This window comes from Procambarus clarkii, chromosome 24 (genome assembly GCF_040958095.1).
Source record: "Procambarus clarkii isolate CNS0578487 chromosome 24, FALCON_Pclarkii_2.0, whole genome shotgun sequence".
Taxonomy (NCBI): Eukaryota; Metazoa; Arthropoda; class Malacostraca; order Decapoda; family Cambaridae; genus Procambarus; species Procambarus clarkii.
The window spans coordinates 11,596,259-11,660,111 of NC_091173.1; the positions used below are offsets into that span (position 1 = coordinate 11,596,259).

Genomic DNA, 63,853 nt, shown 5'->3' on the forward strand with positions numbered 1-63,853 from the left:
TGAACTTGTGAGGAGGGGGGGTGACGTCGCCATAGGCGTTGCCATGTCACCTACCTGTTTGAAGCCCTCCATATCCAGCCTGCCGTCCCTGACAAGCTCGGCGATGATGATGGCCACCTTCCTCACGCCCTCCTCTGCAATCCTCACATCTTTTGATCTGGAGGAGATGAATTTGGCAGCTTCTCTGGGCCACAACATGTCTTCTCGTGTGCATGCGTCTTGGCGTTTGTTATTCGTGGCCACAAACCACGTTGATCCTCAGTCACAAGATTGACGCTCCGTTGAATCCCGACCACGACGGTTTACTGGCCCGTTTTCCCTTCACTCACTCAGAGACGGCCTTGGTGGTTGGACTTGGCCAAAACAATGGAAACTTTTGGGCTGCCAAAGCAGGAAATGTCCTAAACAGACTACATTTAAAAAGCATGATTCTTGATAGAGAGAGTGATCAGCCACACTCAAACTACACTTCTTCCCCACCGGGGGAGGAGCCTACCTTCAAAATAGTAATAGAAAGTCTCCCAATGAAAAAGCCTGCCATAATCCCATAATCCAACAATCCTAAGGCGCATAATAGAAAAGCAAATGTATAGTACTGCAGTAGCAGGAGCCACCCACATCTTCACAGACACAGAAGAAGGAAGGAAGCACAGAAGAATAGGAAGCAGAGAATTGCGGTGAGGGGTGAGACCTCCGATTGGCGTGAAGTTACCAGTGGAGTCCCACAGGGCTCTGTACTCGGTCCTATCTTATTTCTGATATATGTAAATGATCTCCCGGAGGGTATAGATTCATTTCTCTTAATGTTTGCAGACGATGCCAAAATTATGAGGATTAAGACAGAAGGACTGTTTTGAAGTTTGTTTTGAATGTATAAGTTTGAGGCTTTCTTTCAAGAAGACCTAGACAAGCTGAAGGAATGGTCGAACAAATGGTTGTTAGAGTTTAACTCAACCAAATGATAGGTGTAGGGAGCAGGAGGCCAGATACAAGGTATCATCTGGGAGAGGAAATTCTTCAGGAGTCAGAGAAAGAAAAAGACTTGGGGGTTGATATCACGCCAGACCTGTCTCCTGCAGCCCATATCAAGAGGATAACATCAGCGGCATATGCCAGGCTGGCCAACATACCAATGGCATTCAGAAACTTGTGTAAAGAATCATTCAGAACTTTGTATACCACATATGTCAGGCCAATCCTGGAGTATGCAGCCCCAGCATGGAGTCATATCTAGTCAAGGATAAGACTAAGCTGGAAAAGGTTCAAAGGTTTGCCACCAGACTAGTACCTGAGCTGAGAGGTATGAGCTATGAGGAAAGACTACGGGAATTAAACCTCACTTCGCTGGAAGACAGAAGTTAGGGGGGACATGATCACCACATTCAAGATTCTGAAGAGAATTGATAGGGTAGATAAAGACAGGCTATTTAACACAAGGGGCACACACACAAGGGGACACAGGTGGAAACTGAGTGCCCAAATGAGCCACAGAGATATTAGAAAGAACTTTTTTAGTGTCAGAGTGGTTGACAAATGGAATGCATTAGGAAGTGATGTGGTGGAGGCTGACTCCATACACAGTTTCAAGTGTAGATATGATAGAGCCCAATAGGCTCAGGAATCTGTACACCTGTTGATTGACGGTTGAGAGGCGGGACCAAAGAGCCAGAGCTCAACCCCCGCAAACACAACTAGGTGAATACAACTAGGTGAGTACAGAATATGATAGTATTGGCGCTGGCACGGCCAGCGAACAGGCATATTAAAGACTAGGAGGATCAGTATCATCAACCCAAACTGAGCTGTTTGCCATACAACAGGCATTCGCATATGTGATTACACTAAACACTTAAAATGCAATCATACACAGACTCAAAAGCTCCACTTCAAATATTAGGACAAAAACTATGGAAAGACAAAGTGGAAATAATTACCACCATTTTGTATCTTGGAGCAGTCGCTAAAGGCAAAGGACTCAACATAACCTTAAATTGGATCCCATCCCATGTTGGAATCCCATTAAATGAAAAAGTCGATGAAATTGCTAAATTGGCAACTCGTCATCCAGTGATACATAAAACAATTCAACCCAGCCTCGAGAACATAAAAAATATCACCAAAAATCTCTCACACCTCAACAAAGCCTATCTACACCAGAGAGTAGCAGAAGGTTCGCCCTCTGCAATATGGTATCTTCAGGCAACTAAATTAGATAGGTTAAATATCCCCAAAAGAATCCACAGGGAAATAGCAGTTCGGTTATATAGACTACGTCTAGGTTACAGATGCAACTGGGAGATTGGTGAACCCCGACAGAAAGAAGGCATCTTCTGCCAGACTCACAGAAAAGCCACTCCACTTATCTCCTGGAATGTGAAGCAACCAACGACCTTAGAAGAGCTGCGACCAGTTGTGTAACCGGAGCCTGACCAGTTGTGTAACCGGAGCCCGACCAGTTGTGCAACCGAAGCCCAACCAGTTGTGCAACCGAAGCCTGGCCAGTTGTGCAACCAAAGCCCGACCAGTTGTGCAACCAAAGCCCGACCAGTTGTGTAACCGAAGCCCAACCAGTTGTGTAGCCGAAGCCCAACCAGTTTGTTACGACCCTGGGTTCCTCAGTGGAAACCAGAGGTCAAAATTGAGCTATTAAACTTTCCTATAGTATAGTTGGACGCATCACGAGCTGAAACTGTATCTTCCCTGCCAGACGTAAGACTATTCTTGTTTCTCAAAGAGCATTTAAAGACTGAGCTTGGGATTGATTATTAAATAATAACATAGGCACCAACTATGTTTACTAATACTTTCTAATCATTTGTAAAGTAACAATATGTTGCATAGGGGAAGATTTTTAATGTGCTTAGCTGCACGATCAATTAGGCTCCTCCCGGCACCACCACATGCGGGAGGCCTAAGCTGGTCGCTGGGAGCGTTCTTCTTCTGGCTGGCGTTCGTGGGGATGAGACCTACTCTGTGGCTGCACCCCTACTCTCCTCCCTTCTCCTCTTACTTATTTCCCTTACCTTAAGTTCCTGTGCCATTAAGTTAAGTACGGTGTTTTAAGTGTGCCTACTCTGGTAGTAACGATTGGTGAGACCTGGGGGTAGTATTTGCCAGTGTTTTGGGTACCCCTAAGTGTTGTGTTTTGGTATTAGGGTACCACGTGGTCTCACTACCCTAAGCTGCATCCAGCTTCAGTGCTTATCCAGTAGAACTTTACCCTAGCTTGTGTTCAGTGTAAAACCTTGCATCCTGTCTATGTGGACCAAGGCTTTTAACGTAAGATAGTGTGGTAAAGTAATTATTATTATTGTTATTGGTGTGAGTGTATATGGGGGTTGTTAAGGGGTTAATAAATAAGTAAATTAGAACAGAGTATCCCTTCTTCCTGTGTGGGAGTGCATTGATCAACCCTTAGTCTGACATGGTCTAGTAGCAAGTTGTTATTACTGTGGATAGTTTATTTGGGGGCCGGGCCTTTTAGCTCTCCCATATTTGATTGACTGTCTTTGATAATATTTGAAAATATTTGATAACTCTGTTTTCTAACTACCCTTACCCCTTAATAGTACCAGTTCCCCCATAGCAAGCCCACCATTTACTTAACACAGTTGTGTAACCGAAGCCCAACCAGTTGTGTAACCACAAGCCTAGCAAGAACCAAAAAACCTCTGGATCACAACCTTGTACAAACCGAAGCCCGACCATGCACAACCCAAAGCCCAAGTGACACCCCAGAGCCCGACCAGTTATGTAACCGGAGCCCGACCAGTTGTGTAACTGAAGCCCCACTAGTTGTGTTACCGAAGCCCCACCAGTTGTATAACCGGAGCCCCACCAGTTGTATAACTGCAAGCCGAGCAAGCAAACAACTCCCCCAACCCTCACCAAGCCAAACAAACAGCTCCAGAGCCCAACCAAACTCCCTCCCTTGCTCTACCAAACAAACCCTTCCTTAGCCCTACCTAACAACTGCCTCCCCCCCTTTGCCTTAACAACTAACTTTGGAACCAAAGCAAACAAACAATTGAGCCCTATACAAAAAAAGAAACCTGGAACTCTTGCAAAAATACAACAATGAAGCCCTAGAAAATAAACATGCACTTAGTCATAGTAAAGAAACAATCATGATGATCTAGCAAAGAAACATGAGGCACTAGCACACAACCCCTGGAGCACAACCATGCACGAACTGAAGCCCGACCATGCACAACCCGAAGCCCAGGTGATACCCCCGGAACCCGACCAGTTATTTAACTGGAGCCCAACCAGTTATTTAACCAGAACCCCACCAGTTGTGTAACTGGAATCCTAGCAAGTATACATCTCATCCAACCCCCCACCAAGCTAAACAGCCCCAGAGCCCAACCAAACTCCATTCCTAGCTCTACCAAACAAAAGTCTCCTTAGCCCTACCTGAAACCCTCCACTTGCCCTAGAACCCAACTATAGAGCCATAGCAAACAAAAAAAATTGAGCTGTGTATGAAAACAGAAACCCGGATTTCTAGCAAACATATAAACATGGAGCCCTAGCAAACAAACCTGGAGCACGAGTACACACAAAAACCCTGAAGCACAACTATGCACGAACCGGAGCCCGACCGTGAACAAACTAGAAGCCCAACAAGTCACACCCCCGGAGCCCGACCAGTTGTGTTATCTCAATCCTAGCAAGTAAATATCTCATCCAACCCCCACCAATGTGCTAAGTGGGGTGCCAAAGGGTCCATTTTAGATCAACCATTTTTATCATATATAATGACATACATAAGAATATTACAAACCACATCACCAAATTTGCAGATGACATTAAAATCTATGGTAAAGTGGGAAGTGAAAGTCATATTGAAACCTTATAAAGAGATCTACACGAGCTCCACAAATGGTCAGATGACTTTTGAATGTCGATAACTGCAAGACCTTGTATGTGGGGCATAACAATCCTCGTCACAACTACCAAATTGACAGCACTACCTTTCAACAGATAGGTGAAGAAAAGTACCTTGGAATCATAATCCATCACATGAAGCATAACAATGCACAACACAACTACCAGATCATCAACATTATCTTGGAGTCAGAGTCCACCAATCACTGATAGTTGTACAAGTGGGTTCGGCAGTAAAACAGCAAACCAAACCCTGGGAATAATCATGCGTACCTTTACCTTCAAGGAAAAGAAAGAAGACCTTCAATTGTACAAGTTTCTGGTGTGCCCCCACATGAATTATTGCATCTAGGCGTGGAGACCTCATCTTCAGAAAGACATAACTGCTCTGGAGCCATGTCGTACCAGAGCTATGGAGTTATATCTTACGACAAAAATCATACCAGAGCTTAGTCATCTCTGGTATCAGGAACGGTTGAGGGCCACAGGGCTAACACCACTGCAAACCAGGCATGACAGGGCGGACTTCATAGAAACCTTTAAAATACTAAACAATTTTGAGGATATCGATCAGGGCAATGTCTTCAAAATGTTAGATGTTACACGAACAAGGAGCAACAGGTTCAACCTCAACAAGCCAGAATGTTGGACAGGAAACAGATGCTTTTTCACCCATAGGGTTGTATACCCGTGGAACCGCCTACCCGCCGAAGCCGTAAACGCCAGAACTCTGCTGGGCTTTAAAATACAGCTGGAAAAGATCATCAGGGCAAATGGGGGGACCTTTGACAAGCCGCCGGCTTACTTACAAACATTTGAATAATACAGAACCCGGATGAAAAAAACAATAACCCTCGGAGACATTACAAGAACTGAGACAGAGTTCATTACTTTTCATAAAGTGGCTACTGGATGGTGCTCAGGGCCGACCTAAAGGGTCGGTGAACATTTTAATGTTATGTACTTGATCGTTGTTAAATGTGTGGACTATGGAAGCCGGAGTGATCATAAGTGCTGTACCACTATGACACATAAGCAATTTAGTCTTCACGTGGAGGAACACTTGAGCCGTTTGCGTTTAAAAGTCCCACTGGGCAGGATGGTATTTCCGATACATACAGTAGTCAATCTGTATTTCTCGATACATACAGATCTGATAACAAATCTGTTACAATAGATGATGCGCACCAGACGTGAGAGACGTTGAAAACAACACAGAGGTATTGAATGGCTCTAAAAATGTGTGTTGTTAATACCCACGGATTTAGTAACCGAGTACCAAAATGAGTCAGAGACTTTAGAAAGAATTTTTTCAGCGTGCAACACGTGCTGCCCACCAGCACGTGCTGTCCATCAGAATTTACTGCCCACCGACACGTGCTGCACACCAGCAGCACGTGGTGGTGCTGCTGGTGTGCAGCTCGTGATGTGGACATCAGCATATGATGTCCACATCACGAGCTGCCCAGCACCAGAACATGCTGCCCACCCAATATTTGAATAAATATTGTACTGTATTGTGTCATTCGGAACACGAGGAGGCTGGAGAAAATGAAGGTTGTGTCAACACCAAATAGAATTGGCTTGAGGTGTTGAGAGGCATTTGGAAGGTCATTGATGTAAATGAGAAAGGGAAGAGGACCAACTATACTGCCTTGTGGAACACCAATGTTAACTGGGAGAAGTTTTAAGTTTTAGTCTAAAGTGTTTTTCCCATATCTTGCCCAAAATGCTGTGCATATTAGTGGCTTTATGCATAATATGTACTAGCTCTATCTAGAAATTCAGCATTCTGTTTGTAACTCATTTTGAATATATGTGTACTTTTACCTGAATAAACATTATTATTATTATAAGTAGCATCATTCGCATCGACATACTGGAGCCTGTCACTGAGGTCAGATTGCAGAGACAGTATTGGAGGGAGTGACCTCTGATTCCACAGCATTGCAATTTAGGAAGATTATTGGGGTTAACAATGTCCAAAACCTTGCAAAGGTCAAGAAATAATCCTACAGGGCACTAATTTTTGTCAAAAGCTGCATGAATCAAATTAATCATATAATTAGTGCATCATTGGTGCTTTTGTGGGGTCAGAAGCCATATTGGCAAGAGACAAGAATATTATGTATTGCTAGATAGGAGTAGAGCTGCTTGTAGATTAACTTTTCAAATATTTTAGACCAGTAGGGGGGTGGGGCAGGGTTGATATTGGTCAGATAAATTCAGGTAAAATACTGCACTCAAATACTGTACATACTGCACATGGTACAAGAGACTTACCCCTTACTGCCACAAGTGCATTGTTCCCATCTCTCATCTCATTGATTATTCTGATTTTCAAAATTAATATAGATTTCACTTTCCTGTTATCATTGTTTGTCCCTTGTTAAAATCCTCGGTTGATCAGCATCTTTTGTGATCACTTATCTTGCTATTTCAGCCCTTATATTTGCATGCTTTATGATATATAAGAGGTTTAGATTTTTGTTGCTTTTTGCACTACGAAATCTTGAAAATTCTATAATATTTCTAGCCATCTTGGCTTGGCTCTTTTTGACGACAGCAATGATAAACATAAATTAATGTGTCATCGTCATCAACTGTAGAACATTTTGTGGATCAAAAGAAAATAATGTTGGAATCACACTTTTATTGTCATAAAATGAGAACAAAAACACATCTAACAACATTAAGGAACATGCTGAGTACTACTGATGAAAAGTACTTAACAAAAGATTAAGAAAGTTTAAGAGTACTTGGATGCATTGTATTTTAATTCACTTAAACAAAGCCGATATTTTTTAATTAAAATAATTTATTTTAAGGTACTGTAGCTTCGTGTTGTCATATTGAAGAATAGGAACTAGCTATTTTGCATTTCAGTTATACAGTGTAATAAAGTACATTACGCAATGATCTTATTACACTGCATATTTAATGGAAAATATGAATTAGAAGGTATTAGTTAAAAAATTTAAAATGTTATAGATACTAAGTAATACATTCAGGACATGTGATGGTCTGTTATGAGCTGCCTATATGTATACAGTATATATATGTTGTACCTAATGGTCAGAACTGCACTACTTGGCCTAATATGCAATGCCCAATTTGCCTAACAAGCAAAGTGATTTTTTATATTTTCAAATATTTCTTTCCATTAGTTTATTCTATTTAATATCATTTCATTATATTAAGAACATGAATTACTGACTTATGTTGGTTATGTTAGGTTAGCACAATGGGTTTGATAAAATTTTTATTTTTTTTTACTCAAAAAAATCAAATCATGTATAATGTTTAGCATTCCATAACAAAACTCTCAAAAATATAATATTTCATGAAAATTTGGTTTCTTAGGCAACTTGGCCTATATTAGGTACATTCATTTATATAGTATATATATATATATATATATATATATATATATATATATATATATATATATATATATATATATATATATATATATATATATATATATATATATACATATATATATATATAATTTTTACCGTTGGGCCTGGCTGCAAAGAATTATAGCTAGAACTTTGTAAACATTGGAAAACACTGCATACAAGTCTGAATTATTGGGGTTACTTTTGTGAATTTATTTTACTGATATTGATCCTATGACAAGAGGGGGACATCAGACAGTTTTCTGAAATTAATGAATGCAGATGTATTGTAGATATTTTTTTTGGGGGGGATGGGGAGGGGCAACTGGTCAGCATATTTCAAAATTTCTATGACATGTATATATATTTTAAATTAAAATATATTTTAATTATTGGTTTATATGTGTACAATACTGTAATCTACAATGGCAACAAAACTAATGACTACAGCATTACTACAGTACAATAGTTGGTAGACAACGTGAAAAGAAAACCAACATTGTGCCAAAAACTGGTTGTACTGAATAAAAATAACCTTCTATAAGTATACAGTCCAGTATTTATTAATAAAGATCAAAGCACATCCTGAAAGGTTTACTTGAATATGTTACTGATGCAACTTATTCTTCAACAAATATATACAGTAAACAACCTGTTATATGATCTCCAAATACCCTACTTATCAGACATTGAGACAGACCAACAAAGAAATAAGCTGTCATGTCCACAAGCCAATCATCCATCCCAAAATATGGCACACCTTCCAGGTGGAATTTACAAGAGTCTATCATTGTACCAGATATCCTGACAAGATCAGCTCATATTTGTAACAGAAGAATCCATTGAAACACAGCTCAACTGCATACATCTGGTAAAGCCATGTTCATGGATAAATTTGTGTTCGTCATAATATAAATTGTAATAAACATTTAACATAGACGAACAATAAGACAGTAGTAAAAGGGATTTTGCTGTTGTCTTGTAGTTCATCTCACCTTAAACTTAACATTTTAGAAAGTGTCTGTTTTTAAAATGAAGCCCGAGTTGAACAGCTTAAGAGTCATCGACTCAGGTGTTCATACACTAATTGCCATCTCTCAAGCATGTTATCTTATTCTTATTTTGTGTACATATATAGGCTAACAAGCCGCTGGCTTCCTATCCTCATTGAGGCCACTAGGGTTAGTGGCTCTCAGATAAATCAGGTATATCTTTGTCTTTTATTTGTATATACTAGTTTTCTTTTAACTTTATAATTTATAACATTAATATTGAATAATATATATTAATTTTATTTAATACTGGTATATATAATTGATATACCAGTATATCAAAACTGTACTGTATATTTAATTGCTTTTAGCTAAATTTGCTATGTAAATAGTCTCTTGTTAGCACTGATGATGGAGTTTGGTACTCAGAAATGTCTTGAATTTAAAATAAATTGAAAATACTGTATATATACAGTATATCTTTTCTCTTATTATACTATTTATAATAGGATTAAAATTACCAAGAGGAAAACCCACACAGTATCTGAAATACTGTAACAAGTGATATATAATTACGCTAAAACAGGGGAAAAAGGCATGATGCAGTATATGTACTTTGTGTTGGCCTGATAAGTGTGTGCTATCAAATGACATTCTTCCTAGGATGAAACTTTACCCGAGTTTACCTGCGGATAAACTGCAACTTGACCCACTTGCACCAATCGGTATTTGAACACCGGAAGAAAAATTATTCTATTGTGTGAGCATCACAGCCTTGGGGAATTACATGGCCCAAGCCAACATTTAAGGGTTAAAAAGACTATTCCTCGATATGCATCTTTTTAAAGAAGGGGTTTCTCTTTTTCCCAAGTTCAAGTCTAATACAAATTTGTCATCAATGATAATGCTGTTAAAAAAAAAATTCCTATAAAAGTTGGAAAAAATATTCCCATCCACATTAACACAAATGGTATTTACAACTTGTTCTCCAAGTAATGCTCTACTCTAATAAGTCCTAATATATTAGCCTCACTTCCCTCTCCCCTGGACTAATCTGAAAAATTGACATTGATTTAACATTGAATCAAAGTTGATAACATTGATCCTACAATACTTGAGCATATTTTGCTTGCTTGGCAAGTTACCAATAGGACCAATTCTATAGTATTTTGCTTCAATGTAGCAATAAAGGTAAAGTAATGATGTAGGTACTTTACTAAAACACTGTAATATACAGTACTGTATATTAAAAAATACAATAATAGTCCATCTGGATTTTTTGAAAGGTTCTGTCCGGGTTGGATAACAGGTTGTCTAGTGCATGCTAAAAATGCATTACTGCAATACTTCATTTATAGTTTGTACAGAAATATATATATGGCCATAAGTATTATTAACTAGCTGAATTATAGTTACACTAAACAAATTTAACTAGAAGTTCCAATACCTCTAATAACCAAACTAACTCATCAAAAGGTGGGACATAGCCAGTTTTGTTTGTACATGATATTAAAACAAAAACAAAAATCATTAACATACTGCACAGCCCCCATACAGTACTTAAATAATTAACATGGTAGCAATTCATTTTATTATATGGTATTATGGAAAATAATGTTAAAATATAAAATGTAGGTTTCTGATATAACAAAAAAAATTCTCATAAAATTAATAATTATGTGCAGGCTTGTGAACATGGCCCAGTACTGTACAATACTTTATCTACTATCATAAAACTTTACTTCATTTTATTATATTTTTTTAAGTATAAAAAAGTATATTTGCCACCGCTAATGGTTTTCAATAGTCGGGGACAGGAAGCCTGTCGGGCTGATCGAGGACCCCTAGATCAACTACTGAACTTGCCCAATATCACTGGCATGAGGTCCTGTGCGCGCACACACCTGTCCACAGGACCACTGGTGACAATTAAGTCACTTGTGCTAGGCTTAAAGCATTCATTTTATCCAGAGAAAATTCTTCACTATTTGCTCTTCATAAATTAATCAATACCACACTAGAGAAAAAGTTTTAAGACAATTCTGACAAAAAATTTTACTAGTTAACAATACTTAAGACATTTCATGACATGACAATAATTTCACCTTGTGGGCGATGTACATAACATGTCAGAAGTTCTGAATGCAAGTTGCATAAATTATCATAATTATTAAATTACCATATCTAAAATCAACTAAAGCCCATATGAAACCCCCTTAAGAAAGAAGACTTGATGCAGTCATTAAAAAAGTTAATGCTAAAACTTTATATTAATATTTCAAAAATGTTAAAAATCCTTATTCCTGTTTAGTCAACATGGATAAGAGAGATAAACTAGCAATAATATTTACGTAATACTGTTAATAAAGTTGCACTTGCAAAAATTGTGAACAAGAGGATGAAAGTGAAGTTAAAAATTGTGCGATCACATTCATCTACGGGCTGACATCGCACGGCCTTCGTAGCATAATCAAAAACCATCAAATACAATCCATACCGCTAATAATGTAGCATTCATAATCTTTGTCTTGCACTAACTATTAAGAATGTATATCTTTTTTATAAAAAATTTTTTTGATTTGCCCATGACTAGTTTTGAAGGTTCTTCTCCCACAGCCAAACCAAAGACTAGATTAGCCTGGTGCTGTTCAGAAATCACAATGTCATCACAACCCATAATCTCTTCAGCAGTTGCAGTGATAAAAATGTATATATTTCATATTGCTGAATTGTTATACTGTATTAAGTAATTGTAGCTAATATACACTATTCTATGATATACTGTATTTAATTAAAGTGCAATAAATTGTTGCTGGCACTTAGTCAAATTATGTCAAATAATGACCAAAGATTTTATGCTTTGGAATCAATACAAATTATTATACAGTTGTACATATTTGAAAATACAATATGGAACTGGTACATTATATCCTATTACAATAAAATTTCCTTAATAAAACAATAAATCCAAATATCAATACAAATAATTTGTGTGTTTATTCAGCAATATAATGGGCTATACTGTATGGTGTTGAAATATAATTCTGAATATGAATGATGATAAAATTTGCAAAGAACATAATCCCAGGCATAAAGGGGGATATCCACAATTCTGATGAAGAGGGTTCAGTGATCAATTACTGGCACTCCTGCAAAAGAAATTTGCCCTTCCCCCCCACCTCCCTAAAAAAGTGAACCAATCTGATGGAAGTTGGAATGTTGTTTAAGCTACAGAGCATATCAAATTCAATAATGAAACTTTTCTTAATATAAATTGAATATGATTTGAAGGAATTCAAAGCTTAATTACATATACTACTGAAGTAATTCAATAGCATAAACTGTATATAGCGATGCAACATTGTCCGTCTTCTCTGGCACAGAACTTTTGGGTGTGTTCATGACAAACACTGATGTTGCTAATGAAACACCTTACAAGTGTATTCATTACTATAAATGTTTTCCTTAAAAATGGTTAATTATCTCTTATCATTACACACTTGTTCAACAAGCAGCTTAGTTCAGCTGGAGTGGTATAAGTATATAGCAAAAGATTAAAATTGGAGTGCTAAGATGATTTATAATAAAATATATCCTATCTTCTATAACATCCAATTAAAAAAAAAACTGTCATGTCTCGCTTTAAATAGGAAGCCATTTTTCTGTAAACGTGACAAAAGTCTCTTGAGAACAATTGTTGTGATATGTCTTCCTTTATTTATTTTATTAAGTACCGGTAATAATTTATATAACCATAACACATAATCAGTGGCTTGAATCATAGCTAAAAAGTAGGAGCTTCATTATTACTCACTTTTAGTTTCAGATTACCATCACTACCTCATACTTTTGCCCTCACAATAATTAAAACCAAATAGTATAATATACAAAAAAGATTTAAATGAATGTAGACAATTAAAATGCAGTCTTCAGTCATGATATTATCTAAATGATAAATTATATAAAATATAATATAAATATAATTAATGATAAAATCTAAAAATGTCTCAACTGATGATAAAACCCATTACAAAGAAATTAAAAGTGTAGCACATGCACTAAAAAATCACTCACACTTAAGATGCCTGGCACACTTTGCACACACCACCACCTTGCTCAATTCAATGATGACCAGAATCATCATTAATTAATGTAGTCACAACGAGTATCGACCTTCATCTGGGTCATTTATAAATCTTGACTCCATAATACTACTACACCTTATTTCATCACTTATTTTGATCACGTTCTACAATATCTTATCTCGCATCATTGTTCATCATCAGTGTTTGAACTTGTATTGCAAATGTCTAAGATGTAAATGCAATGAAATTCATTGCCTTTAAATGCACTTGTGAATTATTTTACATTATTTTAAAACTCATTTGCTGAATTCATCACATCACATCACTGTTCATGTTGGGCAACAAAAAATAGACACCGCTTCTCAAAGCGGTGAAGTTTCTGTGGGAAGAAAACGTACTGCTACGCGTCGAGTCTAACCGCCTGAGTTGCGCACGCACCGAGCGGGGTACTTAAAAGCACGCCCGCGGACTCTGCGACCTCTTGTTCGCCTCCTCCTCGGCCGATACACTACAAAACCGGGGTTCCGCACCGCTGGCCCTCACGGGATTGGGGGTGCTCCGACGGAACCCCCAAAGTGATAAGCCAAGAATAACAAGAATTGTAATTAGTGTAAATTCAAATAATGCAACTTTCAATTACTAATAAGAGATGTAACTTAACTGTAATTGATTTAATACATTATCATTATAACGGCAATCCATTAATATTATTTCTGTATAATAATTTATAGTTATTCACTAATCATTATTAGTCACCATAATTATCCACTTTAATTATCTATTTTATTCATTATAATTAGCTATTATGCTTCTTCATTTAAAGATTATCATTATAATTAATCATTTATTAGTATTATTATTAATTAATTATTTGTATTTAATAATTAATTATTATTATAAAAATAAAATAAGTCCCCCACTCTGTGCACGTTTTCTTCCAACTGCAGAAATACGATGAAATGAACGTGGCCTATAACAGGGTACAGTATAACTCTTCACACTTAATAAATCAGTCCTTCCCACCACTTCCTCCCAGTTGACAAATTTACTGCATACAAAATGGAAGAGAAGACATGTAACATTAATCAACACATATGACACAATGGGTCCAAATTTTTAAAGCACCATTGCTGCCTCATTTTTTTATTTGTAAATGAGCATCTAATAACGAATTACCATCAATGATAGGCAATGAGCATTACTTAAGAGTTTGGACCTGTATTGTAATAATGAAGTTAATGTTCTTACATGCTACTAAGCAACTATCTTTGGGGTGGACTGGAAATTGCTGGAACTACATTAAGCAAATGATGGGAGTTGAAATGAGCAGCACCCAAAAGGAAATGGTAATTCTGTCAACTGTTTGCTCTTGCAAAGAAAACAGATCAAATTATTTAGGCCTATATAATTGGATTATAATACCTGGAAGATACAATCAAGCACAATTGGACATCTATTTTTTTTTTTTAGGTGGCTTTGCTGGTCTCCAAACTAAAAGGAAAATAAACACCACCCAAACCTTGGCTGATAAAGCTATATACTGCAATATTCAGGCTGGTCTGGTTGCTCAACAAATTACTCATCACATTCAATCTAAAATATGTACTGAGTTTTTGGGGAACAATGCATGCACAATATATCATATCACTCATTATGTCAGAATTAAGTGCCTCAAAGCTATTAGTTTCTGAAATTGAAAGGTTATCTCAGTTCATTCACATATATACTGTATATGTATTATATATGTATTTATATATATATATATATATATATATATATATATATATATATATATATATATATATATATATTATATATATATATATTATATATATATATATATATATATATATATATATATATATATATATATATATATTACATTTTTTTATACATGTTTCATAATTAATGTCTGGGAAAGGTTAGTATAAGCTATGTCCAATGTGTGCAAAATGTCATTAAAACAAATAGGGCAGACAAAAGGAAAAATTTAAATGCTTAAAAAAGAGGAAAGGTTCCATAAATGATCTGTACCATCAAGCCAGTTCTTCATGTTAATTTAATGGGGACATTGACCGAGCCCAATAGTTTTATATTGATGTATACTCAAGTGGTAAGGGAACTTGGGAAAACCTTTGACCTGGCTCCCAACACACTTCCAACTGTATCTGGGAATGTAGGGCAGTCAGGGCGTGGCGTCACTGTCCCATCTGGATTTATCTGAAGGGGATATAGTAGCATATTTCGTGGTGTAGGGGCATCACCAGGCTCAATATAGGCACGGAGGGAGTCTTCAGCCAGCATACGTACAGTTCGCACACATTCAATAGAGCCAGGATCTGAATTTACTGGTGCGGCTTCACCCATGTGCTCAGCCCATAGAGCACGTCGGAACATCCCTACATCTCCCTGTGCAAGGTTGCTACCCGATTCAACATGCATGGGTTGAAAAGATCCAGCTGCAATTTCAGTATCACGGTTACCACTCAGTGAACGATCATTGATGTTGGCTGAACCAATGATGATATACTCATCATCAAATATGGCCATTTTTGAATGTACATAAATCATAAGGCGGCGATTGGCAAAAGCTAAAGTTGTTGAGGGGTCCTCTGGAGATACAAGCTCTGGGGGAACTGCTTCAGGAGGTTCCTTTTTCCCTAGACACAGGAAGAGAATATAATCCTGAGGGTGGGCATCTATCCCGGCCTGCTTGATGGCTGCTGCTACACGGCTGTACATCATCTGCATGGTACGCAGCTGCCAGTGCAGCATCTCTTGTGTTACCTGAAAAATGCAACATTGCACAATATTTTTAATTCGTTTCAATGCAGTTAACTTAGGTGTTCCGAGCTGTTAAGTGTAACTTAACAAAACGTATCAGATTCACTGACAATAACACAGTACTGATGATTGATTCTGTAAAATGCTTACGAGAAAAATGTTAATGGGAGAAAAAGAAATTGCTGCCAAATTACATAAAGTACTTCACTAACATTTTAATCATAATTAAACAAAAGTAAGTAAAAGATGACTTACTGTGTTTGATATAGAATAGTAGAACAGTGAAAGTTTTTGGAGTTCTGTACGAGAGGGTGAAGGCTGGTTGGGATCAAATTAAACTCTTAACAAGGCTTTAATATTATGTAACAATTCCCCAAAAAAGCCTTTGGTAATAAAACTAATACTTATTACCATGGTATGCAACCATAGAGTAAATGTATAATTTTTAGAGCTGTACTATTCAGTTATGTTTTTAATGATAGGTCCTACTGTTCCTATGAGAAGGACTTTGCAGTCCCAACAGAACAAAATTTCAATTGCCGCAGCTAGGATACTTGTTAACGTAACCTCTAATTCACGTTGTATAATTCTTGACCCTGCATGTAACTATTTACTAATCATTAGTTATCCTGTCAGATGGCTACCCCCCCCCCCCCATTGTCCCAAGGAGTAGGTATGTACATGTCAGCCGAGCACTTGTGTTCTGTCTACCTCAAAATTAAGTTGGAGATGAGCCTTATTCAGTAGGAATGTGGCAGCATCACCACCGACCACTGTGTGTTGATTTCCCATTGTCTGGGGCAGGAAGCTCATTGAGGTCCCCATCATCTTCCCAAGAATGTATTCCTCAGAATGCAAAACAAACTGTACTAAGGATAATCTCGAAAAGCCAAAAGCGAGGCCTCTACTCTTCACTGCTCTATTCTGCACTTTCTTTTATTCTTTCACTCCAGTAAAACTACTAAATAAAACACGAAGCAAATTACATTAAAATTCATCTACCTTAGTTTTGAATATTTAGTTTGGTCATACACAGGAACACCAGTAAAATTTCAAGAGAAATACCTACAACATAAATACATTTTACATACATACATAAATACATACATTAAACTTGGTATACATGAGATGAACAGCTCTCTCACCTTGTCTGCAGGTTTGCCTTCGGGGAACATTGGGATACAAATGTATGCGACAAAGCGTTCTCCGTTCTTGATCTTCTCCTCAATCTTCGTAGCAATCTCCAGAGGAACAAGGTTGCCAGACTTGGCGTCACGGCACTCCGGCCACATGTGACTGCTGCCTATGAAGTACTGGTTCTCAATGTAGATGCAGCGTCGAGCCCGTCGGATATGGTGGATGTATGCACGGTGAAGGCTGTTGTCGAACGCACGGCCTTTCTTCTTGGTTAGTCCCGCAGCAACTGACCAATCAAACTGAGCCGAGTCAGAGTTGATGGATCGGAATATTTGCACGCTCCAACGGTCAGGAGCAGTTGAATAGTAGTCCATGGCGATGCCATCCATTTGATTCAAAGGAACAATGGCATCCATGTGGTCTGCTGCTTGTTTTCGCCAACGCTGCAAGAAATTCATCAAGACATCATGAGCAGCTGGGCCTTCTATGCGACAGTGGATATCATGCCAGGGCTCCCGTGGTCCATTAGCGCTGGTTAGGGTCGGAAATACGCGATTACGGAAGTCATTTTTGTGTTCTTTTACTAATGTGCTGAACAACGGGTGGCCAGGAGAGTCGTACCGGCCACCCGTTAGGTCCAGGCCCCCTACAAAGGCTACCACCTTCCTCTGACTTGGCATTTCTTGTATGGGTGCATCTGCAATGACACATTTCTGGTGGTGTGTGTAGCAAAGTGAAGTGAAGTGCGTCTTCGTAGAGAACATGTCCTTTGTGTAGCGGTCTCGAGGAGCCAACACAACTACAACAGGAGTGCCCTTGAAGAAATTGCAGGTTTCTTCGTCTTCAGTACTCATTGCACCAGTCTTACGTAAATCATTTGAAGTAAGCTCGTCCCATAAGAGTAGACGAACTCTTACACCTTCGTAGGCTTTTTGCTTGAGCATCTCGCCAAGAGAGCGGTTGTCGTCACCCTCATTCCTCAGCAGAGCAATCTTAGCACTCACGCTCCACCCAACAATGTAGATAAATTGAGTAGCTTCCATGATGGTATGGTAAATATCCCTCCATGTACTGCGCGGCAGATAAGGGTTACCATAGTAGTCTGCAAGAGGTAGTGGAAGGTAAGGGCAGTGTGTATCCTGATACAGCCTCACCTCGTTGTTGTGGCGGAGGGGAAAGAGACACACGGGGACTTCAAACGAGTGCTGTACAGCCTGTTTAGGGTAGTAAAGCATAGATAGGGTGAGAGTACCAGCTCGTTTGTTCTTGTTTTCCCGTAACAAGTCAAAGGTTCCGCTTACTCCATTCTCCGTAACCAAGGTACTTACTGGAAATGAAACAGAGCCTATCTGCTCTGAAGAGATAAAATCCTTGTCTCGAACAGTGAAGGTGATGGAGGAGACATCATGGCAAATGTCGACTCTGAAAGTCTCGTCCCAAATTGGGCTGAGATCATTGTCGATGACTTGGGTGGTAGCAACCTTCCAAGGTTCTCCATCGACATCCTCCAGACTCACTACAACGAATGGATCCGACACATCCTTCTTGCTAATACTAAGGATTGAACTGTCCAGGTTGGGCAAGTTGTTGGCCCGCACCAGTGTGAGGTCCAGCACACCATGTAGGAATGCCATGTCGCTAAACGAGTTAACTAAGTCACTTGTATCGCCGTACTTGGAAATTTTTCTCGACACACGTTCTTTGAGCTCGGTGGCCTTGGTCCACGCACGGTCCCCAAACGTCGGGTCTGGCTGGTCTCCTGCGGTTGTGAAGGACGCGGTTACTTTGAGGGTTCCAGCTTGAAAGCCTTTATGATTCACTAGAGGAAGCTCCGCTTTGTGAGACGTTATACTGCCTACAAAAGTATGCACTGGAAGAAAACAGCTACCAATTGTATCTGACGACAACAAGTCCCTGTCTTTCACTGTAAACCTCAGGCCGGCTACGTCCTGACTAACATCGGCGGCTATTTTAAAATACCACTTGGGATTGAGACAATCGTCTATAGTGAATGTTTTGCCAATTTTAAAGAGGCTACCACTGCCCGTCTGCACTTCGACCAGACAGTAGGGGTCACTCTTGTCGTCTGGGCGGAGGAGGCTCTGGTCGAGGTTCGGGAGGTTGCAGGCCTCCACTACCACCACCTCGAGGCGACCACACAGCACCACCATGATGCCGGGGCTACGTGCAGGCCGACACAACACATGATGACCGCTCTCCTGCCTCACACACACACACCGCTAACTCCACCCACCTGAAACATGCCACTAAGCGTTACACTTGTGTATGCGTGCACTTGTACCCCCACCAACGATTTCTAAGCTATACAAAGAGCATAATACAAAATACTATTCAAATGTACACAAATATACAGCACAGCCAAAAATACTATTTAATGCTACTCATATTGCCAAATCTCTGTAAACAAAGCTACCTATTTACACATCTACATATACAGATCTAATGATGCATGTCACACTAATAATATGTAAAGCCATGACCACTACCATTACAAGGAAGGTTAAATAAAGTGACGGGGGGGGAAGGAACAATAAGGTGATGCCACATACATCGGGCCCCTCAGCTCCAGTGCAGCTCCAGGTCTTACTTCATCAACCTCTGCTGCAGGTTAATGCAACTCGGACTTTTCACTATGAAGACTACAACGTCAAAATTCTGGTGATTTAGTGAAATTAATACCGCCACAGTACTGACCCCTCCCCCCAGTCACTACTGAGCACCGCGCTCACCACTAGTTCGATGTTCCAAGTTCGATGCGCCAAGATTCCAACGCCTCTGGATTTGCCAAACAGTTTCGAATGTTACGTTTGTCATCTCGTGAGAACAGGTAGTTAGAGGTGGGGGAAGGAGGAAAACGGGGGGGGGGGGGGGGAGTCAAAAGTGTATTATACACCGGCACTAAAACTACACTATTCTTGTATTAGACGGGTGTGTATGTGTATATTATATATATATATATATATATATATATATATATATATATTATATATATATATATATATATATATATATATATATATATATATATATATATATATATATATATATATAATTTCTTTAGAGTCTTTCCTGACTCTAAACTTCTCCCATGGCTTCGAATTTTATTTTGTGTTTATATATTTAAAACATTGTTTACATTCCCTTTGTTATACCTTTATTACATTTGTATTCATCAATCGAGTCACTATAACTCTTCATCTTTCTAGATATTGTAAATTAGGCTTTTGAAATGTGTCTTCATCAACGGGGTCTCTTCTTCCAGGGATCACGTTCTCATCCTTCTCTTTATCAGTTTAAATGAATGCACGTTCCAAGGTAGGGAGGGAGGGAAGGAGGAAGCAAGGAAGGAGCCAGGGTAGGGAGGGAGGAAGCAAGGCAGGAGCCAGGGTAGGGAGGGAGGGAGGGAGGCAGGAGCCAGGGTAGGGAGGGAGGGAGGCAGGAGCCAGGGTAGGGAGGGAGGGAGGCAGGAGCCAGGGTAGGGAGGGAGGCAGGCAGGAGCCAGGGTAGGGAGGGAGGCAGGCAGGAGCCAGGGTAGGGAGGCAGGTCAATAAGTCACCAATATTGGCACAGACTGTCACCTGGGGCTCGGCCACCACCATCTTCTCTTTTCTTAAACAATTCGTGAATCTGACAAATGTTAAAGATTTTCACTTTAGTATTTATTTTCTGTAGTATTGACTGTTCCTCACGTTTCGCTCCAGGACGGAACGAAACGTGGTCCTGTCGTCACTTTCTTGACGTGTGGTTTGGTCGTCCTAAAGTTATCTCTTCTCAGAGTAAACGAGTTACCTCGAGGGTAATAATCTTGAAGCTCCAAAGGTCTTCCTTCCTCCTCAGCTCATTACTTAGGGGCCAGGGATCATCCACTTGCGAAACCTGTACATCTTTCCTCGAACATCGCGATTTAATATATATCTATTAAGATTTTTGAAACTTTCGGGTCCGGAAGTTGACACGTCAATTTCCGACAATTTTGTTTTTTCACCAGCGGCTGTTGCAGTCTCGTAACATATAGCTGCCATTCTGATACCAATTACATATAATGAGAAAGTAATTTGAGGCAACGAGGGGGGTCTCGAACCTGCGTTTTTTTTGTGATTCCCAGACGCAACTGGGACCTCCAGACCTCCCCAGAGAACTCAGTGGAGTTCCGGGTTGGTTGGTTATTGTCCTATCGTGCCCGGGAGAGTCTGGGAATAACCAGGACGCTGGTTCAAGTCATCTCGTTTACCCAAATACCACAATTGTTTACCCAATTGTACTTTGCCAACCCATATGAGGGTGAGACAAGACAAGAGGTCAAGCTCCAAGTGTTCCATCATCTCCCTTTTTTGGATAATTATTTACTCCTAAACTTTTTCATGCTTGCTACACGCACCAGTCCGTCCTGCAGGACCTCTCAGCCTTCCACAGCGAGAGGAAGAAATACTTCCTCACTTCTCTCCTCTACATTCTGTTGCTAGTTGATATACGAGGCAGCAGATGCCTCTTGCAGGAGGAGGAGGAAGAACTGAACAACGAAGGGAGATGACACACACAAAAACACCCGCCAAGTTGGGAGATAAAGACTTGGCGTAACTGGCTTTACTTTTCTTTCTTAGCGGGACTGCCAGGAGTCCCCGGGAGAGATGAGGGAAGGGACATGAATGGAAAGGGAGATGATGATAGGGACATGATTGATGGGAGAGATGAGGGAACAAGGGGGAGAGAGGAGGGTAGTGCAGTGTCACTCACGGTGTTCCCACCCTGACCACGGCGTCACTCACGCCGTGAGTGACGCCGTGATCAGATGGAATGCATTAAGAAGTGACGTGGTGGAGGCTGACTCCATACACAGTTTCAAATGTAGATACGACAGAGCCCAGTAGGCTCAGGAATCTGTACACCTGTTGATTGACAGTTGAGAGGCGGAACCAAAGAGCCAGAGCTCAACCCCCGCAAGCACAACTAGGCGAGTACACACCCACCTGCCTTCCAGGACCACTGGAACCACTAGGCTGAACAAATGTGTATTAATGGAACACGCTTTCCAGCAAGATGGGAGCCCACGAGACCCGACGCAGCCAGGGCCCGTGGGCCCAGGTCCCCACACACCACTGACAGTCCCTCGGGGGGTCAATACTCCAGGGTGGTGAATAATGATCCCGTAGGTGATCATTATACACACTCCACCTCATGATAAGGCGACTCCCAGAGCACCCAATTGGAATATCTTCTGCCAGCACCTAAGGCGGGCACCCCACTTGACCACGTCACTACTGAGAAGCCTACAGGAGGGGGGGAGGGGGGTGTCCCCACTACTGAGAAGCCTACAGGAGGGGGGAGGGGTGTCCCCACTACTGAGAAGCCTACAGGAGGGGGGTGTCCCCACTACTGAGAAGCCTACAGGAGGGAGGGGGGGTGTCCCCACTACTGAGAAGCCTACAGGAGGGAGGGGGGGTGTCCCCACTACTGAGAAGCCTACAGGAGGGAGGGGGGGTGTCCCCACTACTGAGAAGCCTACAGGAGGGAGGGGGGGTGTCCCCACTACTGAGAAGCCTACAGGAGGGAGGGGGGGTGTCCCCACTACTGAGAAGCCTACAGGAGGGGGGGGGGGGTGTCCCCACTACTGAGAAGCCTACAGGAGGGGGGGGGGGGTGTCCCCACTACTGAGAAGCCTACAGGAGGGGTGTCCCCACTACTGAGAAGCCTACAGGAGGGGGGGAGGGGTGTCCCCACTACTGAGAAGCCTACAGGAGGGAGGGGGGGTGTCCCCACTACTGAGAAGCCTACAGGAGGGGGGGGGGTGTCCCCACTACTGAGAAGCCTACAGAAGGGGGGGGGGGTGTGTCCCCACTACTGAGAAGCCTACAGGAGGGGGGGGTGTGTCCCCACTACTGAGAAGCCTACAGGAGGGGGGGGGGGTGTCCCCACTACTGAGAAGCCTACAGGAGGGGGGGGTGTCCCCACTACTGAGAAGCCTACAGAAGGGGGGGGGGTGTCCCCACTACTGAGAAGCCTACAGGAGGGGGGGGGTGTCCCCACTACTGAGAAGCCTACAGGAGGGGGGGGTGTCCCCACTACTGAGAAGCCTACAGGAGGGGGGGGGGTGTCCCCACCACTTGCCCCACGAATACAAACCACAATTACATGTTAACAAGTGGCGTGCTTGACGTACTTCCCAACAGGAACAATCGCCATGTGTAAATACCAGTTTGTGTTGTAATTTCGTGCAGAGTCCTCCCCTCCCCTCCCCTCCCCCAACCTTACCTATTCTCCCGTGTGTACGCTGGAAGCCCCTCCCCACCAGTACAACACCACCCCCCCTGTTACGTACTCGTAGCAGAATACGTATATAAATTTATAATAACTTGTTTTGTTCCATTATATCATTGCCTGTATATGTACACACATTGTGTTTTTGGTAAATTATCGTGTGGTGTGGCAGCGTCTGTGGAGACAGGAGCGCGGTTGCTTTGCACACGTCTAATACCTGTTAAATTCGGGAAGCTGGACCTGTTCAGTTGGGAGTTCCAGATGTCACTTTTATTTAGTTTAGGTAATTGTTTATTTTCTGCAATTAAGCCGGTGGCATTGTACTTATATATTTTGTAAGTAACTATTATCTGTAATTTGCATTCTTGTGTGTTTTGAGAACAAGTGGTTGTTCAATTAGTTTTAAATATTAAAAAGTCCTTAGTTTCCATCCCTCATCCTGGATGAGGCAGACGGGAGAGAATTATGGGTAAGCGACAGAGCGAGAGTCAGTAGCTGAACGGGACTCGAAGGAATAACATGTGGGAGATAAGTCTGTTTACTTCTTGTTGTGCCATATTTTATTATATTATATTAAGTGAGGTGACAATACTTTTGGTTTGTTGTATAAGTTAACTTTACCATCTGTGTTTTTATATTATACTGTCTTGAATATATATCTATATAATATTTTGTATCTATTCTTCAGTCCTAAAGGAAGATTTTTATTTATGTGCTCATTACTTATCAAGGGGTTATACTGGTGACCCGCTCTTGAGAACAGCAGTTTTCTCGTATCCCTAGACGTAATTAAAGCTTGGCTGCTGTAGGGTCACGAGCCGTAACGAACGATAGGTAACACCCCCCCCCCTCCCCTCACAGTGTCGGAAACTCTTTGTTCGTGGCACAGAAACTTGCACAGAAGACCTCTCCCAGTCACCTCTGGAAACAGCTGATAAGGACTCGACGTGCTGCTGCGGCGCGAATAAAGTTCACTATGGGCTCACCATAGCCTGTGCTACTTGGAACTTATTGTTCCAGGTAGCGAATCTTAAACAACAACAACATGCTGCGGCGTCGACTCCCCCCCTTAACCCCCCCCCCCCAAGAGTCGATACAAATGTCAACTACTCTCTACTTTGGCCCTCGGTACTATGTACTATCTGCCTATCATGACAATGAAGCCATAGGCTCCACAGGTGCCGGGTACTTCATAGACAAGATGGCCTCCCCCTAAAGGGATGCCCTTGAGAATGCCACCTCCATTTACCCCCTAATACCAATTACCTGTAGCCACCACTGTCTATACAAGTATCGAACCATGATGATAATTTTCTCAATCAACATTTAATAAGTATATAATCAGCTGGAGTAATTAGATCTAGTTATGGCGGTGCTGTGGCAAAACATGGGAAATTGAAGATAGTTTTAAGAAAACACATTTAGAGAGGCTCCGCTGTATTAACATGATATGAAGCTGGTGAGGTGGTGTTGGTACACCTGCATGGTGACGCTGCTCCTCCACACAAACCACAATTTTTTTTTTAACAACTCTTTTGGTCAAAAAAGGTGTCCAGCAGCTGGAGACCCTCATAAATACTGTCCAGCAGCTGGAGACCCTCATAAATACTGTCCAGCAGTACCCTCCCCCGCGATAGCAGCCACGTAGTAAGGACTAACGATATAAATGCGAGCACAGCACACAGTATATCCTCTCACGACCAAAGATCACATTCACTCCAAAAAAAATCTACCACTTACGGGCTATTAATGCCCGTGCCACCTCTTGGGTGTCTTAATCTTCATCAATCAGATCAATCCTCCTCACAAGAGGAGGATTACATGCTCGCCTCCAGCACACGAGTGCTTACAAAGGTACCAGTACCCTACAAGTCTCATCACTGGTGCGGACAACTGGAAACTAACCAACTACTCCTCAGAAGCAAGTGCTCCAGTGCTCCTTATACAACCTGTCTTCTTACAAAGAACGTCGTTTTTTTCGCTCGCATGCGTCACATAAGGCCAGAAAATGGTCGTACTAGAAAATGGAAGCGGCTGGCAAAAGTGTCGTACTGTCCCGTTTTCTGTTTTGCTCTCTGGTATGTTAGGAGAGGACACTTTAAATTGACCGTTTTCTTGACGTTGGGGCACACAGCACCGCTCTTGTGCCAGGTAAGTCCACTACGGGCTCACCATAGTCCGTGCTACTTGCCCCACTCCTGTGCCAGGTAAGTTACGGGTTCACCATAGCCCGTGCTACTTGGAACTTGTTCCGAGTAGCTGAATCTATAACAACAACAATTGACCGTGGGGAACCTTAGGAGGACGAGCTGCACCATAACCCAACACTCCCCATAAGCATCTTCAACCATCACCTCAATGCTGCAAATTAAACTAATAACAGGTGATTATCACTCATTGCAAATATTAAGATCAAGCTGGATTGCAAGTGTGCCAAGACACCTCACATTGTGGATCAGCCTTCCTACGTCTTTCAAATAACACAGATTCCTATCAACCTATTCTCACAACAGTCATCTTGAACTGCCCACCACAGTCAGTGGATTGACTGGTTGATGAAGATTTTAAGCCACCCAAGAGGTGGCACGGGCATGAATAGCCCGTAAGTGAATGAAGTATAATCTGTCCAATGGCAGCCACAAGTTCCTTATGTTTCACTGTACTGAAAGTTCATTCACTCGCCAATAGTTCGGACGTATCTTTCTAGCAAGAAACACGTATTACCAGACAATCACTTCAGGCTCTAGCGAACAATAACCCACAACTCATGGTTCCTGAAATCTAAATGTCAGATATTGAAAAGTGGCGCCTGACGTCCTTAGAGTTTATAAATTTCCTCGTGACCGCCCAACCAGTTGAGCTGGATCAGTCTACCGTCTAGGTAACTGTATAAACGACCAGGAACCTATGTTAGGTAGCTGTATAAACGATCAGGTACCTATGTTAGGTAGCTGTATAAACAACCAGGAACCTATGTTAGGTAGCTGTATAAACGATCAGGTACCTATGTTAGGCAGCTGTATAAACAACCAGGAACCTATGTTAGGCAGCTGTATAAACAACCAGGAACCTATGTTAGGCATCTGTATAAACAACCAGGAACCTATGTTAGGTAGCTGTATAAACAACCAGGAACCTATGTTAGGTAGCTGTATAAACAACCAGGAACCTATGTTAGGTAGCTGTATAAACAACCAGGAACCTATGTTAGGCATCTGTATAAACAACCAGGAACCTATGTTAGGTAGCTGTATAAACAACCAGGTACCTATGTTAGGTAGCTGTATAAACAACCAGGAACCTATGTTAGGCAGCTGTATAAACAACCAGGAACCTATGTTAGGTAGCTGTATAAACAACCAGGAACCTATGTTAGGCAGCTGTATAAACAACCAGGAACCTATGTTAGGTAGCTGTATAAACAACCAGGAACCTATGTTAGGTAGCTGTATAAACAACCAGGAACCTATGTTAGGTAGCTGTATAAACAACCAGGAACCTATGTTAGGTAGCTGTATAAACAACCAGGAACCTATGTTGGGTAGCTGTATAAACAACCAGGAACCTATGTTAGGTAGCTGTATAAACGACCAGGAACCTATGTTAGGTAGCTGTATAAACAACCAGGTAGCTATGTTAGGTAGCTGTATAAACAACCAGGAACCTATGTTAGGTAGCTGTATAAACGACCAGGAACCTATGTTAGGTAGCAGTATAAACAACCAGGTAGCTATGTTAGGTAGCTGTATAAACAACCAGGTAGCTATGTTAGGTAGCTGTATAAACGACCAGGAACCTATGTTAGGTAGCAGTATAAACAACCAGGTAGCTATGTTAGGTAGCTGTATAAACAACCAGGTAGCTATGTTAGGTAGCTATATAAACAACCAGGAACCTATGTTAGGTAGCTGTATAAACAACCAGGAACCTATGTTAGGTAGCTGTATAAACGACCAGGAACCTATGTTAGGTAGCTGTATAAACAACCAGGTAGCTATGTTAGGTAGCTGTATAAACAACCAGGAACCTATGTTAGGTAGCTGTATAAACGACCAGGAACCTATGTTAGGTAGCAGTATAAACAACCAGGTAGCTATGTTAGGTAGCTGTATAAACAACCAGGTAGCTATGTTAGGTGGCTGTATAAACAACCAGGTAGCTATGTTAGGTGGCTGTATAAACAACCAGGTTGCTATGTTAGGTAGCTGTATAAACGACCAGGAACCTATGTTAGGTAGCAGTATAAACAACCAGGTAGCTATGTTAGGTAGCAGTATAAACAACCAGGTAGCTATGTTAGGTAGCTGTATAAACAACCAGGTAGCTATGTTAGGTAGCTGTATAAACAACCAGGAACCTATGTTAGGTAGCTGTATAAACAACCAGGAACCTATGTTAGGTAGCAGTATAAACAACCAGGAACCTATGTTAGGTAGCTGTATAAACGACCAGGAACCTATGTTAGGTAGCTGTATAAACGACCAGGAACCTATGTTAGGTAGCTGTATAAACAACCAGGAACCTATGTTAGGTAGCTGTATAAACAACCAGGAACCTATGTTAGGTAGCTGTATAAACAACCAGGAACCTATGTTAGGTAGCTGTATAAACAACCAGGAACCTATGTTAGGTAGCAGTATAAACAACCAGGAACCTATGTTAGGTAGCTGTATAAACAACCAGGAACCTATGTTAGGTAGCTGTATAAACAACCAGGAACCTATGTTAGGTAGCTGTATAAACAACCAGGAACCTATGTTAGGTAGCTGTATAAACAACCAGGAACCTATGTTAGGTAGCTGTATAAACAACCAGGAACCTATGTTAGGTAGCTGTATAAACAACCAGGAACCTATGTTAGGTAGCTGTATAAACAACCAGGAACCTATGTTAGGTAGCTGTATAAACAACCAGGAACCTATGTTAGGTAGCTGTATAAACAACCAGGTAGCTATGTTAGGTAGCTGTATAAACAACCAGGTAGCTATGTTAGGTAGCTGTATAAACAACCAGGTAGCTATGTTAGGTAGCTGTATAAACAACCAGGTAGCTATGTTAGGTAGCTGTATAAACAACCAGGTAGCTATGTTAGGTAGCTGTATAAACAACCAGGTAGCTATGTTAGGTAGCTGTATAAACAACCAGGTAGCTATGTTAGGTAGCTGTATAAACAACCAGGTAGCTATGTTAGGTAGCTGTATAAACAACCAGGTAGCTATGTTAGGTAGCTGTATAAACAACCAGGTAGCTATGTTAACTCCAAACACTGTAAACGACTTGCATCATAGGCAAGTACACCTATGAAGGACTGAAATAAATTCAAATAAATATTAAATAAAAATAAACAAATACCTGAAATCAGCTACAGCTAAGGATTTTGGTATCAATGATAACTCTTCTAGACTATTGTACATCATGTTTGAGTCATCATGCCGTCTGTTTCATTAATGTCTCCACCTCTATTCTGAACACACCCGAACACACACACACCTAGATCATGCCTGGAGTGGGTTCAAAGAGTTCTTTTACTCTCAGATCAAGCCTTACCCCCCAGGTCAGGTATGACCTGGGGCCAGGCTTGACGTGTGAGAGCTTGGTCCATCAGACCGTTGCTCGGAGCGGCTCGCAGGGACGCTCCAAGGGCACATATCCGCTACAATCCGGATATCCGCTACAATCCGGATATCCGCTACAATCCGCAGGGCCACATATTCGTTACAATCCAGTTGGCCCGGCATTTCTTGGAAGAAATTGTCCATTTTTTCTTGAAGTTAATTTTGGTTACGACAATATTTCTTATGTTTGCAGGGAGGCTGCTGAACAGCCGTGGACCTCTGATGTTCAGACAGTGCTCTCAGATTGTGTGTATGGCACCTCTAATCTTCACAGACTATTCTGCATTTTCTTCCATATAGATACAGAATGAAGACACGAGGGTGATTCTTGGTCCCCAAACATGCACCAGAATCACTGACGTGATGGAATAACTGAAGCCGCGCATTATTCTGGGGAGAATCACGCAAGTCAACCTGACTTTTTGCATTATAGTCGATCTATACAAAATATTCCGAGAGGATGAGCTATACAAAAAATATTTCCCCAAAAGTGTCCAGCATAACATTAAAAAGCACAAAGTGTAAACAAAACATGTGAGGGGGGGTAGCTAGAGCACAATACCGGCGGGTGCCCACAAGACAAGAGGGAGAGAGAAGCTGACACAGTAATTCATTAGCGTTCGATTATCAATAAAAAAAATTACGAACGCTAAATATTAAAAGTGAAAGATATCGTTGCCGAGAGAGAGAGAGGAGGGGGGGGGGGGGAGTAGTGAGAGAATGGAGGAGAGGGGGGGGGGGCATGGGCAGGTGGAGGGAAGGGGGGTAAGGGATGGTGGGGGGGCATGGGGTGGTGGGGGGGGCATGGGATGGTGGGGGGGGGCATAGGCAGGTGGAGGAAAGGGGGGGGGGGGGTAAGGGATGGTGTGGGGAAGGGGGTGTCAGAAGAGTAATCTGGGGATAGAGCAGGTGGCTAAGGACATTCCTCGGGACATTGAGACAGGTGTTAAGAGACCATTAACTGCCTCTCACTCTGGCTCTTGTTAAGGCAATTAGTGAAGGTGTTGAGGAAGGCAGGATGGCGCTGTCCCTGCGTGCTGGAACCTGTACATCTTCAGTGGTATGTGTGTGTGTGTGTGGTGGGGATGTGGCGTGTAGCGTGTGGGGGGGGGGATGGCGTGTGGTGGTAGGGGTGTGGGTGTGTAAAGGTGGAGGGGTGTACACCTGTGCACCATAAAGAAAATGACCGTTTGTTTACCTGTCTGTATGAGGTTGAAAGCCAGATGCTCGGGGGTAGCCTAACTCAAATTTGCATGGTGAATGGACTAAGGTACTGGACGGTCATAGGTTGACCGGGTTCTGTTCTATTGTTCCTAGTAAGAAGGGTCATGCCCAACGGTAACTCCCCTCCGCCCCACCTAGTTATGTCTCTCTCCTGCCTGCACTATATATACGGCATACTAATTTAAATATTTTAGTCCTAATAATTTAGATGTTTTGAGTGGATCTAGCAGTAAGAGATCTTTCCACTCACCAGGTCTGCAATTTCTCCAGCATTGAATGGCACGGTTATTGTGCAACAATACTCCACCCTAGAGAGCACTAGTGTCCTGAAAAGTATCATCACTGGCATAGCATCCAACCTGACAGCTACTTTATTGGAGTCCCCAAAAAGTAAGGTCCTACGACATTATTACTCCCAAATCTTTTACATTGTTTTTTTCTGTCGATAGTGTGGTTTGGCGGCGTTTTGATGTTTTCGATTTTTCAATAGCGCAGGAGCTGGAATTTATCCTCACTACACACTATGTTGCTTTCTGTGGCCCATTGAAAGGCGTGATTGTCATCAGTTTGGAGGTTTGCTGTGTCCTCTATGTGGCCTACTCTCATAACAACCCTGGTGTCATCGGGAAAGGTTGATGCGGTACTATTGTCTGTGTCCTTGTCTATGTCCGATGTGAACGAATATTGCTGTAACGAAGATATAAATGAACGTTTTAAGTTCCAGCAGATGGTATGATCTTACGTTTCACCATCTCATATTATATATATATATATATATATATATATATATATATATATATATATATATATATATATATATATATATATATATATGCGTATATATTATATATATATGCGTGTGTATATATATATATATATATATATATATATATATATATATATATATATATATATATATATATATATATATATATATATATATATATATATATGCGTATATATTATATATATATATATATATATATATATATATATATGCAATTGACGATCACAAAACACTGATCATTTTATGCGGAAAATCCACAGAGAAATATGAAATGAGGTGAACGTTTCGGCTTTGTTAAAGCCTTTGTCAACACCAGACTGACTGATATATATATATATATATATATATATATATATATATATATATATGCGTATTATATATATATATATATATATATATATATATATATATATATATTATATATATATATCTCCTTGGTCTCATTATCTCTACAACTCTTCTTTCGTTCCTTCCTCCCCAATTTCTCTACCAAACATCATGGTACTACTTCACTACTGTCTTCTACAGTGCCACCTTCCATACATAATGCCACCTCCCCTACACAGTGCCACCTCCTCTACACAGTGCCACCTCTCCAACACAGTGCCACCTCCCCAACACAGTGCCACCTTCACAGCGCCCAACTGGACTAAAACACTGCACCTCTTATCTCTTATCTCAAAATCGTAGTGAGATAACCTACTGCTGAAGGCAGACTCCGACGGCTGTAATCTTCCTAATCGTGTAGTGAATCCCTTGTTCTCCGGCGTCCCACCCTACTCATCCCCACCAACTCATGAGTAACAGATGAGTAGGTACGTAGGAGTGATGAGTAGGAGTAGGGATGAGTAGGTATGAGTAGGAGTAGGGATGAGTAGGTATGAGTAGGGATGAGTAGATACGAGCAGCCACGGTACCCACGAAGACATGGTATCGCTGGTACCAAGGACTTGCTACACTTCCCTATGTATCTCACTACACGTTGGGTGTCACAGAGGCGAAAAAGTCCTCCAAATACTACAATTGTACATTCACATGCATGCAAATATATATATCAACGATACTCCTGAAACCTACCGACCACCATATCAGTTTTAAGGTATTCAAAACTTGAGTTACCCTGGAAAAGACTTTATGGCAACATTACTGGAATGTCATTACAGGAGCCGGTCGGCCGAGCGGACAGCACACTGGACTTGTGATCCTGTGGTCCCGGGCTCGATCCCGGGCGCCGGCGAGAAACAATGGGCAGAGTTTCTTTCATCCCTGTTACCTAGCAGTAAAATAGGTACCTGGGTGTTAGTCAGTTGTCACGGGCTGCTTCCTGGGGGTGGAGGCCTGGTCGAAGACCGGGCCGCGGGGACACTAAAAGCCCCGAAATCATCTCAAGATAACCTCAAGATATGTCACATTTCAAAGATAACTGACAAATCAGAGACAAGTATATTTTTTTCAAATTTTCAAATGCCGGCCGAATCAGCCGACCAAACAAGAACGACCAAACAAGAACGACCAAACAAGAACGACCAAACAAGAACGACCAAACAAGAACGACCAAACAAGAACGACCAAACAAGAACGACCAAACAAGAACGACCAAACAAAAAGGGCCAAGCAAGGCATGAGAGTAAATGGGAAAAATGCTGAAGTCATAGAAAACGATAAGTGCTACAAGCCACAGAAAACGACAAATCATTATAAGCTATAGAAAACGGCAATTGCGCTAATTCACTGGACAAGTAATTGTTCTATATTGCACGGTCATCTAGCCCACATTATAGAGCAGGAATGACTAGCAACACTGTGTGCAACATTATCTGTTGCCGGCCAGGAATAACGTGTTGCAGCAGTGACAATATAGTGACGATTCAGTGACGATACAGCGACGATACAGCGACGATACAGCGACGATACAGTGACGATACAGCGACGATACAGCGACGATACAGCGACGATACAGTGACGATACAGCGACGATACAGTGACGATACAGTGACGAGCGTTAACGCGAGGAAGAACCAGCAGGTCTCAAGTCAATTCGCGAATTAAGCTCCTGCCATCTCAAAACTGTACGGAAGTGTGTGTGTGTGTGTGTGTGTGTGTGTGTGTGTGTGTGTGTGTGTGTGTGTGTGTGTGTGTGTGTGTGTGTGTGTGTGTGTGTGTGTGTGCGCGCGCGCGCAGTAATGCCACAAACTGGTGCGTGGCGTTACACAGCTTGAGATGATAAACACCCAAGATTAGACTGATTGGACTTTTATATCAAAGTTACGAGAGATAGGCCTCTCAAGGCTGATGCCCTCACACTGTGTTCTGGGAATATCGCCTTAAGTTGCACACTCATTATATCATCATATTGTAGCCAGCCGGTGACGATATCCATTGACGATATTATCAGAGTTTCACCCTTCCCCCTCAGCCACTTGGGCTGGACGGTAGAGCGTCATGCAGGTCGGCGTTCAATCCCCGACCGTCCACAAGTGGTTGAGCGCCATTCCTTCCTTCCCCATCCCATCTCAAATCCTCATCCTGACCCCCTTCCCCAACCTAGTCCTCACCCAGCGCCCATTATCTGGCACTTGAGCGGGTGTATGCGTGCTGTTGTGGGGGGGGGGGGGAGGGGGAGGGGGGGAGGGGGGGAGGGGGGGACCAGGTGCTGACGATCCTGTCACAAGCACTGAACACGCATAGCCTTGCCACACCTGAGGTGCCACACCTGTGGTGCCACACCTGTGGTGCCACACGCACTCAAATAATCATCAGCATTTACCTCACGCAAGACAGCTTGTGGCCCGGATGCAGTTGTCGCTGCCCCCAACACGGGGGGGGGGGGGGGGGGGGATTTTAAGACATACCGATGAGGGTTCTAAATACTGAGGGAAAACGTTCTGAGGGAAACGTATCATTTCTGTTTGAAATTGATTTTAATTTATGCACTTGATGCTGCCAGAGGTTTATATTCCAGCAGGTGTGTGTGTGTGTGTGTGTGTGTGTGTGTGTGTGTGTGTGTGTGTGTGTGTCCGTCCTAGCTGCTTTAAGTGGCCATGCCTGTATATTCTAGCCGGGAAGTGCAAACACACCTGTACTTACAACCAATTAATGTCGTCTTAAAGTGCCAAAGTTCAGCGTTTATCACCAAGCCGCAAGTGGTGAGTGCTGGTGTGTGTGGTCTGTTATTCAAACTATATCAAAACTAACTAGTCAGTTTTCTTGACGTGTCCGAGAGCTCTGGCAGTCTGTAGTCCTGAGTTAATTAATTGCGAAATGTTGATCTCTGCAATTGCGTCGAGGTTGCAGTAACCCAAATGCGGTACCTACCTACCTTGAGGTGCTTCCGGGGCTTAGTGTCCCCGCGGCCCGGTCGTCGACCAGGCCTCCTGGTTGCTGGACTGATCAACCAGGCTGTTAGACGCGGCTGCTCGCAGCCTGACGTATGAGTCACAGCCTGGTTGATCAGGTATCCTTTGGAGGTGCTTATCCAGTTCTCTCTTGAACACTGTGAGGGGTCGGCCAGTTATGCCCCTTATGTGTAGTGGAAGCGTGTTGAACAGTCTCGGGCCTCTGATGTTGATAGAATTCTCTCTCAGAGTACCTGTTGCACCTCTGCTTTTCAATGGGGGTATTCTGCACATCCTGCCATGTCTTCTGGTCTCATGTGGTGTTATTTCTGTGTGCAGGTTTGGGACCAGCCCCTCAGTTATTGATGCAGCTTTAGATGCAGCTTTAAAACAAGCTAAGGAAAATATGTTATTTTCCCAGCCCCAAAAGAGATTCAATCTCCCACACAACTTCATGCAGGTCGGCGTTCAATCCCCGACCGTCCAAGTGCTTGGGCACCATTCCTCCCCCCCCCCCCCCCTTCCCGTCCCATCCCAAATCCTTATCCTGACCCCTTCCAAGTGCTGTATAGTCGTAATGACTCGGCGCTTTCTCCTGATAGTTCCCTTCCCTTCTACACACTGCTGGTAATTATAGACACTTGGACTGATCGGTAAAGCACCGGCCTCGCCTCTGGCAGGTCGACGTTCGATCCCCCCGCGGGTCAAAGTGATTGGGCAGTGTTCCTTCACTCCGGGTCCCTTCCCGGCTCCTATCCTGTCCTTACACATCCCCGTCCCCTGTGCTATATACTCGTAGCCCAACCACTTGGGCTGGACGGTAGAGCGACGGTCTCGCCTCATGCAGGTCGACGTAGCCCCCCCCCCCCACACACACACCTTCAGGAAGCAGCTCCGTAACAGCTGTAACTCCCAGGTACCTATTTACTGCTAGGTAACAGGGGGGCATCAGAGTGAAAGAAACTCTGCCCATTTGTTTCTGCCATCGTCCGGGATCGAACCCGGACCCTGGGATGACGAGTTCTAAGCGCTGTCCACTTAACCACTGGTCCCTGTGTGTGTGTGTGTGTGTGTGTGTGTGTGTGTGTGTGTGTGTGTGTGTGTGTGTGTGTGTGTGTGTGTGTGTGTGTGTGTGTGTGTGTTTATATTCACCTAGTTGTGTTTGCGCGGGTTGAGCTTTGCTCTTTCGGCCCGCCTCTCAACTGTCAATCAACTGGTGTACAGATTCCTGAGCCTACTGGGCTCTGTGTGTGTGTGTGTGTGTGTGTGTGTGTGTGTGTGTGTGTGTGTGTGTGTGTGTGTGTGTGTGTGTACTATGTAGTAGATAATATAGACGAGAGAGAGATCGGGGCCCAAGAGCTAACAGCTCTATCCTGCAGGCACAACTAATATAGCAAATACCCAATTTAAACCCTGCCAATAACAACAAATCGATTCACTGCGAGAAATAATATAAACCAACTCTGCTTAATTCCATCTGCAGTAATGTATAAAGCTTTCAGAAAGTTCTATTGAAAAGATATAATATATTGGCATGACCTGCCTCCCCGGCGCCTTGCAATGCTCTTAAGTTTGGACTTTACCCTGAGGCGGCAGTTGTGGGGGAGGGAGGGGGGGGGGGGGAGAGAACGTAATGGTGATAGGGGTGATTTTGTGATGTGGATAGTGGTGGATGGTGATTGGGGGTCATCCTTAGCCGGTTCATCCGCGGCTCGGAATGACCTGCTTCACCGCTGGACAGTGAAGGTGAGCACAATCATGTCGATCATGAGCAACAAAAACACCTACAAGACAAATGAAAGTGACTCAAAGATATCAGGTTCAGATATATATACCCCCCCCCCACCATGTGTTTACTTCCAACACACCTGTTTTAACACCTGTTTCATTACTTAATGTAACATGACTTTACCTTCACAGACACCTATACTGGAAAAAAATAAATATATCCCTTACCTTTGGCCATAAATCCCTTACCATTGGCCAAACAAGTCCCACTCACCACGGGATCAATACATCCCAAGAGAAAGTACTGGACACTGCAACACAATATCATCAGGGGTCAATATTTATAAAATGAACATGAGGAAATTCGCAATGATCATTGTAAATATAAGCAGTGAAGGAGCATGCTCTTCTTTGCAAGCACTGTTGAATGTTGCATGACCTGCATCAACAGCAGGCAGGCAGGCAGGCAGGCATTATAAATGCTTTATAACACGCAGGACGTCAGCCAACTGGCCCCTGGTACGTCAGCCAACTGGCCTTGGTCCCACATAAAAGCATGCACAGTTCAGACAAGGTAATCAGATACTACAGGAGGGAGAGATAATGATTCAGGGACAAAGCAGGTGGACACCAACAATGACACACACACACACATACTAAGCTGGCAGACCCCGGTCATGACTACAGACTAAGCTGGCAGCCTGCCAGTCAGCCCAAACAAAGAGATGGACAACATATAATCCTCACTACCAACCACCCTCCCCCCCCCCCCCCCACAACCACCACCCTTGTTGGCGCTTCGTATCAAACTCCCCGAGAAAAGATCTAGTCCAAACTGCTTTAGCCCAAACCATAGTCAGTTTATCTTAAGTCAAGGGCGTATGACTAGCCACGGATAACCACGAATATAATTTACTGTATGGCTATGCGTAAGCTTTTGCCCTATTCGTAGCCACGTACATATCCTATTATCTAGTGATCGCACTGATAATTCCCATAAAGAATTTTATTAAAAGATCTAGCGGGAACACCACGAAGGAAACTCATACAGAGGCCTTTCAAAGTATGCTTCTCGAGGCGCCATTACAGGAACCCTTCGGAGGAAAGGTAACAAGTGACCCCATTCAGCGTGTAAGCGTACACCCCTCAAAGACAGCTCAAAATACAGGCTCTAGCACGAAGTATACCAAATTCTAAAGCACGGAGATGCAGCCATTAGAAGCAGCCGTAAACAGGGAACGCCTCAATGGGGGACACATCCACAGGGGAACACAGGCTGTACTGGATGCCTCTGGAGCAAAAGCAAGAAGATGAGGGGTGTAGAAAGAGGAGGACGCTGGTACAGGAAAGAGGAGGACGCGGGTACAGAAAAGAGGAGGACGCGGGTACAGAAAAGAGGAGGACGCTGGTACAGGAAAGAGGAGGACGCTGGTACAGAAAAGAGGAGGACGCGGGTACAGGAAGGGAGAGGACGCGGGAAGATCATTAGTCATCAATAAAGAGGTTGAGGAGGGATGTCCTAAGTCTCCTACCTCATGGTGACCAACTTCAAACAGCAGCGGATGACGAGCAGGTAATCTGGTGTCTCCTGCAAGAGAAGTTAGAAGGAGATCTTGATGGCAAGTTCCTCCAAATAGCGGTACAGGAGGGAGAGGGGGGGGGAGAGAGAGGAAGAGGTGAGGGGAGAAGGGTCATGAAGGCACCTAACACAGGCACAGTGCCATTGCGCTTGGCACTCGGGTGCCGTGTTAGTAAGCTCTGGTCACTACTGTCTTATATGGTGACTTGGGATGCTATTAATTTTACAGTGAGAGGAGAGTGTGAAAGAGGGAGAGAGCGAGAGGGAGAGAGCAAGAGGGAGAGAGCGAGAGGGAGAGAGCGAGAGAGGGAGAGAGCGAGAGAGGGAGAGAGCGAGAGGGGGAGAGAGCGAGAGGGGGAGAGAGCGAGAGGGGGAGAGAGCGAGAGGGGGAGAGAGCGAGAGGGGGAGAGAGCGAGAGGGGGAGAGAGCGAGAGGGGGAGAGAGCGAGAGGGGGAGAGAGCGAGAGGGGGAGAGAGCGAGAGGGGGAGAGAGCGAGAGGGGGAGAGAGCGAGAGGGAGAGAGCGAGAGGGAGAGAGCGAGAGCATAACAGAGTTAACAGGTACAGGTAAGAACATAATGTGATACAAGCCGCATAAATATCACTGCCAAGGTGACCAGTGACGGCTGGTGAAGAATGACTGATAGCAAGTACAGTTGACAGTCAGTCATGGTAAACAATGAGTGACAGTAAACAATGAGTGACAGTAAACTGACAGTAAACAATGAGTGACAGTAAACAATGAGTGACAGTAAACAATGAGTGACAAACAATGAGTGACAATAAACAATGAGTGACAATAAACTGAAAGTAAACAATGAGTGACAGTAAACAATGAGTGACAACAAACAATGAGTGACAGTAAACAATGAGTGACAACAAACAATGAGTGACAACAAACAATGAGTGACAACAAACAATGAGTGACAACAAACAATGAGTGACAACAAACAATGAGTGACAACAAACAATGAGTGACAACAAACAATGAGTGACAACAAACAATGAGTGACAACAAACAATGAGTGACAGCAAACAATGAGTGACAGCAAACAATGAGTGACAACAAACAATGAGTGACAGCAAACAATGAGTGACAGCAAACAATGAGTGACAGCAAACAATGAGTGACAACAAACAATGAGTGACAACAAACAATGAGTGACAGCAAACAATGAGTGACAACAAACAATGAGTGACAACAAACAATGAGTGACAGTAAACAATGAGTGACAGTAAACAATGAGTGACAGTAAACAATGAGTGACAGTAAACAATGAGTGACAGTAAACAATGAGTGACAGTAAACAATGAGTGACAGTAAACAATGAGTGACAGTAAACAATGAGTGACAAAGGGGTAAAATAATAAAATAAATATGATGAAACACAAGAGACACGAGAAGAAGATTAAATAAAAAGAAGCAAAAAAATTAACATGGAAAATAAATAATAATAAACAATAAAATAAAGGCAAATAAATATTAAATAAAATACCAATAAAGAACACTAGAACACACATTAAGCGATGACAGTGACTCTTTCACCGCACAAACACATGACTGTCAACAAAGACAGAGGCGCGGCATGACACAAGGTGATTGACAGGCATGAATGACAGGTATGACAGATGGCTCACATGACAACAGGTGGCTGTTACCGACTGTTACTGGCATACAACAGGGCCACGAATTAGCAGATGGCACAGAGGGCCACGTGGCTCTTGACACAGGCACACGATGACACATAATTGTGACACATGACACACAGCCCCTAATCAAGTGTCAAAGAATGACAAAAGATTTATGACAAAGAACATTAATACAAGACAAACTAATAACACAACCTCGCCCGGGTTCGATTCCCGGGCGAGGAAGAAACAAATGGGCAGTTTCTTTCACCCTGATCCCCCCCCCCTGTTCACCTGGCAGAAAATAGGTACCAGGGAGTTAGACAGATCCTAAGGGGCTGCTTCCTGGGGATTGTATGTGTGTTTAGAGAAAAACATGTAGTTAAACATAGAGGAAACATAGATCGGTTAGAAAGGCGGGGTCCAAGAGCTAATAGCTCCTGGCCTCACTCACAAAACACTATTAACCAAGAAATTTGAAGAAAAAAGAATTGCAAAATATTCAAATTACGAAGGACAATAACAGGAGAAAATGGATAAACGTGATAACTTATCAATCACAGTTTTCGTCTTGGAAAAAAAATTAAAATTCAAGAAAGAATCGGAAACAATCAAGGTCAAATAAGAGTCTTACAGCAATAATCAATCAAATAATAGACCAACATGGATGAGCATCCGGGAGAATCCATAGGGCCCCCAGGAAAATCCAAGGGCCCCCCAGGAAAATCCAAGGGCCCCCCAGGAAAATCCATGGGCCCCCCAGGAAAATCCATGGGCTCCCCAGGAAAATCCATGGGCTCCCCAGGAAAATCCATGGGCTCCCCAGGAAAATCCATGGGCTCCCCAGGAAAATCCATGGGCTCCCCAGGAAAATCCATGGGCTCCCCAGGAAAATCCATGGGCTCCCCAGGAAAATCCATGGGCTCCCCAGGAAAATCCATGGGCTCCCCAGGAAAATCCATGGGCTCCCCAGGAAAATCCATGGGCTCCCCAGGAAAATCCATGGGCCCCCATGAAAATCCATGGGCCCCCATGAAAATCCATGGTCCCTCAGAATCCATGGGCCCCACAGGAGAATCCATGGGCCCCCAGGAGAATCCAACATTTGGTCCACGTTCATTTGAAAAACAGAATGAATAACTCCACAATTTGCATTCAGTTTAGTGTAACATTCAACAAATCGGGTGAATAACAAGACAGATGAATGAGAGGAAGACGGTGAATGGCATGTGTGTTTAACGAGTTAGTGGAGCAGGGAAGAAAGGCCACAAACATTCATTTTATACGAGCTGGATTCATTCAGCAGTTGAGAGTGATTACCACCACAAGTCAACACCAAGCAGTGAGTCAATAGGTACTGATAAACACACGTGGTTCATTATCAAGTTAGCACACACAGGTCAAATGAAACATTTTTTGAGAGATGTGAATGAATTACCACGAGTCAAAGCTCTCACACACACACACACACACCCCATGGCCGTCTAACATGACACACTTACCACGGACTCGCCAACACACTTCACCCTCTGCTACTTACTTCCAAGGAACCTGAAATATAGAAAGGCAAATATGAGAAAGTGCAGGAGCAATGAATGAATAAACAACGCACCGAGGAAGGAACAACCTTGTCAGTCACACACACGATCACATTGTGTGCGTGTGGGGCTGGATATGTACACACATCATATATATACACGCATATATACATGGCAATATTCATCTACGAAGGAAAATGAAACAAAATTCCTCAAGTACTTTCATGTTAGTCTAGAGTTACTTAGGGTTAGAATGATGAACATAACAATTCCGTGGAGGGGGATGTATATGCATGAAGGATACATGTGAGGGGGGGATAACAATGTCTTTGTAACACTGGTTCATGAACATAAGAACACTACGGGACACCACAAGTCCCATTGACCAATACATGACCGTTCCAAGAACACACATATATTTGTCAATGGTATTGTTTCCCCTTCCAGAAGGGACAAATAAACTATCATTGTCAAATCGTTTTTTAAATTGATGAATTAAAAATGGATTAAAATTGTACAAACCATTAGTTATGATCGTATTGTATAGCTATGTAATTTGTACTAAAGCAGTCAATAATATTTCTATTGAAAATATTTTTTTAAAATTTGTTTTTGAAGATCTCTCTCAATCAATTTGGTGAGACTTTTCTGACAAATTGTAAAATCCTTTGCAATAGAAACATTATTGAACCTGTTTGAACAAGTTCACATCTTCACTTCATCCAACAGTTTTTGAGCCCAAAAACTGAAAAGTTTGGGTCAAAAGTCCGGGTTACAATAAATTTATCTGAAAATGGCCGAATTCTTACCCCAACATTTGTCAATATCATTGTATTTTGACCAACTTTTGAATATTACGTTTTTCACTAGCTCTTTTCGCTAGTATATTACTAGTTTATCACTATGTGTTGGCGCGTGGCTGTTTTGTACTGTGTTATATATCTAAGTACCATTTTATTTCCTAATAGTTCACGTGTATATTTAAAGCGGAAGTTTGCAAGTGTTTAATTAGTGTTAATCTAACTGGTTTTGGAAGAGCTTTACGCGTAGTATATACAGTATACTGAAAGTTCCATTTTAAATAACTATAAGTTTAAAATTGTGTAAAAGAAAATGTGATTTATCTCAGTCTTGAGGACAAACTCTTAAACGACACTGCGGCCACAGTTTGTGTGGACTTAGAGGAACGTTTGTGTGTGTGTGGGAGTGGAAGACTTGTTTGTTGGAGGGTGGAGGAGGAGGTGGAGAAGGTCGGGGGGGGGGGGGAGGAGGAGGTGCAGGAGGAAGAAGGTCGGGGGAGGAGGGGGGGGGGAAGGGGCGGCGGCGAGGTCCAGGTTCGCACTTAATTACTTACATCAAAGTTGTTTACAAGTAGACTCTAGTGTAATGACTTGCATTTTACATGTATTAAATTTATTTTTAATTTAATAAATTGGTAAGTTGTTTGTAATTGAGTGTAATGCTCTTGAGAGTTTGAGATTATATATATATATATATATATATATATATATATATATATATATATATATATATATATATATATATGTCGTACCTAGTAGCCAGAACGCACTTCTCGGCCTACTATGCAGGGCCCGATTTGCCTAATAAGCCAAATTTTCCTGAATTAATATATTGTCTCAAATTTTTTTCTTATGAAATGATAAAGCTACCCATTTCATTACGTATGAGGTCAATTTGTTTTTATTGGAGTTAAAATTAACGTAGATATATGACTGAACCTAACCAACCCTACCTAACCTAACCTAACCTATATTTATAGGTAAGGTTAGGTTAGGTAGCCAAAAAAAGCTAGGTTAGGTTAGGTTAGGTAGGTTAGGTAGACGAAAAAACATTAATTCATGAAAACTTGGCTTATTAGGCAAATCGGGCCTTGAATAGTAGGCTGAGAAGTGCGTTCTGGCTATTAGGTACGACATATATATATACACACACACACACACACACACACACACACACACACCCAGCATTCCATATACTGTGTTTTACATGTGGACTAACCTATATATCTCCTATTACTGTAACTTTCGAATATTCCCAAATTATTACGATATCAGTGATCAAGTTAGAACATAATTCAGCAAACTGCTTCAGACCTATTGGCCCATAGGAGGCAGTTGGTATCTCATGCCCACACAAACTGGTACATGCAAGTCTATCCTACGCTTGAAACAATGCGCTCTGGCACACACAGGTGAACCAGACTATGATTACTGGGCTCAGGGCACTGTGGAGGACGAGGCCATGATACGCCGCCGGGGGAGTACTCTCCACACACTTCCACCGCGCTGGGTTGGGATTCATCTCTCATCTGCCGGTAAAAAAAAAAAGCTGAATAGGCGTAGTATACTTCCCGAGTTTACTCTTCTCTCTGACTCCATCCTCTGTATTTACATTTCCTGTGATTTAGTTTACGCTCTCACTTCTTTTTCACCTCACCCTCTCTCCCCCTCTCTCTCTCCCTCCCTCCCTCCCTCTCTCCCTCTCTCCCTCTCTCCCTCTCTCTCTACCAACATGAGTTGGGCAGAGATTCTTCCTCAAACTTCCAAATTAAAGACGCCAATTTTTTGTTTAATAAAATCTGTCTCGAAGCTTAGTATTGTATCTGTATTTCCTAAACAAACGTGTGCTCGTCCAGGAATGCTTTGGTCTTATTCCAGAACTCTAATATTGTTCCCAATATTGCTGACCTTTAACATATCGTGTACCTCACTTTATATATGTATTTACATACATATTTGATCGCCAGGTTACAACTTGCATAAAGTGTGTAGATTACGACACAATTACAGCCGAGAACGCGTTGTACCCGAATTGTACCAGAAGAGAGTTTTGGAACTTCTCATAATCCAAGTCAGGTTTGATTGGAGCGAGCTTGGTCCAACAGGCTGTTGTTTGGAGCGACCCGCAGGCCCACACATCCATTACAACCCGTTTAGTCCGGCCACTTCTTCCAGAAACCTACTTTTTTTCTTGAAGACGTTTACTTTTGTTCCAGAAATAGTTCTTACGTGTGCTGGGAGGGTAGTGAACAGCCGTGGCCCTCTGGTGTTCATACAGTGCCCTCTGATTTATGCGCAGGATTGATTTATGGATTTATTATTATTGATTTATGGATTTATTATTGATTATTATGATTTATGGATTTATTATTTAAACATCCTTCTGTTTATATAGTACTTGTACTAACTATGTGAACCATCGGACATATCTTGACGTGATGGACAATTAGAAAGTACAGTTCGGTACTATTGTGTTTGGACAAACCGGAAAATGTTTTGTAATTTATCTTGCTAATAAAACCTAACCTAACCTAACCATCTTAGGTGTAACACAAGCTATCTGAGGCTTAATATAGCACATAAATGTGTTATACTGGGCCTAGGAATATTTACATATGTTTTTAGCTATATTTTTTTCAGACTATAAAGTGAATAGTGCCAAATTCGACTGTACTATTCACTCTATAAAGTTAATACTACCAAATAATAATGAACCCCGGACAGGCATACAGATTAATAGAAAATAATCGAATTCTTGGTAAAGTTGCCATCATGGGGATGATGTCTGACTTTCCAATAACCATAAAGAGCCACGTGCTGAACTTTACAAAACAAGGCAGGGTAGTAACACTTAAAGCTGGCGACGCTCGATAAAGGTTCCAAACCTTATATGAAGCACAGTTTCTGTCCCATGTCGAGTCAGCAGCACTCTCCTGGATTGCCCGACCCCCCAAACCTTTATCCGAATTGTGGACAGGGTAGAGGAGCGTGTCACAAGGCTCATCTCTAGAACAAATCCACAAGGGCGGTGACGAGGGTTCGAACCTGCGTCCGAGAGGATCAGAGTAGGAGACTCATCTCTAAACCCATTCTCATTTGACTGGTCAGTAGTACACGAGTGTCTTCAACACTGGAGGCTTGTTAGCGGCTTTGTTAGTATTATTAGAGAGTTCAATATTGTCGAGATTCCCCACCCTGCACAACTTCGTTGACATCCAGGAACCGGCAACCACAACTCAAGGCGTTCAGCCATAAACAGCTTTTATACAAGCAGAACACCCCCGCCCCCCCCCCCCCCCCCCCCCTTCATGTGATTATTCAGTTCTCGGCTGACTCACAGAACACGTTAGGTCAACTCATAAATATGTATGAAATCAAACCAACCCACCATATAGAAGCTCTGGCGAAATTCTGTTTCCATCTCCAGTCAGTAACTGACACGTGTGTAGCCTAGCACAAAATAAAGTTTATTCCTAATGGAAACTGATATTAAACTCCCCTAAATAAAAGTTTCTAGAATTAGGCTTCAGACGAAGCTAATGTTTGAAGATCCTGGCCTGCAGTTTCAATAAGGGTTTTCATTTCTGAACACGAGGGGAGGGGGGGAGAGAGCAGGATTGGGTGGGAGCAGGATTGGGTGGGAGCAGGATTGGGAGAGGGCAGGATTGGGAGGGGGCAGGATTGGGAGGGGGCAGGATTGGGAGGGGGCAGGATTGGGAGGGGGCAGGATTGGGAGGGGGCAGGATTGGGAGGGGGCAGGATTGGGAGGGGGCAGGATTGGGAGGGAAGCAGGATAGAGCGAGCAAGCAACAGCTGCTAAGTGTGTGTTCCATACCTCTCCAGTTTCACCGGCGCTACATGCTTCTATTCAGAAATATGCACACATTAATTAATACAGGATGATTAAATTGTTTCCTTAATTAGGAGCTTCCCTGCCAGCTTGTCTGCTCGTTTGTATACGTGGCTGTTTGCTGGTCTGACTACCTCTCTCATGTCCTTTACGCCTGCCTGCCTGCTGCCTGTGTCTGTCTGTCTGTCTCCTGCCTGTCTGCCTGCCTACTTTGCTGCCTGTCTGCCTACTTTGCTGCCTGCCTGCCTGTCTCCTGCCTGCCTGCCTGCCTACTTTGCTGTCTGCCTGCCTGCCTGCCTGCCTGCCTATCTCGCCATTTTTAGCAGGCATATTTTCAGTGTCCTGCAGCTCTTACTTTATAAACGCCCTTAAGCTTGCATTTTGTGCACTAGGGCAGTCTCCACTGAGCCACGGGCTGAGTTGTTTGTTCTGCGCCGTCAACTCCGAGAACTGGCTTCTGTCTTCCCCTAGTTAAGCAGGATTTCCGCTCCCCAAAAACCCTGTTATTTGTTATAGAGTTTTTGTGCGTGTTGGTGGGCAACAAACCTATTGTTATTTAATCCAGTATTTTGCAATGAGGAGCAACTTTCCTCTTGTGTATACGTCGGTACTGTATATTACGGCGCCGATATATCCCACTAGGCGCTATAGGGGTCTTGTGACCCTCTTGTCCGTTGTGGTGTCTTGGGGCCAGATTCACGAAACAGTTACGCAAGCACTTACGAACCTATACATCTTTTCTCAATCTTTGGCGGCTTTGTTTACAATTATTAAACAGTTAATGAGCTCCGAAGCACCAGGAGGTTCTTTATAACAATAACAATAGTTGATTGGCAAGTTTTCATGCTTGTAAACTGTTAAATAAATGTAACCAAAGCCGTCAAAGATTGAGGAAAGATGTACACGTTCGTAAGTACTTGCGTAACTGCTTCGTGAATCTGGCTCCTGGTTACTTCCTGTCGATCTGTCATAGGCAGATTAGGCGGGTTCGATACTCAAACACTTCTGTCCTCTTTGATTCAGAACCACGTCAATTTTCTCGTAATTTGTGCGCGCGCGCATTTGCTAAGCTAATTACTAAGATAATCCGATCTTTTACTTTAAGTTTGTCCTCTTAAGACGGCTGAGGAGGAAGGGTTTTGTTGTGTAACGCTTTATATAACCCTTAGTCTCTGTCTGTGTCTCTCTCTCTCTTTCTCTCTCTCTCTCTCTCTCTCTCTCTCTCTCTCTCTCTCTCTCTCTCTCTCTCTGCGGGCAATAAGGGTTTCCGCCGCTTCGTACATTTCTCCACAATGAATTTAGTTGTATTGGGCGTCTTATTTTCCAGTTTCTTTTTCCCAATTGTGTGTAATGGGGCAACTCTGCCATTCTCACAGGTGTGTGTGTGTGTGTGTGTGTGTGTGTATTCCCTACCCAGGTAATACTATGGCCTTTCCCAGTTCATATATTTCTTTATTCCAATGGCATCAGATATTCCAATACCAAGAATATCAACACCGGTGTGAGATTTACCATTCTGCATTTTTGTGAGTGAGTGAGTGAGGCTCCAGCCATGTTACTCACCCATGGAGCCAGTGGAACACAAGCTTTACACCAAAAGCCTCACACACACACACACACACACACACACACACACACACACACACACACACACACACACACACACACACACACACACACACACATTTTCAACACTGAACAACATAACAGGAGCCACCATTTTTTTTAGCAGGTTTAACCCATTGCCAAAGCAATGTTGCACAGATTTACTTTAATACAGAGAGTTACGTTTTGCATATTTGAGCCATTTAAACAAATAATGGTAATCACCTTTGTATAATCACCTTTTAATAAATTCAGTTAAAATCACTGCCACACACGCACAAGCACGCACGCATGCACGCACACGCATGCCTATGCACAAATGAGAACTCAAGACGAATATAATATACAGGGTGGACCAAAAAATACCTTACCGTACTATTTGATTAGCGCAATGTAAAAATTATGATAAAAAATAACCAAATTAATAAATATACATGACTTTAAAAGATTAAAACCACTTTATTACTTTCTCTCAAGTTAAAGAGGCTGTCCATCATATCTATTCACCACGGTGAATATGTATGTCGTGATCATATCCTCTCTGCGTCTCCTCACCCTGAGGAAGAGCCATGATTTAGGTCTGTAAACAATGTTCGAATTTTGCCGACGTCCCATATGCTGCTGATGTTACTGTAGGTGTGCCTCTTGTCAGTGGTCCACTTATATCCACCTCCAAATGAATGAATGTATATATATATGTATGTGTGTGTGTGTGTGTGTGTGTGTGTGTGTGTGTGTGTGTGTGTGTGTGTGTGTGTGTGTGTGTGTGTGTGTGTGTAGCCTACCCATCCCCCAAACTTTAACAATAACATCCACCTGACATACCCACACAATGTCACCTTTACTCTCAACAATTAATACCAATTTGTGTCAAACGCAGAATAACAAAATTCCAGGGAGTGAACGCAATTTTGAATTTTTCAAACAGGACAGTTTCGAAACTGCTGATATTTAATGAACCAAAAAAAAAAAATACGTTAAACACAATATACAAATAAATACTTTAGAGGTTATGTTTTTTTTGCAGTTTTCATGGGATAAATTTGTTAATATCATTAGTTTTTAACCAGTTTATGTGGATATTTGATTACTGCGAGGTGGGTTTAACCAGAGAGCTGTTGCTGAAGTGGAATTTTATGTTAAGGTAAAACCTAATACTGTATATGTTTGTACTGACAAAGATATATATATAAACATTGACATACACACACACCCGCGGCCGAGCGGAAAGATTTCGGGATTCGCAATCCAAGAAAAATTTCCTTATCCAGTCCATTTCACTTAATTACGAGTCTTAAACTGAAATAGTTCCTTCTGACATCCCTGTGGCTCACATCTACATGTCTGGTCAATTATGTCCTCTCGTTCTGCTATTCTTTAATTTGAACAATGCTTCTATACCTACTTTTTCAATCCACTTTACTATCTTATACGTCGTTATCATGTCTAACCTATTCCTTCTTTACTCCAGCACAGTGAGGTCCAACTCCTTCGGTCTTTCTTCATAGTTCACACCCCTTAGCTCAGGAATTAACCTTGTAGCATTTTTTTTTTTAACTTTTTCTAGTTTTGCCTTGTGTTTCTTTAGGCAGGGGTTCCATGCCGGGGCAGCATACTCAACAATACGTATCACAAAGCATGTATACGACGCTCGGAAGGAACCATTGTGCCAGCACCCGTGTGGTGCCAACAGCTCAGAATTAACATGGGAAAAGTGGACAAAACCCAAAACTCAAACAACAAAATATAGCTCGGAAATGAAAAATAAAGTATTATAAAAAGGTTAAAGTCCGTGTAGATGAGGACGACGGAAGCAGAAGACGGTGAGGAGGTATAATAACGACATACAAAATACTAAGCAGTCTAGCAAGGAAGGGTGGGGTGGGGGGTCTCGCCACCAGTGATGAATTGGTGAGACACAAGGTTTCACATAATAATGAAATAAATATGTACAAAAACGTGCCTTTTGCTTACCTGCTTAATACAAGAACAAGTTATACAACAACACTACTTATACAAGAACGATACAAGATGCATAGAGCAAGCTACAGAAGGAACTGATGGGAACCACAAACTCAAACTAGCTTTCAAAACTTGATCAATTGTACACAGCTGGCCATGAAACAAGGACAAACCACACAATAACAAATAATTACAAACACACACACACAAACATAAGGAGCTACTAGATTTCAACTGCAGCAAGTGCAACATAATTAAGCCCAATGCTGGGATCAGGAGATCGGATACAAGGTACCAGCGACATATGAAACGTTGGTCAAAATAAAAAAAGTCTTCTAAAATCTAAATAACGAGTATAATGAGAATCTAAATAAATAGGACCCACTCTGGAATATGTTTTGAAACCATCAGTCAAATGACGGTTAAGAAGCTGGACCCCAGAAGCTAAAGCTCAACCTTGTCATCACAAAACTAGACGAATACATTTATATACCATATTCCATCTCGAGGCGACAGCTGGGAGCCAGGATTTAACGCCCCACCGGCCACGTGTTCCCCCACAAGCTTTATAGAGCGCCAGGATCGCTCAGTGTAGCGTGGTCTTGTGAGCCACAGTCTCTCAACACCTCGGAAGACAACCCACTTCACTATACCCTTATTTACACCCCCATGTACCTTCACTATACCCTTATTTGCAACCCCCATGTACCTTCACTATACCCTTATTTACACCCCCCATGAACCTTCACTATACCCTTATTTACACCCCCATGTACCTTCACTATATCATTTACACCCCATGTACCGTCACTATACCTCTATTTACCCCCTCCATGTACATGTTTATGTTAAAGCTTTGTCCGAGCTGCCTGTTGCAGCTGGTAACTTGCAGGAGGCCGGGTTCACCGAACAGTTACACGAGCACAGAGTAAACCTACCCTCCTTAATGCTGGGTATATGGCGAACCCGCAATACCTGGAAGTACCTGTAGAAGGTTTCCAGAATTGTTCTACTCTCCCCCCTCCCCCCCCCCCCAGGCCGGCCAGGCTCGACTGGCAATATAGCAGAATTTACTGAAGGGTACCTTGCAGCAAACTGTTTACGAACGTAAACAGTTTGTTGCAAGACACCTCCGGAGTACTCCCGACTTTACGTACACTTGTGCACAAGTTTACGTAAACTTGACTTTAAAAAAAATCCAGTTTTCTCGACTACACAAAACAGGGGCCAGGTTCACGAAGCAGTTACGAACGTGTACATCTTTCCACAATCTTTGGTGGCTTTGATTACATTTATTAAACAGTTTACAAGCATGAAAACTTGCCAATCAACTGTTGTTATTGTTATAAACAGTCTCCTGGTGCTTCGGAGCTCATTAACTGTTTAATAATTACAAAGCCGCCAAAGATTGAGAAAAGATGTACAGGGTTCGTAACTGCTTGCGTAACTGCGTCGTGAATCTGGTCCCAGATCCGGAAACCAACCCCCGTCGTAGAGTTCCTTATGATACCAATATATGATCTACATGTCTATAGCTTGTATTATATATGTATGCCATGAAAAGTCAAATAAAAAACAAAAATCATAGCAAGTTGTTATTATTTCAGTGTTTATCAAGTAGACAAACACAGCTGAACATTAAATGTCAAACACGCTGGAGCCTGATAACGCCATCCGCCGTCCTCATGTAATACTGCTAATTATCAATTATCCGCTTCTCTCAATTTGCTATTAAATATGAACTTAAAAAAAATTATATATATATATATATATATATACACACCAGAATTATAACATATTAAGTCAATAGAAACTTCAGCAGGATAACTTAGTACGGGCTCACCATAGCCCGTGCTACTTGGAACTTTGTTCTAGGTAGCGAATCTCAAACAACAACAACAAGGATAACTTAAGAAAAGCCTATGCATGTTACTAATTTGTTTCAACATTATTGTTTACTACTAAATGTTGTTCACTCATAAGGTTATCAATTAGCAATTATAGGCTTACATGTTCTATAATTAATGGCAAATTAAATACTGAAGACTAAGCCAATTCATTCTAACTAGGGAAAAAAAGTGTTTGGTTAAACTTTTTTTAATATTTGCCACACTACAGTAGCCTATATACTTTCAAGTCTCTCTCCACACATGAGATATATTTAATATTTACAATTGCTACATATCAACCCATTCTCCGGTTAAGATAGTTTTTGTAACTACGTACTTTTGTAACTTTTTGTAACTTTTGTAACTACATCATAGTACAAAGATTGAAGTTCTAAACAATTAGTAGAACTTTGTAATATTCACTTTAAAGTCGGAAAATGAAGCTATGAGGGAATGAAGAGGATATATTATTTATATATATATATATATATATATATATATATATATATATATATATATATATATATATATATATATATAAATATATAAATATATATATATATAAATATATATATATATATATATATATATATATATATATATATATATATATATATATATATATATATATATATATATATATATATATATATATATATATATATATATATATATAAATAATATATCCTCTTCATTCCCTCATAGCTTCATTTTCCGACTTTAAAGTGAATATTACAAAGTTCTACTAATTGTTTAGAACTTCAATCTTTGTACTATGATGTAGTTACAAAAGTTACAAAAAGTTACAAAAGTACGTAGTTACAATCTTTGTTACAATAGTACAAAGATTGAAGTTCTAAACAATTAGTAGAACTTTGTAATATTCACTTTAAAGTCGGAAAATGAAGCTATGAGGGAATGAAGAGGATATATATATATATATATATATATATATATATATATATATATATATATATATATATATATATATATATATATATATATATATTTATATATATATATATATTTATATATTTATATATATATATATATATATTTATATATTTATATATATATATATATATATATATATATATATATATATATATATATATATATATATATATAAATATATAAATATATATATATATAAATATATATATATATATATATATATATATATATATATATATATATATATATATATATATATATATATATATATATATATATATAAATAATATATCCTCTTCATTCCCTCATAGCTTCATTTTCCGACTTTAAAGTGAATATTACAAAGTTCTACTAATTGTTTAGAACTTCAATCTTTGTACTATGATGTAGTTACAAAAGTTACAAAAAGTTACAAAAGTACGTAGTTACAAAAACTATCTTAACCGGAGAATGGGTTGATATGTAGCAATTGTAAATATTAAATATATCTCATGTGTGGAGAGAGACTTGAAAGTATATAGGCTACTGTAGTGTGGCAAATATTAAAAAAAGTTTAACCAAACACTTTTTTTCCCTAGTTAGAATGAATTGGCTTAGTCTTCAGTATTTAATTTGCCATTAATTATAGAACATGTAAGACTATAATTGCTAATTGATAACCTTATGAGTGAACAACATTTAGTAGTAAACAATAATGTTGAAACAAATTAGTAACATGCATAGGCTTTTCTTAAGTTATCCTTGTTGTTGTTGTTTGAGATTCGCTACCTAGAACAAAGTTCCAAGTAGCACGGGCTATGGTGAGCCCGTACTAAGTTATCCTGCTGAAGTTTCTATTGACTTAATATGTTATAATTCTGGTGTGTATATATATATATATATATATATATATATATATATATATATATATATATATATATATATATATATATATATATATATATATATATATATATATATATATATATATATATATATATATATATATATATATATATAAAATTTCAGGGCTCAGTGTATTTGCTAGGTGCGCTGAAGCCTACTCACCCTCCGGTATATTCTGTAATTGACAGATTCACTGACGGTGCTTTAAAGCTGCGTGTGCAGTCAGCAGGATAGAGATATCACAGTTAGTATGAATCTATCACATGTAACTCATGGCAAAATTTTCATGTTTTAACGACGATTTCTTGTGAGAGGCGATTTCACAAACTCATGAGATTGGTCAGTTGTGCACCCGAACCCGGCAGCGTGATTGGCTAAACGTCAAGATAAAACAACGTTAGCTTCACTCTGGTCGAGCAAAATCAGAGTGACCTCTGTGGAGACGCAAGATAACCAGAACCAAATCCTCAATAACTTCGCAAGAGCACCTTTCTGGATCTTGCATGGCGGTCATCTTGCCAAGTTCCCAGAACCTTCGCGACAAAGAAATTTAATTAGAAATACATAATGCCCAGTTAATCTCGCTTCCGGAGTACAGAAACCTCACCTCCATGGCGCCTTTGGGCTCACACTCTGGTAACGTCATTACTTTATTCTAGTTTGTGTTCTTAATGAACCAGGAAGGACAAAGCTTTCACCGTGGACCAGACAAGAGCCTCGCTCCTTCCCCCACCATCAACCACACAAAGAGACTCCCCTCTTTCCCCCCACCATGAATCAAAGACCCCCACCGCTTCCCCCACCATGGACCAGACAAAGAGACTCCCCTCTTTCCCCCCCACCATGAATCAAAGACCCCCACCATGGACCAGACAAGACGACCCACACGGTAAAATTAGACAAGAAAAGCTTATGGGAGACCTGAATCACGTGGCGGTTGCCTGAACCAATCAACTTGCTCCGTCAGGTGCTCATTTCTCCTCCTGGACGAGCGCCTGCCGACAGTCACAGAACCTTTCAAGAAATTAATTTTTATTTAGGTGGAATCGAACCTGGCCTTTCCCGTCTATAAGAAAAACAATGACCTCAGCCATTAAGCCACTCTGGCTATATGCAACAAATTCGCAGTAATAACATATATTCCTCTTTCACTAATGAACAGGCGTTAACAGATATCAATAAATGTAACGAAATGAAGTTTCCGTTGGTGACCGTTGGAAGCCGTTGTAACCGTTAGGAGCCCAGCGTGTGGAGGCCCGTTTAATAATGCAATAACATCCTTCTGAACAATGTTTCTTTTAATTAAAGGAGTATCATTTACATGACAACATAAATTGTAAATAGCAATATTTTGTTATTGTGGGTGATGGTGATGGTGGTGGTGATGGTGGTGATGGTGGTGGTGTCGATAATGATGCAGTTGTTAATGTTATTGATGAATACAACCAGAAATAATTGTCTACATAAAGCATTTTCTTGCCCCCACTGAACAACGGTTGGTAATAGACGAGCGTCCCAGACGTTGTCGTTAGGTCCCAGACGTTGTCAGGTCCGGAAGGGAAGGGGAAGCGAACTATCAGAAAAAACGCCAAACCATTACGACTATAGCACTGGGAAGGGGTCAGGATAAGGATTTGGGATGGGACGGGGTGAAAGGAATGGTACCCAACTACTTTGGGACGGTCGGGGATTGAACGCCGACCAGCACAAAGCGAGACCGTCGCTCTACCGTCCAGCAGAACTCATTGAGCCGTCAGGTCCGAAGGACTTCCCGAGATCAGAAAATTCTTTCGTCAGGCGACGGCGTCATCCCTAGTGATGTTATTCCTCACTGGTGACATGGGAAGAGCCAGCGAGGCTGTCTATTCTCACCACAGAACACGGCGCAAGACCACGGTGGCGCCAGCCTCCAATTGTCCTGAAACCTTTCCTGGAACCCACCGACATGAAGACCTCCGGTGAGGGGAGGGAGGTGGGGGGCACACACCCACACACATCACCACCTTCCAGGAGGCATGGCAGCCCTCGGGGGCACTCTGTGACAGGGAACCCTCGAACATGGGCACTCCTCTCCCCCCCTGGCACGGTGACGGCACCCTGTCATCCACAAGCTGTCCTCTCACCTAATACGTCGTCCCATTTTTGGTACGGAATCTATCCGGCCACTAAAAATACGGCATTTATAAAAATAAAGAAAAAAGTAATATTGACGTTTTCAATGCCTCGACCTCGATAGGTTAGGTGGGTTGCCTGGGGTTCGAACGTTTCTGGTTATGTAAAATTGTTGCATAACACTAAATGACATTTGTGCGAACGCCAGGCACAGTGTCACACACACCCGACACTAAGTTAACAAGCTCTGCACAAACCTGGCGCACTAGTTCACAAAAGGAATGCACTAGGAAGTGATGTGGTGGAGGTAGACTCCATTCACAGCTTCAAATGTAGATTTAATCGAGCCCAATAGGCTCAGGAACAAGTTGATTGTCACATCCCGTGTAACAAGAGAGCAGTACATAGTACTACAACATGATCATCATAACAGCATGAACAAGCCACGTGGAGGATGAACAACCCACAGGCGCGGCGCCAGTCAGGCGGCGCCAGACAATGGAAAATTACACCTCTGTACTAGTTAACTGTAGGGACGGATTCTTCCTCCTCCTCCTCCTCCTTCCCCCCCCCCCCCCCCCCCCCCACACACACACACACACACACACACAACCAGTACTTGGGTCGCTACAAGACTTCAAAAAGAGTTGAGTTGTCTCTTTTGTCTTAAGAGTTGAGGAACACGCCTTACAGTGTTTGAAATAATATGAGACCTAGAGGCGACATGATCCAGACGTATAAGATGCTTATAAGGATGCCGACAAAATTTGACATGATCAGTGTGTTACGATTCAGTAACAACAGAACTAGAGGACATGGGTAAACACACACACACACACACACACACACACACACACACACACACACACACACACACACAGGTGAGTACGTGCCCCGACACACGAGTAAGCAGGTGGTCAGTGAGGACACACCGAGGAGAAAGAATTAGAGAGGTAACTAAGTCAATCCCGGCTCCGTCCATAATCTTATAAGCTAGTATGACGAGGAACAGGAAGTCAAGCGTTGGTCAATGGCATCACACTACTGACAGTATGACAGTGACAAGAGCTGAAGCCTGACGCTGCATTACTACTGGGGTAGAGTAGGGAAATTCGAGAATGTCCAGAGGCTTGCTTAATTAAAAGGTCGGTACGCCCTCTCACTGCCCTCTACGAACTGTCGGGTAGTTTGACCCCTCTCAGCGCACCGTTCAAAACCCGGCGCCAGAATTATAATTATATCATAGTGATGTCACACGCCTTGTGTATACCATATATGAAACACAAAATTATCTCTCTCATTTTGGTTATGTCGGGCTAGGCTGGGTTGGGTTGGGTTGGGCTAGGCTGGGTTGGGTTAGGCTGCACACACAGGTGTATCATTTTCAGTACCTCCGTGACCATTGAGAGCGAAGGTTCGCTTCTCGGTGGATTTGTGTTGTTTGACGGCTAAATAAGAATCTTATACATTTCCATATATTTTAAATAATAAGCCGACTATTATTGCAAGAATGTTGCGAGTTACTGCAATAGGTCACCGAGGAATGGAATGTTGGCTATATCTTCAAGTTGTTTAAGATCTTTCACCAGCTAGGATCATCAAGATCACAATACATCTCACCAACTAACAAACAGCCTTAAAAACCCCCGCACCTAGTTTACAAGAGTAACTCTCAATGTAAAAACATTTTAAAAATGCACTTTTCATTATATATACGCCATTGACCCAGGCGGCGAGGCTTATCCTACAAGTTCAAGTATGTTTACTAAGACAAGAAAGAAATACATCTCAAAGGGATAGAGTAGCTTAGGCTATCTCTACCCCACTTGTCCTCCAAGGCCATGAAGGCCAGTGTGCGTGTATACACACAGTAGCACCTCCCCCTTCACCATCATTGCACGAACAAGGCATCAAAACAAAACAAAAAAATATTCCAATTACGTTAATCTGATGAACCCATGCCAGCTACAGCCCCATACCCCTCCCCCCATAACACTAAACATCACTGCCAGCGGGTAACCCTCGCCTGCTCTTGCTCACACTCCAGCCTCCACATACCAACTTTGAACATTACTGGAGTGACGTAAGACCAGTGAGGGGGGTGGGAGGGGGGGGTGAAGACGGGGGTGCCTCTCTGCTCTCATAGCTTCAACTGGGTAACTACGGGCTCACCATAGCCCGTGCTACCTGGAACTTTTTGTTCCGTGTAGCGAATCTTAAACAACAACATTCAACTGGGTGTAAAATACAAACAAACGAGACGCAGTACTCACCGGTTGGGCACCATTCCTTTCCCCCCGTCCCATCCCAAATTAAGGCGCGTCTGGTATCCTCTCGGACGGAGGTTCGAACCCTCGTCACGGCCCTTGTGGATTTGTTTTTATTCCTACCCCTTCCAAGTGCTACATGGCTTGGCGCTTTTTCCTGACTGTTCCTTTCACCCCCCCCCCCAGCTACTCAGATATTGTACACAACACAAACACCCTTTATGCCACTCCTTGTTTGGTTGATTGTTCTATAAATCACCGAATTATATGTTTAACAAATCTCTAACCCTGTCCACGGAGGACAGAAGAAAATGTACATGTTGGTTAGCATTGTAAATGTGTGGCCACGTCTGTGGTAGGAACAAAACTCCTTGTTTCAGTGTTTCACTTCCCGCTCTGCTGGCTTGTCTTCACTGCTGTCTTCAAAAGAAAGAGAAGAGTGAAAGAGGAGAGACGAGGAAGGAGAGAAAGAGGAGAGGAGAGACAAGGAAGGACAGAAAGAGGAGTCCATTAGAGGAGAAAGAGGAGGATACATGTCCATTACAATCCGGATCCCCATGTTCCGCTACCATACATCCTAAATAGTTTCCATAATTGCCCTGTATATGCCCCCTGAGAATTTTGTATGTCGTAATCATGTCTCCCCCTAAATATTAAACGATTAATCTGATTCGATTTCGAGTATAGGAAGAATCGTACATTTTTCCGTAATCGGAATCGAGTTAAATTTACCATGATTTCCGATTCTTAAAACGATTCTTCAACATTTAATGAAGTAAATCGTTAGTTTCAGGTAATAATGAAAAAAATTATTATTAACAATAAAGTCTTGTATTCTTAAAATTTCATTGTAATATGGCGATGTAATTTTATTTGGACTAAAAATTGTATTATACTGTATATTGAACACCAAACATAGAGCCTTGATTGTTACTGGAATGTTGTGATTGTTACTGGAATGTTGTGATTGTTACTGGAATGTTGTGATTGTTACTGGAATGTTGTGATTGTTACTGGAATGTTGTGATTGTTACTGGAATGTTGTGATTGTTACTGGAATGTTGTGATTGTTACTGGAATGTTGTGATTGTTGTTTATTGTCTTGGGTTTTGTAGATTAAGGATTCATATTTGAGTAAAAAAAAATTAGCTATGCTTTAATTGTGTTGCAATATTACATTAAAACAAAAATCACGAATTGTATTTTATTGTATAGTTCACAATTAAAACGTGTATAATGAAATGTTTTCAATCAGGGTATTCACTCGGGTTGATCAGCAACAACCTGTTATATTAATACATTAATCACGCTCATAATGTAAATCATTATTTTGTTCAAATTAAAACACGAAAATTGTCAGAAAAATAAGTATCTTTCTATATTAACAAGAATATATTATAAATTATAAATGTATCCAGCTACATTTATAAAGTAAATAATAATATATTTATAAAGTATAGTATAAATCTGAATCGAGACTTTTGAGTGGAAATCAACATCGGAATCGTTAGCAATTTTAGTATCGTCTCATCACTACTAAATATTCTGTACCCAACCACTCGGGCTGGACGGTAGAGTGACGGTCTCGCTTCATGCAGGTCGGCGTTCAATCCCCGACCGTCCAAGTGGTTGGGCACCATTCCTTTCCCCCCGTCCCATTCTAAATCCTTATCCTGACCCCTTCCCAGTGCTATATAGTCATAATACCTGGTTGATGGGGTTCTGGGAGTTCTTCTACTCCCCAAGCCCGGCCCGAGGCATGAGTTTGGTTCACTAGGGGTGATGCTTGGAGCGGCTTGTCACTTTCCCCTTGATAGTTCCCCCTAACCTTCTCCCAACGACGTGAGATTTAATTTCTTCACTATCTTCGTAACCTCTTTAGTCCAGAATTAGTTACATTTATTGGTTACATTCCTGTGCACTTTCCTCAACCTGTTTTGACTAGATAAACACACCACGCTGGCGTTGCATATTTCACAACTCGTCTGACATACGTCGTATATAAGGATCTCAATGCTTCCCTTTTCAGATTTCGAAAGGCACTTGAACGCACGGATTTCACGATCCCCCAGTTATAATAAGCCGCTTATTGCATACATTTTGTATTATAATAGTGACCGGTGACCTTATAATGGTGACCGGTGACCTTATAATGGTGACCTGGCCCGTTCACAACAACAACAACAAGAGAATAAAAACGGCCACAATATAACAGTGGCACTCACGATAACCTGTAACAGTGAACTTCAACTCTTCAAGTTATACTTAATAGTAAAGAATGTCAGGTCTTCACTTTAATGTAAAGTTCATGGGAATATACAAGAATACCAGGAGTGCCCTTTACATTATGGCTCAGGAAAATTAAAACGATTAAAAGTTTTCCCCAAAACTTAGCAAGTTGTCGAGTCACACGTACGAGAAGCCTCGCCCTGGAAGCCAAACGAGAAGCCTCGCCCTGGAAGCCGAACGAGAAGCCTCGCCCTGGAAGCCGAACGAGAAGCCTCGCCCTGGAAGCCGAACGAGAAGCCTCGCCCTGGAAGCCGAACGAGAAGCCTCGCCCTGGAAGCCGAACGAGAAGCCTCGCCCTGGAAGCCGAACGAGAAGCCTCGCCCTGGAAGCCGAACGAGAAGCCTCGCCCTGGAAGCCGAACGAGAAGCCTCGCCCTGGAAGCCGAACGAGAAGCCTCGCCCTGGAAGCCGAACGAGAAGCCTCGCCCTGGAAGCCGAACGAGAAGCCTCGCCCTGGAAGCCGAACGAGAAGCCTCGCCCTGGAAGCCGAACGAGAAGCCTCGCCCTGGAAGCCGAACGAGAAGCCTCGCCCTGGAAGCCGAACGAGAAGCCTCGCCCTGGAAGCCGAACGAGAAGCCTCGCCCTGGAAGCCGAACGAGAAGCCTCGCCCTGGAAGCCGAACGAGAAGCCTCGCCCTGGAAGCCGAACGAGAAGCCTCGCCCTGGAAGCCGAACGAGAAGCCTCGCCCTGGAAGCCGAACGAGAAGCCTCGCCCTGGAAGCCGAACGAGAAGCCTCGCCCTGGAAGCCGAACGAGAAGCCTCGCCCTGGAAGCCGAACGAGAAGCCTCGCCCTGGAAGCCGAACGAGAAGCCTCGCCCTGGAAGCCGAACGAGAAGCCTCGCCCTGGAAGCCATTGTCAATACTTTGCATCTCTCGCAGATGCAAAGTATTGCAAGTGCAGAGTATATTACACAGGAATAGTAAACTGGTCGAAGGTGCACCCATGAATCACCCGAGGTTCGCCCTTAAAAACATTTGGAATTGGCTACAATAAAGCCAATGTTCCCCCAATCAATACAATAGGGTCAGAAGACAATCAGCTCTTGTCTAAAGGGTATATACATCTCTCCAGGAACGACCCTTATAGGTTCGGATATGGAAGGTGTGGGGAAGATCAGAGGTGCGAGGTTATGTCCCTTGTTATTGGCTAGGGAGACCAAGAGTGGACCAATGTGGCGGTAACGGGTGGTTTAAAATGCCAATTACCTGTTGACGATTTCTAGTTAATCTACTCCCGCAGCCTAATAGTTGGAAGAGTAGCATCATTGGTGTGGCATCTCTTGTTTTCAAGTTGCTCATCATCAGCCCAATTATATCATTTTCCTGGTGGCTGCAATGTTTGCTTCACTGTGATCGCTAAGCGATAGGCTTTCTGATATCAAATATTGTATCTTTGACTATATCACTCCTGTCTGTGAGGATATCTAACTGTCCCTTCTATACTGTACTCGTTTTAAAGGTGTTTTTTTTTTATCCTGTACCAAAGTAATTGGAATTTCTCACCGTTGAACATCATATTATATTCCTCTGCCTCTTGGAAAATGATCTTTATATCTAATAGTAACTTTTTCCATCTTTCCTTGAGGCTGTTTTCATACTTTATTTTGGTATCGTTAAGGATGAATGACACGAAACTGACTTGTATTTGTCTTCTGTGAGGCTGAGGCAGACCAAAGGTACGAGGACCCAAACCGTTGATACCTGGTTGAAACCGTAATCAGACCAAATCCATTCCATCCAGCGGTCGACCCCAAAGAGACACTTGTCAATTTTAACATGCTGTTCATTAAAAATAGGAATGTTCTCAAATATACTTTGATATAGTTATATATCAGCATACTAATATATGCACTGGTTAGGTTAGGTGTTTAGGTTCTGTTGGCGATTATTTGTAGTGCGTCAGTGAAGCATTTACAGCGTTGCTTGACTTACCTATACCTTGCGGTTACTTTGCGTTCATTACGGGGATCAAGGCCACCGCGGCCCGGTCTCTGACCAGGCCTTACATCAGTGGCTTACTGTCACTTTTACTCTTGCAAGCTCTTGTTCGAAATTTGAAATCCATCTCCCTGCTTTACCTATTATTTCGGCGAGGGACCCACACGGTGGACGGGCGGGAGCCGAGGCAACCCGACTAGGCACGCCCACCCGTGATACCAGTACACGCCCACACGCCCACGTCACACCCTGGGAAGTGACGTCTTTATTGACGTGGCGAAATCTGATTTCCTGCGTTGGTCTGTTGACACTAAACAACAACATCCTCTTGCACAGTTTTCTGAAGAATATTACAACGTTTCTCACACACACACACACACACACACGTGCATGTATTCACACATATAAACGAGTGTATTATTATACATACACAGGAGGAGGCATGTATGCACCAGCAAAACAACCCACGGATAAAGAAAACAAGGGCCCTCTATAACAAAAATATAGTACAAGCACCCATTAATGCAAGACAAAAATTTTCCTTAAACTATGTAAATTTTGATGACAGCATCCTGGAGGCCAGCAAATTTCTCCTACTATCTCTTCCCCCCCCCCCCCTTTCCCCTTATCGCTATTTCCGTCTCTGGCGCTGGTTCTTTCTCAGTCGTTTTATCAGTCTCTCTTTCTCATCATTTCTCGTTATCTCCTCCCCCCCCCCTTCCCTTTACTTTCTGTTCATATAGTCATTCCTTTCTCAGTTTTCCCTCAATGCGCCTCTGACTTCGCCTGCGTATCATCTCTCTCTCTCTCTCTCTCTCTCTCTCTCTCTCTCTCGCTACAAACTAATCTTTTTCCTAGCTAACCTTCCTCAAGCGGCCCCCCCGCCCCCTCTCAAGTGAAAACATTGTTGTCTTACCTTACCTTGAGGTTACCTTGAGGTGCTTCCGGGGGCTTAGCGTCCCCGCGGCCCGGTCGTCGACCAGGCCTCCTGATTGCTGGACTGGTCAACCAGGCTATTGACCATCATATTACTGGCTTTACCTTCAGCGGGGTGCCCGCTACTGGGCCGGGCTAACCAAACACCCAGACCTGGTGTTTGGTTATGCAAGTGTTCATCATGCTTGATTGTGTACTCAAGTAGTTGCGCTTGCGGGGGATGAGATTTGGCTCTTTGGTCAGCGCGCTTGTGTGTGTGTGTGTGTGTGTGTGTGTGTGTGTGTGTGTGTGTGTACTCGCCTAGTTGTGTCTGCAGGATCGAGCATTGACTCTTGGATCCCGCCTTTCGAGTATCGGTTGTTTACAGCAATGACTCCTGTCCCATTTCCCTATCATACCTGGTTTTAAAATTATGAATAGTATTTGCTTCCACAACCTATTCCTGAAGTGCATTCCATTTTCCCACTACTCTCACGCTAAAAGAAAACTTCCTAACATCTCTGTGACTCATCTGAGTTTCAAGCTTCCGTCCATGTCCCCTCGTTCTGTTACTATTCTGTGTGAACATTTCGTCTATGTCCACTCTGTCAATCCCTCAGTATTTTATACGTTCCTATCATGTCCCCCCTCTCCCTTCTTCTTTCTAGTGTCGTAAGGCACAGTTCCCTCAGGCGCTCCTCATACCCCATCCCTCGTAGCTCTGGGACGAGTCTCGTTGCAAACCTCTGAACCTTTTCCAGTTTCATTATATGCTTCTTCAGATGGGGACTCCATGATTGGGCGGCATACTCTAAGACTGGCCTCACGTAGGCAGTGTAAAGCGCCCTAAATGCCTCCTTACTTAGGTTTCTGAATGATGTTCTAAACATCAGTGTGTGTGTGTGTGTGTGTGTGTGTGTGTGTGTGTGTGTGTGTGTGTGTGTGTGTGTGTGTGTGTGTGTGTGTGTGTGTGTGTGTGTAAAGGCCAGGCAGATGTGTGAGCTCCCATGAGCTCGGTGCATGTTGGGCGCGAGTACCATAAAACGGTGTTTTATGGTATTCAAGACTGCATAAAACTGAATTTTTGGTGTAAATTACTGCACTAAATCATCTAGGCAGCCGGTGACAGCACACTTGTGGGTTATTACCCCCCCCCCACAACAGTCGCCATTAATGTTCCATAACAGGCTTGGCGACTCTCACACTCCGGCCCCACGAGGCGAGGACGGACATCCGCGTCCGCAACACGTTCTGAACCACCAACGTTGGTCCAGTTTCCCCGGATGTTTCCCCGGTGTGGAACGATGCCATAACGTCCCCTTTACCCCTCATGTATATACATGTATATACCCCTCATACATATACATTCACTCGCCAACAACGGCATCAA

The 63,853-nt window shown here is 42.2% G+C and overlaps 4 protein-coding genes across 5 annotated transcripts in view; 2 read left to right on the plus strand and 2 right to left on the minus strand.

Moving 5' to 3' along the window:
- Positions 1-453, minus strand: part of LOC123761728 (queuosine 5'-phosphate N-glycosylase/hydrolase) — a 49,513-nt gene extending 49,060 nt beyond the window's left edge. Inside the window, exon 1 of one of the 2 annotated variants that reach the window (XM_069330618.1) lies at positions 55-451. In XM_069330618.1, coding sequence (XP_069186719.1) covers positions 55-198 — 144 coding nt within the window. In that variant the 5' untranslated portion in view covers positions 199-451. Of the gene's footprint in view, positions 1-54 lie in introns of both variants that reach the window. The other variant, XM_045747879.2, reaches the window with a different exon arrangement.
- A 7,075-nt stretch (positions 454-7,528) lies between these two features.
- Positions 7,529-41,017, minus strand: LOC123761730 (uncharacterized). Its single transcript, XM_045747883.2, has 4 exons — positions 40,963-41,017; positions 37,787-37,842; positions 17,298-19,543; positions 7,529-16,155 (listed from the first exon to the last, which is right to left on the minus strand). The coding sequence occupies exons 3-4, from the start codon at positions 19,458-19,460 to the stop codon at positions 15,475-15,477; spliced, it is 2,844 nt and encodes a 947-aa protein (XP_045603839.2). The 5' UTR covers positions 19,461-19,543; positions 37,787-37,842; positions 40,963-41,017; the 3' UTR covers positions 7,529-15,474.
- On the plus strand, positions 40,124-40,600 carry LOC138368284 (acidic proline-rich protein PRP25-like). The gene has a single exon (XM_069330837.1). It carries the CDS (start codon positions 40,124-40,126, stop codon positions 40,598-40,600), a length of 477 nt encoding a protein of 158 aa, XP_069186938.1.
- A 13,765-nt stretch (positions 41,018-54,782) lies between the features above and the next one.
- Positions 54,783-60,531, plus strand: LOC123761835 (serine/arginine repetitive matrix protein 5-like). Its single transcript, XM_069330838.1, has 2 exons — positions 54,783-54,901; positions 59,679-60,531. The coding sequence occupies exons 1-2, from the start codon at positions 54,783-54,785 to the stop codon at positions 60,529-60,531; spliced, it is 972 nt and encodes a 323-aa protein (XP_069186939.1).
- The last annotated feature ends 3,322 nt before the right edge of the window (positions 60,532-63,853 follow it).

Excerpts from the sequence above, each read along its gene's own strand:
- LOC138368284 (XM_069330837.1), top strand. The coding sequence starts at position 40,124 with ATGGATGAGCATCCGGGAGAATCCATAGGGCCCCCAGGAAAATCCAAG.
- LOC123761835 (XM_069330838.1), top strand. The coding sequence starts at position 54,783 with ATGGGAAGAGCCAGCGAGGCTGTCTATTCTCACCACAGAACACGGCGC. Across the intron at positions 54,902-59,678 it reads CACCGACATGAAGACCTCCG|GAAAATTAAAACGATTAAAA; the intron begins GTGAGGGGAGGG and ends ATTATGGCTCAG.
- LOC123761730 (XM_045747883.2), bottom strand. The coding sequence starts at position 19,460 with ATGGTGGTGCTGTGTGGTCGCCTCGAGGTGGTGGTAGTGGAGGCCTGC. Across the intron at positions 16,156-17,297 it reads AAGGCAAACCTGCAGACAAG|GTAACACAAGAGATGCTGCA; the intron begins GTGAGAGAGCTG and ends TGCATTTTTCAG.